At 50.8% G+C, this 71,360-nt stretch overlaps 1 protein-coding gene across 3 annotated transcripts; it reads right to left on the bottom strand.

Moving 5' to 3' along the window:
- Positions 1 to 52,624: 52,624 nt before the first annotated feature.
- Positions 52,625 to 56,002, bottom strand: LOC100275459 (uncharacterized). Of its 3 annotated transcripts, XM_008671298.3 has the most exons (5): positions 55,336 to 56,002; positions 55,138 to 55,235; positions 54,599 to 54,965; positions 54,361 to 54,515; positions 52,625 to 53,133 (listed from the first exon to the last, which is right to left on the bottom strand). In XM_008671298.3, exons 3-5 carry the CDS (start codon positions 54,933 to 54,935, stop codon positions 52,882 to 52,884), a joined length of 744 nt encoding a protein of 247 aa, XP_008669520.1. In that variant the 5' UTR covers positions 54,936 to 54,965; positions 55,138 to 55,235; positions 55,336 to 56,002; the 3' UTR covers positions 52,625 to 52,881. The 3 variants fall into 3 exon arrangements, with proteins under 3 accessions (XP_008669520.1, XP_020404437.1, NP_001142998.1); XM_020548848.2 differs by having other exon boundaries at positions 55,138 to 55,891; NM_001149526.1 differs by lacking the exon at positions 55,138 to 55,235 and having other exon boundaries at positions 52,799 to 53,133; positions 55,336 to 55,616.
- Positions 56,003 to 71,360: the final 15,358 nt, after the last annotated feature.

The following is a 71,360-nucleotide window of genomic DNA, read 5'->3' as shown; positions in this document are numbered from 1 at the left end:
CGCTAGATCGTTTTTCGTAACGAGCTTGATCCGTGAAGAAGTCTCTTAGGCTTCGGGAAGCCGAAGGTCCGAAAAACACCTTCCCTGAGCTCGTTGCCGGGAAACGATACAATTTCCGAGCGCGGAGCGGTCCCACCATGTAGGTTCACCTTCTCGGGTTTTGTGGCCCACCGTTCAGTGGGTGCGAGCGACTGTTTGTCCGGTGTAATAGACTTGACGATTCACCTTCTTACCTGCAGCACTATATAAACAGACGGGTAGGTGTGAAGTTACCACAACATTCATTGCTATTGCACTGTTTTGCTGCCAAAAATTTAACCATAGCCGAAGCTTGACTTTTGCATTCGAACGAAGCACCACTTTGGATTCTGCTTCGTCACAAGAAGAGCTTCGGAAAAAAGGTTATTAATTTCCAAAAAACTTCAAGAAATTCATAATCAATTGGCCAGAGTGCGCTCCACTGCCAGGGTTGATCGTGAAGGAGATGAGACTGAAGCCACTGAAACTGTTCCAATTTCCGAAGCAATGAGGCGATCTGGGCTAGCAACATCAGAGGATGCACCTGCCGCCGGAGCAGAACACGAAGATGATTACAGCTGCGAGATGCCAAGTAAACCTAGTCACCTGGACTTTGGAAAGTCCACCATCTCTGAAGCTAATCTTCCTAAAATGATGAAGCTGGGTTATTTTAGTGAAGCCAAGAAGGAATTAATTTGTTTTGGTGGAGAAGAAACTATCCCAAAGCCAGGAAAGAATGAGGTAGTAGTCTTCAAAAGTTTTCTTAAAGCTGGTTTAAGATTCCCCCTAAACAGGATGATTGTTGTTGTACTGAAGAAGTTTGGGATTTACCTTCATCAGCTGACCCCTAATGCTATCGTTAGGTTAAGTGTTTATATTTGGGCCCTTCGTAGCCAAGGAGTGGAACCGTTCGGTGAAGGTTTCTACCGAGTACATGAATTACACTACCAGACTAAAGCTAGAGGAGATGGTCTGCACGAGAATTTTGGCTGCTACAACTTTGCTTATCGCAAGACTACAAAGTTTCCAGTGATAAGCTACCGAAGCAAATGGCCAGCCGGATGGAAGTCTGAATGGTTTTATGTTAAAGTTGATGAAGATGAAGATAAGTTGGTCCAGAGTCCGTTAGAACTGAACTTCGGAGAGACGAGGCCCCGATGCAACATGATAATGGGGAGCCCGAGTCAGATTACTTTGGCTGAATTTCGAGTGATTTCAGATCATATTGGCACTAGAGACTTAGTGCAGGAATTTTTGGCTTTTAGAGTGTTCCCAACGCTGAGGGAGTGGGAGATGCCGAAGCTAGAGGGAGAAAAGAAGAAGGGAGAACTTGTTCGATTGCCTTATCACTACAAGTTTAAAAAACATTTTAAAGCACCCTGCCAAGAGTGGCTGGACACAATTGAGGTTATGTGCAACGAGATCCTCGGCAACTACTCTAAGAAAGAAGATCAGTTAATGACTGCGGCCTTAGGCACTCGTCCAAAACGAAGATTGAATCGGGTGTTGGATGCCTTGAATTTTGATTACCCTGACTATGAGCAATTGGGCGGAGATGCCGAAGGCCAGAAAAGAAAAAGGATTGCCAGCGTCCTTGACAAAGAAGGTACCAAATTGGCTAAAAAGGACAAAGAAATTTCTGAGAAAAGAAAACTGAGCCCTGAGCCGAAGATAGCTGCTCCAAAGAAAAGAAAAGCTGCATCCCCGAAACCAAAGACGTCGGGCCAAGAGGAAGAAGCTCCTGCAACACCTTCTGCTGCCGAAGTGGAAGAGATTCTAAAGGTAATGACTGAACCTTTGCCTATCAAGCTAAGTCCGCTGGCGCCAGAACTGACGAAGTTTTTTCAGAAGGAAAAAGAACCTTCGGCAACAGGAAGTCCCGCTAAGCTGAAAAAACGGAGAATTATCCAAGTGGCCGATGTCATTCATCAGACACCGCTGCCGACATCGGCGTCAAAAATACCATTTATTGAAAGCGCTGGCACTACCAAAACCGCAGCCACCGGAGCCAAAGCCACCGGAGCCGAAGATGCCGAAACCGAGACCGCCGAAGATCCTAATCTAGAAACCACACTTGGTGATATTGATAATATGCTTCTAAAAATGGCTGAGGAAGAAGCTGCTGCGGCCACAGTGGACACAACAATTGAGAAAGTAAAAGAGCAAATTGAAGATACTTTGGAAGAAGAAAACTTCAATTTTCAAGATATACTAGGGCAAGAGTTATCAGAAACTGAAAAAGAAGAGCTGAAGAAATATGTTGTATCCTGTGGGTACAAACCAGGGGCTCTGCTGTTTGGCGGAGTCAATGAAGGAAAACTGAGATGCCTTCGGAATCGAACCGAGGCCAAGGTCGTTAGGACTTTCTCGAAGAATGTTGGCTTGCCGAAGATTGAGGCGGACCTCTGCAGGTATCAGCGACAGCATATCGCCGGTAGCTTGTTCTACGCTAATTTTAAGGTAAAACTCTTAACTTTTTATTATTTTTTGAATTAAGATGTTTTTCTGACGAAAATTGTTTTGCTAGAGTATATTACTAAGTAAAGTGCTGAGGATGCAACAAGATCAAGACGAGAAAAACGAAGATACAATCAAAGATCTAGAAAATAAAGTCGAAAATTACGAAGCTGCTTTGAAGAAAAAGGACTTCGTCATTCACTCTATGGAGGGTTCGCTGGCTGAAGCTCAAGCCAAAATTGACAAATTGAACAGCGAATTACTCATAAAATCAGAAAAATCTGAGCAAGAAAAGAAGAATCTTGAAACAAGTCTCAAGACCGAAATTGAGAAGAATTCAAATTTGCAGAAATCATTGAAGGAGCTTCAGGAAAAATGTTTAGATTTCGGCAACCGATGTGTGCAGCGGCTGAAGGATGTGTTTTACTCAATTGGAGCCAGCTCTGATAAGTTTACACCTTCAGCTAAAAACCTGCCAAGCACCTTTGAATACATTGAGGGCGAAGTTGATGCACTTGACGAAGTTATCGCTGGGCATGCCGATTTCTGCGCCCTGTTAGCTTCTCGAGGCACAGCTACTTCTTTCCTGAAGGCTGGCTGCACGCACGGGAGAATTGTTAATAGGCCAAACTTCAGCTTGTCGCCAGTAGATTTGATTGACATCCCCAGCCTAGCTCGAAGCATAGGAAACAGGTTTATGACCCAGATTTGGATAAACGGCGGGCGAAAAATGGTTGGTGACAAAGCTCGGAGCCACCTTAAGCCAGTGAGAAACTTATACTTGTTATTTTTACCTTCTCCTTGAAGTCTGCGCTTTTCTCATTCCGTTTTAATATGTACAAGATGATGAAGCTAAAGAATGATGAGCTGAAGCCCTAACAGATGCTCTGAAAGGCTTTGCTGCAGAAGATTCTAGAGAAAATTTTGTAATATGATTGTAAAGAAATCTATGTAAATTTGTGCGTACCTCGTAATATATCTTTACCCCTTTGTCCGTGTATAATCTGCTTTGCTGTGGACGAAATTTTCTTTTTTGAGCCGAAGGCGAAAAACACCTTCCCTTCTTTTCGTACACAACGAAGCATGAAGATTTCTTCTTTCTGTTTTTCTCCAAAGCTTTATCCTTATAGCCGAGGCATCTGCCTTCTCTGTATGATATGATGATAATGATTCTATGTATGTCTAAATGAATGTTTATGAATGCAAATGTCATGATGTAATGTATCGTGCAAATGAATGTCCAAATACATATTCGAAGCCATAATCATAGCCTTCATTCCCTTAGGAATGACTCAAGTCTCTTTGCCGCTTATTTTTCGGCTTCACCGTTTATCTTTCGGTGTATCAGCGCTGACTTTTCGCTGCAAGCCTCCCTTAGGAGCTTCTTCGCCTTTTACTTCAGCGGAATCAGCGTTTATTTTTCGCTGTAAGCCTCCCTTAGGAGCTTCTTCGCCTTTTACTTCGGCGGAATCAGCGTTTATTTTACGCTGTAAGCTCTGCATTCCCTTAGGAACGACTTTGCTTCTCCCTGTTTTCTTTTCTTTTCCCTTTGCACTCGATGGTGCGTTCTCAACTTTTACATTTACATTTCTTAGGGGATACTGCTCTTAAAGTAAGAAAAAGAGAAATTACATGTTATGGCCCCATTAAAAACCTTTCTCCCCCTTTGGAAAGGAAAAGGGTGCCATAAAAAAGAATAGAAAAAATTACATCAAGCTAGACATAATATCGTCGAAGCTCATCCGCATTCCATGATCTAGGAATGTCGTTGCCGTCCATATCCTTCAATCTGTAGGAACCGGGTCTTGACGAAGATACTACAAGAAAAGGTCCTTCCCACTTCAGCTGTAGTTTGCCTACTGTCTCTGGGCTGGCCACTCTCCAAAGCACCAAATGTCCTAGCTCAATATTCTTTAGCCGAACCTTTCTATCACGCCATTTTATTGTTTCGGCTTGGTATTTATTGATGTTTTCCACAACTTGAAGCCTGATCCCTTATATAGCATCTTTTTCCACAGAGTAATCAGCTTCAGCTTCGTCTTCTGCCGAAGCTACTATTCTTATTGATCCTGCTTTTGCTTCTTCCGGAGTTATTGCTTCGTCACCAAATAATAACTTGAATGGTGTAAATCCTGTTGACCTTGATGCCGTTGTATTGTGGCTCCACACCACTTTAATTAACTCATCTGGCCATTTTCCTCTAGGTTGATTGAAGATTAATTTCATTATTCCCATCATTATGATACCATTAGCTCTTTCGACAAGTCCATTTGACTCTGGATGCCTAACCGATGCAAATGGATCTTCGTGCCAATTTGTCCATAGAATTCTTTAAAAGCTTCGGCATCAAATTGTGTTCCGTTATCCACAGTAATGGCCTTCGGCACTCCGAAACGACACACAATATTCTGCCAGAAAAACTTCTGAATGGTAACCGAAGTTATTGTGGCTAAAGGCTTCGCCTCAATCCACTTAGAAAAATATTCTACTGCTACCACAACATATTTTAAATTTCCTTGTGCTGGTGGTAGCGGGCCTAACAAATCAAGGCCCCACCTTTGCAATGGCCAAGTGGGTTGTATCAACTGGGTTAGGGAAGAAGGTTGTTTTTGATCTCTTGCGCATTTCTGACAGCCTTCGCACTTTTGAACTAATTCCGTTGCATCCGAAGCTGCCTTTGGCCAATAAAATCCTTGACGAAAAACTTTTCCCAGCAAAGGCCTAGATCCAATGTGAGATCCACACAGGTCTGCGTGTATTTCCTTCATCAATTCTATACCTTCGGCTCTGGATAAACATTTGAGTAGTGGAGAACAGACTCCACGCTTGTACAGGTCCCCTTCTATTATAACATATCGTCGGGCTCTTGCCTCTATTCTCTAGTTATAAGCTTCATCATCTGAAAGGAAATTACCCTGAAGGAAAGAAATGATCTCAGTTCTCCAATCTTCACTATGAATAGGAGATATATTGAGGACTGCTCTTTCAAGGAGTTCCACTGAAGGTGCTTTTATTGTTTCAAAAAATACTTCCGAAGGTAAGGGTAGCCCCTGTGCTGCTGACTTGGCTAGCAAATCAGCATGTTCATTTTCTCCTCGGGGAATGTTTTTGACAGAAAACCCTTCAAAGGAAGCTTCAATCCTTCGAACCATGTCTAAATATTTCTCAAGATTTGGGTCTCTTGCTTTACAACTCTTGTCAATATGACCAGAAATAACCTGGGAATCAGTTTTAAGAACCGCCCTTCTAATCCCCATTGCTTTTAACTTCCAAAGGCCCAAAAGCAAAGCTTCGTACTCAGCAATATTATTTGTGCAGCTAAAATCAAGTCTTGCTGTGTAGCAAGTTTTAACTTTGGAGGGTGCTACTAACACATCAGCTGCTCCTGCCCCGAAGGTTCCCCAAGAACCGTCACAAAATACCGTCCATACTTCGGTATCTTTAGTTGTTTCTTCTCCTTGAGCCCCTGGCGTCCAATCGGCAATAAAATCTGCTAACGCCTGGGATTGTATTGAGGATCTATGCACATAATCAATGCTGAACTCATTAAGCTCCGCAGCCCACTTCCCAATTCTTCCAGTAGCTTCTCTGTTCCTCATGACATCCTTCAAAGGTTGTGACGAAGGAACAATTATATGATATGCTTGAAAGTAATGTCGAAGCTTTCTGGATGCCATTAAGACGGCATATAAGACCTTCTCCAATTCTGTATAATTCTTCTTTGATAGACTAAGAACTTCGGAGACAAAGTATATTGGGGCTTTCTTTTTGGTTTGTCCCTCAAGTTTTTCTTGAACAAGTGTCTCACTCACTGTTGAATGCGAAGCTGCCACGTACAGCAACAGAGGAGCCCCTGGCGTTGGTGGAGTTAACGTCGTTAGGTCTATCAAATATTGCTTCAGCTCTTCGAAGGCTCTCTGCTGAACTGGTCCCCATTTAAAAACTTTGGCTGACTTCAGCACTTCGAAGAATGGTAAATTTCTCTCTGCTGATCTAGATATGAATCGGTTGAGAGATGCCAGTCTTCCTGTCAATTGTTGAGCCCCCTTCTTTGTGCTTGGGGGCTCCATCCGAAGAATAGCTTCGATCTTATTTGGATTTGCTTCGATTCCCTTTGTTGGGACCAGACAACCAAGGAATTTCCCCTTTTTACTCCGAAGACACACTTCTCTGGATTTAACTTCAGACCAGCCTGTCTGAAATTAGCGAATGTCTCCTGCAGATCAGCAATGTGATTTTCTTTCTTGGTGCTTTTTACTATAATATCATCAACATATGTTAACACATTTCTGCCTATCTGAGAATGGAGAACCTTCGATGTCATTCTGCTGAAGCTTCCTCCAGCGTTCTTGAGCCCCTCAGGCATCCGAAGATAACAATATGTTCCACTAGGGGTTATGAAGCTGGTTTTCGGCTCATCCTCTTTCTTCATCCAAATTTGATGGTAGCCTGAATAACAATCTAGCAGACTCATAATCTCTGACGAAGCTGTTGCGTCAACTAGGGAATCTATCCTTGGCAATGGAAACTCATCCTTCGGACAAGCCTTGTTGAGATCAGTAAAATCAATACACATCCTCCATTTGCCATTGGCCTTTTTTACCATAACAGTGTTAGCCAGCCATTCTGGATACTTCACTTCTCTGATGACTCCGGCGCTAAGGAGTCTTTTTACTTCATTTCGAGCACCTTCGGCCTTGTCATCAGACATCTTCTGAAGCCTCTGCTTTCTGGGTCTGAAGGATGGATCAACATTGAGCGAGTGTTCAATAACATCCCTGTTGACGCCACAGAGATCGTTAGCCGGCCATGCAAAGACATCTTTGTTGTTGAACAGAAACCTTATCATGGTTTTCTCTTGTTCCTCAGACAATTGAGATCCCAGCAGCACCTTTTGCTCTGCGATATCCTCGCATAAAAGCATGGGTTTCGGCTGATCGGCCGAAGCAGCCTTCTCCCTTCTATACTTGTACTGCTCACAAGCTTCGACTTCATCTATATTGTGGATTGCCTTTGAATCTGTCCAATTCCCCTCGGCCTTTCTGGCAGCTTCCTGACTCCCATGAATAGCAATAGGTCCATGATCCGAAGGTATTTTCATGCAAAGATATGCCGGATGAAGAATTGCTTCGAAAGCATTGAGTGTTCCACGACCAATGATTGCATTGTAAGGATACTCCATGTCGACAATGTCAAACACAAATTGCTCAGTCCTTGTATTGTTGACAAATCCGAAGGTCACTGGCATGGTAATATTACCAAGCGCTACAATTTGTCTTCCTCTGAAGCCGCAATTAGGGTGCGTAGCATCATGAATCTTGTCTTTTGGCTCTTGCATCTGTTTGAAGGCTTTAGCAAATATAATGTCGGCTGCACTGCCTGTGTCAACCAGAACATTGTGGACTAGAAATCCTTTGATGACACAAGATATGACCATAGCATCATTGTGAGGATAATCCTTGAGCTGAAGGTCCTCTTGGGAGAAGGTGACTGGGATATGAGACCATCTTGACTTGATGAAGGGTCCTTGCACCCCGACATGCTGTACCCTTCTCTGTGCCTCCTTCTTCTGCTTCTTGTTAGCCGGCTGTGAGCATGAACCGCCTATGATCGGAAGGATCAGCTTCGGAACTGAAGCAGCTCCAGCTTGGTTCTTGAACAAAGCCATCACCTCAAAAAGTGGAAGTGAGTTCACCGGAGGTGGCACCAATGTTGGGGACTTGTTCTCAAATGCTATGAATTAAGAACAAGGCAACATAGAATGTTAAATGTTAATATCCTTCGTCCGCTGAAGCATTATCTCCCCAAGGATTTAATGAGCTTCGGACGAAGGTCTTGGGTAATATATCACGAAGGTCACACCTTCGTGATCAGAGATAAAGCAATGCGAAATGAAATATAAAATATAAAATATTATAAAGTAACAAGAATAAATAACATTATTCACTTATTTTATAATATGAATTTAAATATTAAAACACAATATTCGGGTACATTTATACCTTCGCCTTGACAGAAAACAATAATTCCAGCGTAATGCGTTAACAGTTACAAGATTCCGTGAACAGTAAAGGAGTACTGTTCATCTATTTATAGGCACAGGACGCAGCCTGTAAGAAATTACAATCATGCCCCTTACAAAAGATTACAATTATGACTCAGACCCTTATGGACTAAAAAGTCATTCCATCTTTAAGTCGGTTCGATCCTTCGTCTTCGGATACGTTATAGTATCGAAGCTTCATGAGCGGTAGCTTTGGTACCACGTATAAACAGATTTGCCGAAAGTGTTTCTTCCTGCAGGACCTTCGGCGACGAAGCATGGTCCCAACATACACCTACCTCAAGCTCAAGATGTCGGGCCCCAACGGGGTCATCACCGTCGGCTCCACGTACCGACATGCGTACGAATGCGACGTGGAGTGCGTGGAGTACGCCGAGGCCCTCGCCGAATCCGAGGCCCTCATCGCCGACCTGGAGAGCCTCTCCAAGGAGGCGCTAGATGCGAAGCGACACGCCGGCAACTTCGAGCCAGCTGAGACGGTTAAGTCCGTCCCTCTCGACCCTAGCAACGACGCCTCCAAGCAGATCCGGATCGGCTCCAAGCTCGACCCCAAATAGGAAGCAGTGCTCGTCGACTTTCTCCGCGCGAACGCCGAAGTTTTTGTGTGGAGTCCCTCGTACATGCCTGGCATACCGAGGGATGTCACCGAGCACTCGCTGGATATCCGAGCTGGAGCCCGACCCATGAAGCAGCCTCTGCGCCGATTCGACGAAGAAAAGCACAGAGCCATAGGCGAGGAGATCCACAAGCTGATGGCTGCAGGGTTCATCAAAGAGGTATTCCATCCCGAATGGCTTGCCAACCCTGTGCTTGTGAGAAAGAAAGGAGGGAAATGGCGGATGTGTGTAGACTACACTGGTCTAAACAAAGCATGTCCGAAGGTTCCCTACCCTCTGCCTCGCATCGATCAAATCGTGGATTCCACTACTGGGTGCGAAACCCTGTCTTTCCTCGATGCCTACTCAGGGTATCACCAAATCAGGATGAAAGAGTCCGACTAGCTCGCGACTTCTTTCATCACACCCTTTGGCATGTACTGCTACATTACTATGCCATTCGGTTTGAGGAATGCGGGTGCGACATACCAAAGGTGCATGAACCACGTGTTCGGAGAACACATTGGTCGAACGGTCGAGGCTTACGTCGATGACATCGTAGTCAAGACGAGGAAAGCCTCCGACCTCCTCTCCGACCTTGAAGCGACATTCCGGTGTCTCAAGGCGAAAGGCGTAAAACTCAATCCCGAGAAGTGTGTCTTCGGAGTCCCCGAGGCATGCTCCTGGGGTTCATCGTCTCCGAGCGGGGCATCGAGGCCAACCCGGAGAAAATCGCGACCATCACCAACATGGGCCCGATCAAGGACTTAAAAGGAGTACGGAGGGTCATGGGATGCCTTGCGGCTCTGAGCTGTTTCATCTCACGCCTCGGCAAAAGAGGCCTACATCTGTACCGCCTCTTAAGGAAGACCGAGCGCTTCACTTGGACCCCCGAGGCCGAGGAAGCCCTCGGGAACCTAAAGGCGCTCCTCACAAGCGCGCCCATCTTGGTGCCCCCCGCTGCCGGAGAAGCCCTCTTGATCTACGTCGCCGCTACCACTCAGGTGGTCAGCACCGCGATCGTGGTCGAGAGACGAGAAGAGGGGCACGCATTGCCCGTCCAGAGGCCGGTCTACTTCATCAATGAACTACTGTCTGAGACCAAAATCCGCTACCCGCAAATTCAGAAGCTACTGTACGCAGTAATTCTGACACGGCGAAAGTTGCGACACTACTTCGAGTCTCATCCGGTGACTGTGGTGTCATCCTTCCCCCTGGGAGAGTTCATCCAGTGCCGAGAGGCCTCGGGTAGGATTGCAAAGTGGGCGGTGGAGATCATGGGCGAGACAATCTCGTTCGCCCCTCGGAAGGCCATCAAGTCCCAAGTCTTGGCGGACTTTGTGGCTGAATGGGTCAACACCCAGCTTCCAGCAGCTCTGATCCAATCGGAACTCTGGACCATGTTTTTCGACGGGTCGTTGATGAAAACAGGAGCGGGCGCGGGCCTGCTCTTCATCTCACCCCTCGGGAAGCACCTCTGCTACGTGTTGCGCCTCCATTTCCCGACATCCAACAACGTGGCCGAGTATGAGGCTCTGGTTAACGGGTTGCGCATCGCCATCGAGCTAGGGGTCCGACGCCTCGACGCTCGTGGCGACTCGCAGCTTGTCATCGACCAAGTCATGAAGAACTCCCACTGCCATGACCCAAAGATGGAAGCCTACTGCGATGAGGTTCAACGCCTGGAAGACAAGTTCTACGGGCTCGAGCAAAACCACATCGCCCGACGATACAACGAGACTGCTGACGAGCTGGCTAAGATAGCCTCGGGGCGGACAATGGTTCCCCCGGACGTCTTCACCCGAGACCTACATCAACCCTCAGTCAAGATCGACGACACGCCTGAGCCCGAGAAGGCCTCGGCCCTTCCCGAGGCGCCCTCGGCTCAGCCCGAGGTACCCTCGGCCCCCGAGGGTGAGGCACTGCGCGTCGAGGAAGAGCGGAATGGGGTCCCGCCTAATCGAAACTGTCAGACCCCGTACCTGCAATATCTCCACCGAGGAGAGCTACCCCTCGACAGAGCCGAAGCTCGGCGATTGGCGCGGCGCGCCAAGTCGTTCGTCTTGCTGGGTGATGGAAAGGAGCTCTATCACCGCAGCCCCTCAGGCATCCTCCAGCGATGCATATCCATTACCGAAGGCCAGGAGTTATTACAAGAAATACACTCGGGGGCTTGCGATCACCACGCAGCACCTCGGGCCCTCGTTGGAAACGCCTTCCGACAGGGTTTCTACTGGCCAACCGCGGTGGCCGATGCCACTAGGATTGTACGCACCTGCCAAGGGTGTCAATTCTACGCAAAGCAGACCCACCTGCCCGCTCAGGCTCTGCAAACGATACCCATCACCTGGTCGTTTGCTGTGTGGGGTCTGGATCTCGTTGGTCCCTTGCAGAAGGCACCCGGGGGCTACACGCACCTGCTGGTCGCTATCGACAAATTCTCCTAGTGGATCGAGGTCCGACCCCTAAACAACATCAGGTCCAAATAGGCGGTGGCGTTCTTCACCAACATCATCCATCGCTTCGGTGTCCCAAACTCCATCACCGACAACGGCACCCAATTCACCGGCAGAAAGTTCCTGGACTTCTGCGAGGATCACCACATCCGGGTGGACTGGGCCGCCGTAGCTCACCCCATGACGAATGGGCAAGTAGAGCGTGCCAACGGCATGATTCTGCCAGGACTCAAGTCACGGATCTACAACAACCTCAACAAGTTCGGCAGGCGATGGATGAAGGAACTCCCCTCGGTGGTCTAGAGTCTGAGGACAACGCCAAGCCAAGCCACGGGCTTCACGCTGTTCTTTCTAGTCTATGGGGTCGAGGCTATCCTGCCCACAGACTTAGAATACGATTCCCCGAGGACGAGGGCGTACGACGACCGAAGCAATCGAACCAACCGAGAAGACTCACTGGACCAGCTGGAAGAGGCTCGGGGCATGGCCTTACTACACTCGGCGCGGTATCAGCAGTCCCTACGACGCTACCACGCCCGAGGGGTTCGGTCCCGAGACCTCCAGGTGGGCGACTTGGTGCTTCAGCTATGACAAGACGCCCGAGGGCGTCACAAGCTCACGCCTCCCTGGGAAGGGCCATTCATCATCGCCAAGATTTTGAAGCCTGGAACATACAAGCTGGCCAACAGTCAAGGCGAGGTCTACAGCAATGCTTGGAACATCCGACAGCTACGTTGCTTCTACCCTTAAGATGTTTTCAAGTCATTCATACACCTCGTTTACATACGCTAGCAAAGTCTAACCATCAAGGAAGAGTCAGCCTTGCCTCGGCAAAGCCCGACCCTCCCTCGGGGGCAAGAAGGGGGGCACCCCCTCTGCGTCAAAATTTTCCTCAGAAAAAGTCTTTCTGCCAAAACATCTTTCGTGCTTTTCGACTACTTCGAAAGTGGGATCCTGAAAACGACGGAGTACACGTAAGCAGGCAAGGCCGACCGAGCCGAGGGACTCCTACGCCTCCGGGATACGGATATCTCACTCATCACTTTCTGCGATAAGTAACTCACGCTCGGATAAGCGATTCCATTGACCAAACAAGTCTTAATGCTCAAAAACTTTTCTGCCGAAACGATTTTTCGTGCCTTCTCGACTATATCGATAACAGAATCCTACGGACGAGTAAGAGTACACGTAAGCGGCAAGGCCGACCGAGCCGAGGGACTCCTACGCCTCCGGGATACGGATACCTCACTCATCACCTTCCGTGAAAAGTAACTCTCGCTCGGACAAACAATTCTGCTACCGACAAATAAGTCCTGATACTCGAAACAAGGGGAAAAGAAATGCAGCTCTACAACACGACGACGATATGTTTGGGCCTCGGCGGTCGCAAAAAACATACGCACACTACAAATAAACTGTTCCTGCAGGATCAGACATCAGTGGGGGAGCAGCAACACCCTCGGCGTTGACTCCACCTTCGGCGGAATCCGACCCGACCTCGGACGACGACACGGTCGGAGGATCTCCGCCTCGAAGGAACCTGTCGGCACCACGCCTGGGCCATCGCCGCTAGAGTCTCCTCCGGGAACCCGGTCCGAGCAGACGGCTCGACCGGCCGCTCCGTAGCCTCAGCCAGCTGTCCCCCGAGGACATCAGCCCGGCTCATAGCCTCGGCAACCCGACTCCGGCGCTGGTCCAGCCAGTGGATAGCCCGGCCAGGCTCCGGCCGACGAAGCCTCTTTTCGAGCCAACTCCGCCTCTGCCCATGCTGACACTGCTGCCTCCGGCTCTGGCTCATCGCAGAGCGGCCGAGGTTTTCTTTAACTAAGCAAGAGAAGCCTCGAACGGCAAGGCCGACCGATCCGAGGGACTCCTACGCCTCCGGTATACGGATACCTCACTCGTCACCTTCGCACGAGGCAACTCACACTTGGTTAAGCGGTTCAGCTAGCCGACAGGCGAGTCCTAGTGCTCGAAATGAGGAAAAACACGCTTTACGCCAAAATACATTGATGTTCAGGCCCCGACAGCCACAATGAACAAACACCGGCACTCAAGGTGCCATTACAAAATGGAACTCCGGTTCCACCCCCGCGGGTATGAACAACCTCCACATCGGAGAGCCTGCGGGACGACGAACTCTAGGCGACTCGCCAGCGACCTCTACAGCAGTAGCGATGGTCCCAGGACGGACACTACCGCCGGAAGGCTCTTGTTCGCGTCCCCTCGCGGGGGACGAGAACCAGATATTAAAGGCAAAGAGCCGGAGGCCGGTCCGTGAGTGGCGCTGACGGTCTTGCCGGCGGAGAAGCTTTCTCCAGCTGCCACCACCTCAGCACCGACGGTGGCGTCCACCTATCCACCAACACCGCACCAGCAAGCGTCGGCCGCCCAAAGCGCACCGGCAGGTCCTCACTCCCGTCCTCGCTATGAAAACGAGGACAGAGGACGGAATGTTGTACCCTGGCTGGGTAGCAACAGTTCGCCTTCCCTGGCATGGCTGGAGGGTGTCTCTTCCGCAGAGCTGGAGAATGGTTTCCACCCCTAGAAGCTGGAAGAAGAGGTGGCCCACCGACCCGTGCAGGAGGTAAAGCTCTGGCTCAGCCTGGCCTCCGCCCCAGCCAGGATGATGAACATCCTTGAAGCTGAGGGCGGGGCAGAGGTCGCAGCCCGGCTTGCTTCTCCCCACCATCAAACTGGTGGTCACCGTCTTGGGTGACCACCGGCGAGGGGATGCCGGGCTGCCTGATAAAAATCCTTGAAGCCGAGCGATGGCTAAAAGGTACCAACTTCCGCGAAGTTGTGTTGCTCCAACGACAGCAAGACGAAAGCGACGCAAGCGCTCCCCATCCGGGGGCTCAGAAGGTGGAAGGACGTGATGCATAAAGGGAGTGCGAAGACATGGTTGCCATCCAAGGGGGTCACCCTCCTTTTAAAGGCGACTCTCCCCACTTGCGTCCTCAGCCGTCGCGGGCTGAGTCTTCACCAACACGCTCCAAGGTCCTCCCCCTACGACACGGGGGCTAGGTCCCACGCGTCATGCAAGCTGGCCCAGGACAGAAGGGGCCAAACCGCCGCGCGTGGAGCGCACAACTGCCCAGCGGTTACAAGCACTCCTCCACTTTCGCCCAAACCAGCGGGTGAAATGGCGGACCGCCATGCAGGCGGCATGCAACCACACCATGGGGGCGCACCCTTTTGACTTCAACGCGTCCAGCATGGAGGCCCAGGCCCACACGTCATGTAACCGGCGCGCCGGTTACTACGTGCGAGAAACTACACCGCCACTTGCGCCAGTACCGCGCCTTCTCGACTGTGGAACCGGTGCCGCGACTCGAGGCAACCCTGCACATGGCCCAACAGTGCCAACCAAGCACATCGGTTACGGGTCAGTCAGCCGCGGGAAAAGGCGCAACGGTCGATACGGCCAGAAATGGGCCAGCAGTAATGGCGGCGGCAGGCGGGCGGAAGCAGCGGTCAAGTCGTCTGCAAGCTCACGTCCCCTCCTGGGACAGCGAGAGAACCCTCTCCCATGGCGTGAATACGACGCGACCGTGTTCCATTCCTCGAACGGCTCGCACACGCACAACGGCTGCCCCACGAACCACTCGTCCCATCGCATTAACTCTACGGCAGGACAGGCGACACCTTTGGCAGGCGAAGCGGGCGACGCTTCACCTTCGCCATAATGACCGCGTCAAAAAAGGTGCGCCACGTCGTTCGATTTTGTATCCTTTTCCTCTTCCTCTTTCTCTCTCTTGCTACAGGGACCGGGAAAGGGGATACTCCGAAAGGGATCCTTCTCCGCGAACGAAGCGGGCCCCGAGCCCTCCTACTGATCAGAGGTTCGAAGGCTGGCCCCTCGGAAGGGTTCGACAGCCGCCTCAGAGCACTCGGGCTCCGCGCCTACTACTGATCAGAGGTTCGAAGGCTGGCCCCTCGGAAGGGTTCGACAGCAGCCTCAGAGCACTCGGGCTCCGCGCCCACCACTGGTTAGAGGTTCGAAGGCTGGCCCCTCGGAGGGGTTCGACAGCCGCCTCAGACCACTCGGGCTCCGCGCCCACTACTGATCAGGGGTTCGTAGGCTGGCCCCCGAAGGGTTCGACAGCCGCCTCAGAGCATGCAGAGCAAGGGATGACTCTGGGTACGTCCGATACATGGCCGAGGCTCGGGCTACGCTCCCGAGGTACCCTAGGACATTTCCGAGACCAGCAGGAGCGATTCTGTAACGGTATCCCATCAGAGGGAGGCATCGAGCCCTCGGACCCTATCAAACGGGACCGGGTCCGGCAAATCACCTGCAGGTACTTTTGGAGCGCGCCTCTGGACCACTAGCCGACCCTTATCAAACGGGGCACGGGCATCCACTCGGATCACCCGTTAGCAACTCACTGGAGACACCATGTTCGGCGCCCTCCGAGGGCAACATGGCACTTCCCCCCCTCCTCCTTGCGGAAAGGCGACGAAGGGGCGTATGAAAAAAGTCGAGTCAGTCCTTGACCGTCCTCTCGCTCTGTGCGGAGGCTTGGGGGCTGCTCTCGCAAACTCGACTCTGGCCAAACCGTTGACAGCGTCAACATACCAGCCCGAGAACTTGGAACCTGACTATGCACCTGGGCTACGGCCAGTTCGCATGAGGGAACAACCAGACCGGCCGAAGCATCACGAAAGGCATTAAGACCTCGAAGGAGTCAAACACTCCTCTGAGGCCTCGGGGGCTGCACCCAGCGGGTGCGCTCGTGCGCACCCACCGGAACGAAATGCAACCGAGAAAAGTCGGTCCCCTTGCAAAAAAGTGCGACAAAAGCCTCCAAGCGAGTACTAACACTCCCTTCGAGGCTCGGGGGCTACTGTCGGGGACCATAATTAGGGGTACCCCCAAGACTCCTAAATCTCAACTGGTAACCCCCATCAGCACAAAGTTGCAAAGGCCTGATGGGCGCGATCCCGGTCAAAGCTCCATCCACTCAAGGGACACGAGATCGCCTCGCCTGAGCCCGGCCTCGGGCAAAGCCAGCCGACCCAGGAGAATTCACGTCTCGCCCAAGGGCCCCCTCAAGCAACGGACGCACCTTCGACTCGCCCGAGGCCCGGCTCGGGCAGGCTTCGCGGAGAAGCAACCTTGGCCGGATCGCCACGCCAACTGACCATATCGCAGGAGCATTTAATGCAAGGGTCGACTGACACCTTATCCTGACGCGCGCTCCCAGTCGATAGAGCCGAAGTGATCGCAGTCACTTCGCCGCTCCACTGACCGACCTGACAGGAAAACAGCGCTGCCTGCCCCGCTCCGACTGCTGTGCCACTCGACAGAGTGAGGCTGACAACAGCTAAGTCCAGCATCGGGTGCCATAGGAAGCTCCGCCTCGCCCGACCTCAGGGCTCGGGCTCAACCTCGACGCCGGACGACAGACTCCGCCTCGCCCGACCCTAGGGCTCGGACTCAGCCTCGACCTCGGAAGACGGACTCCGCCTCGCCCGACCCCAGGGCTCGGACTCAGCCTCGACCTCGGAAGACGGACTCCGCCTCGCCCAACCCCAGGGCTCGAACTCAGCCTCGACCTCGGACGACGGTCTCTGCCTCGCCCGACCCCCAGGCTCAGACTCAACCTGGACCTCAGAGGAGTCACCGCCTCGCCCGACCTCGGGCTCGGACCGACCACGTCACAGGGGAGCCATCATTACCCTACCCCTAGCTAGCTCAGGCTATGGGGAACAAGATCGGCGTCCCATCTGGCTCGCCTCGGTAAACAAGTAATGATGGCACCCCGCGTGCTCCATGACGATGGCGGCTCTCAGCCCCTTACGGAAGCAAGGAGACGTCAGCAAGGATCCGAAAGCCCCGACAGTTGTACTTCCACAGGGCTCAAGCGCTCCTCCGACGGCCACGACATCACATGAACAGGGCGCCAAAACCTCTCCGACAGCCACGACGGCATGACTTAGGGCTCTGGCTCCTCTCTGCTAGACACGTTAGCACACTGCTACACCCCCCATTGTACACCTGGGCCCTCTCCTTACACCTATAAAAGGAAGGTCTAGGGATCTCGTACGAGGGGGTTGGCCGCGTGGGAGAACGGGCTGGCGCACAAGGCTCTCTCTCTCCCACGCGAACGCTTGTAACCCCCTACTGCAAGCGCATCCGCCCTGGGCGCAGGACAACACGAAGGCCGCGGGTTCCCCTTTGCTGTCTTTCCCCCCTTGGTGTTCCGTCTCGCGCCGACCCATCTGGGCTCGGACACGCAGCGACAATTTACTCGTCAGTCCAGGGACCCCCGGGGTCGAAACGCCGACAGATATTCACCAAATTCAAGCGTTACTCTTTTTTCTCTTCCCGTTTCGCTCCTTCCTCCCTTTTTCAAAGCGATATAGAGACTGGTGTCCATATCGCGTGTAAACAAAACCTAAGTTGATATTGTTGTTGCATCATGCCGAAGCATATTTAATTTTGTCTAATGTTGTGCCTAATCGCGTGTTCGTCTAGTTTCGGTTTTTGATTCGCGAATTAATCTCGATTAGAAGCAGGCGAGAGCGAATAGTGGGTAGTTGGTCCAGCTCGGCCCGTGGCGCGCCCCACCCCTCCCCCTCATTCTTTCTTTCCCGCGCAGCAACCTCCCACTACCTCTCTTCCACCTCTCTCCACCTCTCCATGCCCTAGTTTGGATCCCGGTGAGTGGTTGCTGCCGTTCGTCGAGCCCCGAGGTGAGCTTTCTCTCTCCTCTCTTCTCTCCCTCTTCTCCCTCCCTCTCCCTGCGCGTGCGGCTCTCCCCGTGCAGCCCCACCCTGGTGCGCCCCCACCTGCCCGGTGGCCCTGCGCGGCGGCCCGGCACCGACGCGGGTGCTCGCGGCCCTGGCGTGGGCACGCGGCCTGCAGCCATGGCGTGGCCCAGTCATGGCTCGACGCGGCGCTGCCCCGGCGCAGCCCTAACCCCGTACGCGCAGCCCTAGCACGCGCAATAACGTTTAAATTCAGTTTTCAATTCAGTTTAATTTATGTGCTACGTCGCGGGATAATTCATTTTAAATCCAGTTTAATTAGTGCACTGCGTCGCGCTCTTCGTCGCGCGACGATTCATTTTAATTTTAGTTTCGGTAGTGTGTTGCGTCGCGCGTTTCATCGCGCGACATTTCGTTTCAAATTTAGTTTAATTAACATGTGTTGTCGCGCGCTTCGTCACGCGACGTTTCGTTTAAAATTCAGATTTAATTCGCGTGTAGCATCACACGCTTTGTCGCATGACGATTCGTTTTAATTCCAGTTTAATCCATGTGTGCTGTCGCGCACTTCGTCACGCGACAATGTATTTTAATTTCATTTTGGGTCGCGTTGCGTCGCGCGACGACTCGTTTTAATTCCGTTTGAATTATGCATTGTGTTGCGCACGACGATCTTTTAAATTTACCTAGAGTTGTTTATAGTAATTAAGTGTGTAGTGTAATTTTATTTTATGCATTGCGCGATTGTTAAATTAATATGATTATGTTTAGACAAACATTTTAATCCATAACTGCTTAACATAATTACCGTTCGACCGTAGCCTCGACCGTGTATTTTTCTTTCTCGTATAGTCGTAGATGTGAGCCATGCGCCATGCGTTTGTTTATTTGTTATATTTTATTGTGTGGTGTATTGTTTCTTTTTATGTTAAGATTGTGGAATGTATGTTTGAACTCGTATAGATAACGGTCCGTTGGCAGAGTCTGAAGGAGTTGCAGGCGAAGACCCTGAGCAACAGCTGGTTGGTGAAGGCAAGTGTCCTTTGACCTATATATGTCCCATACATTTTATAATTCACCTCTCTGCAATTACACAATTTGTACCTAATGGTTTACTAACTTTGTTTATCATGTCCTTGTTCACCTATTTGGGTTGGATAATTTTTGGTTTAGCTCTATGCTAGCGCTCTACTCTAATCAATGAACGTGATGAGATTATTTATGATACGATGATTACCTTTTGATTATGATGATGGTATTGTGATATTTATGGGGGTTCGAGCGGTTTCTCGAGTGCCTTTCCGTAAGGACTGGTTCGTTGGATGACCACCCGGGAAAACAGTACAACTATGAGGGTGGTATGGAACGCCCTTAGCGGTAGAGCCCAAAATTTGTATCAAAAATAAAAAAAAATAAAAAATGAATAGATAAATAAATAAGTGGGAGTTCTCCTTGAATTTTCTTTCTTTCTTTATGCATACTCAATCATGGAAATAAAAGTAGTCAAATAGCAAATAAATAAATATAGGAATATGCATCTCATGCTCAGGTTCTTGTAATTGTGCATTTGTGTTTAAATTCGCGAGGCAAGTCTAAGTTTGAAAATTAGAATTTGAAAATGAATGGAGGAAAGGAAAACAATATACATTAAGGATATATATACACACACATATATATATATATATGAATAAATATATATAATTTCAGGCTAATACTTTTATTTGAGAACTTGATCCCAAACTCACTAACAAATTCAAATTCAAATAGTAAATCTTTCAAACGATGAAAGAAATGCAAAATATAAAAGAAAAGAAAAAAATTAATAAGGAGAGAGACCCTCTCTCAGCCGCATGGGCCGAATTCCCCTCTTTCAGCCCAACTCACGCCTGGGTGACCCAAATCGCGTGCCCAGTATCTCCATCGCCTCCTGTCACTGTTTGATGGGCCCTGGTCACCAGGACTCCTCTCTCGCGCCGTGTTGTCACTGGCTGGGTGGACCCCAGTGGTCAGCCTCTTCCTCGCGCTTGGGTCCGCAGCCTATTCGCTCGTCCCTTTCATGCACGCTCACCTCATCATCCGCTCACTGTCGGGTGGGCCCATACTGTCGGGTAATCTTCTTCTACCTGGGGCGCTCCCTGTATCAAGCGTCGGGGATCCCGAAATCGCCTGCGTCGATCTCGCTCGCCCAACCGAACGCTTACCCACCACCGTGAACCGTGGACTCGGACCCGCACAATTCGTGGACCTGCACGCTATCGTGTGGGACCGCCCTGCTAGAGTCCTCGTTTTCGCTACGACCGAATCGACGCAACAAACCCAGCCGTAGTCACCGGAGCGCCCCCTTTCTTTCGGATCTAGACTCTCCTGCCCTCCTATAAAGCTTGGCGGTGCCACCCCTTTGCCGAACTACCATGGAGCCATAGCGCGCGGTTACCTCGAGGAGCAGAGAGCCTCGTCGCATGAGAGAGATAGAGAGAGAGGATCGGGTGCCGCTGCGTTTGGCTCAGTCGTGGGAGCTTCTACGTAGCTCCGATGACGAATTGTGTCCTTGCCTTGTGGGGCTGACAACCTGGTGATCTGGGGATCGATTGATGCGTCGGGCTGAGCTCACCAAATTTCTCTGCCACCGCCTTCGCCGGCCCACTGCTCTACCCGATCGCCGGTAACTATCCCTCAACAGCGTTTGTAGTGGTCGGCTCTTCGTGTATCACCAGTTAGTCTCGAGAATAGGGCATTTGTGCGCTGGATTCTGGAGCTCTCCGCCGTGCGTTGAAGACCGCAATGCTGCCGCGACACGTGGCCGGTCGTCCGCGTCGAATCGGTACGCCTCCATGATCTCCCTCGCCTCTACCCCTCTGACGTAGGAGCTGGCGCCATTCGATAACTAGGGGGAGGCTCGCGGTCAGGCACACCATTGGTTGTGCGCCTGGTGTCGCGTCAGGGAAGAAGACGGTGTCTCGCTCCCGTGACGTGTTGTAGGAAGAAGACGATCTTCAGGGCCATCAATCCGAGTTTGGACGGTAGGGATTAAATCAAACCCGTACATGTTCAATTGCTTTATCCGGGCCGTCTAATTTGTTTGGGACGGTTGGGATCGAAGCTCAGTTATTTTAAATCGTGACCGTAGAGGCTACATCGGATGGTCCGCATCGGATACCTGTTCGCAACCTTTAGAATCTAATCATGGCCCTTGATTCTGATCGGGTGGCTCAGATCGTCCAATACCCCTTCGGCTGGCAGTCTTTTAAAAGAGCCCCTCAAGTTTACTTCAATAAACCCGCAGTCCTCTCTGGTAGGACTCTGTGTCTTGGATTGTTTTGTGCAGAGCCCCCCGGGTTTCTGTTTATTTCGTGCGTAGTACATACATTTAATAAAACCAAGAAATTCATTTAGAAAAAGGATTTTCAGTATAAGATTAATTGCAGAAAGTTGTTTAATCCCTAGAAAATTCATACTAAGTCCAAATTGACCCATTTCAGTTCCTATAATTTTGTAAGATTATTGTTTATCAATTAATGTCTCTGTTTTGACATGAAAACAATAATAAAATTGATCTCCCAAATAATTTCATATCAAACACATAAAACCTTCGGAAATTCATAACTTACAATCCGTAACTCCGATCTTAGTAGTTCTCAATCCCGCGATCTTGTAGCTTCGCGTAGATTGTTATTATTCAATTTGTACCTATGTTTGGTGTGATGTTAATTTTGTCTATACCATGTTTGTTTGTATTTTTGCGACTAGCAGTGCAGCTACGAATCACCTGAAGTTCATCCTGTCACCTGGATTCTCAAGTGCCAGGCAAGTTGTGCCCTTGATCCACTTTTGTTACACAATAATGTTCTTTATAATCATTTACCATGCATAGGTTTAATTTTGATGGGACCCGATAGGTCACCCTAGATTGTTTATCTCATTTACCTTGTTTACCCCTGAATCACTTGGGTAGTTTGCTATTGCTTTATATGGTTTTCGGATAATCATTTATTATATCCATGTTCCAGTTATTATGTTATTTATTTATGTTCATGACAAGATCATTATATTATTGTTAATTGGAATATAGAGCTTAACTTGAGAAACACGTGCCACCACAAGGGAGGAATGGGACCCCTTGGCTAACTAATTAGGAAAGCTAGTGGAAGACTACCTTACCCGAAAGGGGCAAGGGCAGTAGGGGAGTTGCATGCAAGGAGGTTTTCGGGTTGATTTTGCTGCGATGGCAGTCAGACGAGGGATTCTTGCAAGTGCTCTTCCCATAAAATGTATCGGGTTTTCGGAAGCTAGTGGAACTTTGTAAAGGCCTCGTAGTGGATCTCTAGCCATTCACCTTGGTAGTGTTTATGGGCCTAGCTAACCCTGGCGACATGGGAAACACGACCTGTGGGTAAAGGGTACAACCTCTGCAGAGTGTAAAACTGGTATACTAGCCGAGCTCACGGTCATGAGCAGCTCAGGACTCCCTGATGATTAATCTATGGAACTTAAATTCAATTTGTCATATGCATTGCATGGGATCATTTGTTAATTTTGTTCTATTATTATTTATTATGGTTTGGTATTTACTTACACTTAGTAATTGCTAATAAAATTTTGACCAACTTATAAAAGCAATGCTCAGCTTTAACCTCTATTGTTGATCAGCCTTACACACCACATGAACTCCCACCTTTGGTGAGTTCATGTCACATTATTCCCCACAACTTATTGAGCGATGAACATGTGTGAGCTCTAGGCCTGGGCAAAAAGAACCGGAACCGAGGAACCGAACCGAAATAACCGAGAACCGGAACCGAACTAACCGAACCGAAGGAACCGTTATGAATTTCGGTTCTGGTTTTTTGAGAACCGAAATAAATGAGATATTTTCGGTTCTGCACTCCAAAGAACCGAAAGAACCGAAAAACCCAAAAGTATTAGATTCAATTTGTTACATGTGTTTGTAACTTCGGATGTTGTGTTATCGACTTATGTTGAACATCTAATCATCCATGTATTATCTATGAAATTATAGTCATTGTGCACTTGTCGTTGTTTGTGGGGAGATGTTGATGAAATTTCTCACAAAAGTTGTCGTTATTCATAATTTTAGAGTGGCTGTTACAGTTCGGTTAGAACCGAGGAACCGAACCGAAGAACCGAGAACCGAACTAGTCGGTTCTGATTTCTTTATCTTGCTATTTCGGTTCTAGTTTTTGAAGAACCGAATTTCTACAAAAACCGAGGAACCGAACCGAACCGAACCGAAGAACCGAATGCCCAGGCCTAGTGAGCTCACCCTTGCTGTCTCACACCCCCCCACAGGTCAAGAACAGGTACCACTGGATGAGGCGCATGGTGGATGTTGCACTGTATTCGAGAGAGGTCTAGATCGTCGTCTCCCAGTTGACTTTCTAGCGCCAAGGATGGATTTTAGATCCTGTTCTATTTATCTTTTATTTTGTAAGACTTCCGCTATGTAATAAGTACTCTAAGGATATTATGACATTTATCTCTATACACTCTGTTATTATATATGTTGTCTTCTTTGGCGCATGTATGAGATGCACCCGGCTTTGTCCCTTAAAACCGGGTGTGACATTAGCTGAATAATTAGAGGAACTAATGTGTAGTTTGCTTCGCCATCGTGTCGTCAATGGGGCTCGGTGTATGCGGCTCGCTCTGCCGAGGGTGGTTTGCCCTTTGGGAGGAGTGCGGTACATTTAGGAAACCTAATGGACGGCTACAGCCTCAAGGAATCTTTGTAAAGGCTAAATAGTGAAACCTTGTCTATTCACCTTGGCAGTGTTTAAGGATTTTATCGGCCCGAGGCAAAAAGGAATCACGACTTGTGGGTAAGGTGTGCAGCCTCTCCAGAGTGTTATGAAACTGATATATCAGTCATGCTCACGGATATGAGCAGCCTTGGGAGCTCCATTGATTAGAGGCACACCTATTAGAGATACTATGATTACATACGATGATGAGGATAATTATGATTTTGATGATTATGATTATGATTATGGTTTGTGGTATTTTTTCCGTTTGGAAGGAGTACTCTTTGGCTAATAACTTGGGTTTAATGCTAAAACCTGGCTCTGTACTAGTAATAATTAACTGACCAACTAAAAGCAACTGCTTGATCTTAACCCCACATAAAGCTAGTCTACTACAGCTAAACTGGACAATTGCTAAGTATGTTGATGTATACTCACCCTTGCTTTACGCATCAAACCCCCTAGGTTGTCCACATTGCAACCACTACTCAGGAGAAGATGAAGTCATGGTGGAGGATTCAAGGAGTTCCAAGAGTATGATGAGTTCTAGGTGTGGGTTAGCGGTGATGAGGACATCCTCCACTATTACCCATTGGCAAAGACGCAATTGGCCCAGTTGGCCCAATTGTAGTCGGACGGTGACCGTGTGAGCCTTAGAATTATCCCACCTCACTTAACTTGGGAGGAGGAAGCCACTTTAAAAGGGAGAGCCACCCTTCCCCCATTGGGCTGGTCTTTTGGAGCGATTGGGCCTTTCCCTGAGTTGGGTGTGCTTAATGAACTGTTGGGCTCCGGGCAACCCTAATTTGTTGGGCCTCGGCCAACCCCACCTGGGCTAGGTGTATCAAGCGGCAAACCCCCAGTCGATTGCATGTGAAGGTCGTATTTAACTACATTTCATTTTTGCACTTTGATATATGTTAATGACTATGTGGATGTCTTGGGCATCATGATGTAATCACACTATTACCTCTTTTATGTTATTATTTGAGCACTGTGTGATGATGCCCGGTTATGTAACTGTTGTGTACGTGAATTGCTGATCCTGGCACGTACATGGTTCGCATTCGGTTTGCCTTCTAAAACCGGGTCTGACAGCTTCCTGTCCTGATGGGTTTGAATGATTTCTCACGGTCCATAGATAATGGCCCACTAGTAGGTGATAAGCGAGGAAGTGGAACAATATGACACACATGTTCAAACTAGAGTTAGATTAGAAAGAATTATAAAGACCTTTTTAAAGGGACAATGGTGGGAATCAGAAAAAAAAACTAGTACTCTATCTATTCCAAAATATAGTTCTTTCTGGCACCACTTTTTTCGTCCATATTCATTCAAATCATAAATGAATATAGACATATATGAAAACTACATTCATATGTTAGTTAATAAATATGTAATTAGTCTAAAACAAATTATATTTTGTGACGGAGGACGTACTTTATAGGAGTAGAGACAATCATAAATATCTACTAGTCGGTTGCCTGTGCGTTGCGCCGGCTTACAATAATACCCACGTAAACTATCCATCAAAAAAATTTCAAGATTTTTTATTGATTGTCTCCACTCTCTGTATAATTTTTTTTGATTTGGCTAACTGATGTTATTGTTTACTCCATGCAATATGTCTTGGTACAACACGGCGAATGAAGTGAGCAATGAGAAGAGAGTTCACAACGACTGACTGAACGAACAGAGATTATAAAATGACATAATTCCACCATACAGAGACCAAATAAGAGAAAGTTTGTGAGCTCAAGTTTCTAAAATAAGTCACATGAAGTCAAACTTATAAAAAAGATAGATCAAAATATGGAGTGATTGCTAAAGTCAGGCATCAATAAAAACTGGATGCGCTCCATACAAATTATGCTACTTCGTAGCAATTACTAACGTTTAAAATCAACAAATAACATTTCATTTTACTGTTAATGTGACAAATCATTGTTGCTCCATCCAATTCAGCAACCTCAAACACCATGTAGTCCATTACGGCAATATGGTCTCAGAAATGACCTAATGCTTGCAAGAGCCAAGAACGTCGTACCGTGCTTGGGCTGTAGCCTCGGCCCATAGTGCTGGCCCAGCCCGACACAATTATATATATTTTTTATTTTACAAAAAACGTATATACATATATACAATTTATATGCAATATTAAAAACATTTGAGTATGACACTTTACTGGTTAGACAGCTTCACCCAGTGTCTCTAGCCCTTCTTCCATCAGGGCATGGGTTCGAACTCCACCTCCTGCACCATTTTTAACATTTTATGCTGATTTAATCAAATGGGCCAACCGGCTACCATTTTTAACATTTTACGTTGATTTAATCAAATGGGCCAACCGGCTAACGGGCTGGCTCGACACAGTCAGCAGGCCGGCATGACGTGTCTGAGCCATAGTTGTGGCCCGTGCCCGTTTGGCCATCTATAGGCGTGCAACAGATTGATTTGAAATAGCTGTTGAAACTAGTGCTTTAAGTATAGTATAGATAATAACTCAATTTGTTGAGATATAATGGCATGTACAACCTAGATACTACGTTGTGATTCTCTAAGCACTAGATACACCTAAAAGGTTCTCTAAGCACTAGATACACCTAAAAAATTCTTTCGTATAACCTAATGTATCTAAATCTTGTATCTTATTCACTAGAACCTCTCAAAATACAACTCATTTATGTGGGTTGTATCTTTAGAACTATATCTATACTTAGGAAACCTTGGTAGAGACGTTTCTTCGTCAAAATACCGTCTCTTGTGCCTTTTTACACTTACCCTCTTGATACCTCTTAAGATACGAGATATTTATGTGAGTTGTATATGTCCTAAGACGGAGACAATGCTCTATCCTTAAATACCAGTTTCATATTCGGGACGGACGGACGGTTACCAATAATGCTGCCTTTCCTTCCATTTATTAGAAGGCTCGTTGGTAATTTATGTTTCTGTTTGGACTATGGAGTATAAAGCAGTAGCAGCATCCTAGCTAGCTGCTCTGTTCCGAGAGAGCGAGAGCGAGAGATTGTGTATACAGAATTTTAATTATATATAAGTACTCTCTCTATCTGAAATTATAGTAAGTTTTAATTTTACTTTTTACGATACTAATACAGTGTCTGTGCGTTATGACGTATAAAATATATTCGATTGTATTGATTGGGTTTGACCAACCAGAGTGGTGAACCTCTAATAAAAAACTTATAAAAATAATAAATACATATGGTTCACATATCCGATATTAAACCGATAAAAACAATTATTACACTTTACTTTTAGACAAAAGACCAAAAAAGATATATGTTGAAAATAAGTCTGATCCTTTTTTATAGTTCGTTTATTCGTTCGTCTTTCTTCAGCTAACAAAATGGTACTCGTTGCATACGGTTCCATGTTATGTTAAGGTTATTTAGTTTGTCATAGTCTATTTATGGGTAATGGCTTATTGCTAGGTGAAAACATAATAGAGAAATAGATCTCCGCGTTTGAGGATTAGATACCAAATTAGGGTTCGTACCATAGATGGTACGCATAACATTCTTGATCGCGACAAATATTCCAACTTTTGGACACATCAACCTTCGACGTTTTATTAGACTGTCTCCAACAGGTCATATAAACCGTCCTCTACGGTAAAATTTAGCGCACATGAGCCTCCTCCACGCGACCACGCCTCCAGCAACGCCTGCCAAAGCAGCCAGTAAAATACCGGACGCTGCCTGCGCATGCTACATTTAGCGTTTCACAGTGTGTCTACTACGTAGTCGGTCAGCAGGGGCATAGTGCTGATACGACGAGGATGGCCCACATGCAGCTCGTGGGACCAGGAGCTCACAGGAGGAGGCAACGACATTGGAGCATGGGTCGGGCCCACAGTTGTTGGAAAAATATAGAATATGGGATATACAGGATGAAATTTAGGGAACGTTGTTGGAGATGGTAGAGATATAGAGGATGAAATCTTTTAGAGTGTACTGTTGAAAGTCGCCTAGAGGGGGGTGAATAGGCGAAACCTGAAAATTATAACTCTAAACAAAAAACTAGATCCCTTGATTAGTGGTTAGAACAATATACACAATTATCAGAGTATAAAAACTAAGTCCTTTGCTTGTAAAGAGTATTGCTTTCAAATAATGCGGAATTGATAAATCAATACAACTAATAAGTCTATGAGTGTCGGTGTTTCGAGACCGGGGGCTCCCTGGGCCGACGAGTGAAATGTCACCGCGGCCCCAGCCCAGATGGGTCGGCGCGAGGCCGAGCGCGAAGGGGGGAGAAAGGTGGCCGGAGACAGGCGTGAGAGAGGTGGAAATCCCGCGGCCTTCGTGTTCGTCCCGCGCCCAGGTCGGGTGCGCTTGAAGTAGGGGGTTACAAGCGTCCACGCGGGAGAGGGAGCGAGCGGCCTCACGCGAGCGCCTGTCTCGTCCTCGTCCCCGCGCGGCCAACCCTCTGTAAGAGGGCCCTAGTCCTTCCTTTTATAGGCGTAAGGAGAGGATCCAGGTGTACAATGGGGGGTGTAGCAGAGTTCTACGTGTCTAGCGAAGGAGAGCTAGCGCCCTAAGTACACGCCGTCGTGGCAGCCGGAGAGGTTTTGGCACCCGGTTCGTGTGATGTCGTGGCCGTCGGAGGAGTGCTGGAGCCTAGCGGAAGGACAACTGTCGGGGCTGTCGAGTCCTTGCTGACGTCCTCTTGCTTCCGTAAGGGGGCGGAGAGCTGCCGTCGTCAGGGAGCGTGCGGGGCGCCATCATTGCCTATCTGGCGGAGCGAGCCAGATGAGACGCCGGTCTTGTTCCCCGTAGCCCGAGTCAGCATGGGGTAGGGTAATGATGGCGCTTCCTGTCGACGTGGTCGGTCCTCGCCCTAGGTTGGGCGATGTGGAGGCTCCTCCGAGGTCGAGGTCGAGTCTGTCTTCCGTGGCCGTGGTCGAGTCCGAGCCCCTGGGTCGGGTGAGGCGGAGACCGTCGGCTGAGGCCAGGGCTGAGTCCGAGCCCTGGGGTCGGGCGAAGCGGAGTTTGTCGTCTCCTGGGGCTGAGCCCAAGTCCGAGCCCTGGGTCGGGCGGAGCGGAGTTCGCCGTCTTCCGGGGCTTAGCCCAAGTCCGAGCCCTGGGTCGGGCGGAGCGGAGTTCGCCGTCTTCCGGGGCTTAGTCCAAGTCCGAGCCCTGGGTCGGGCGGAGCGGAGTTCGCCGTCTTCTGGGGCTTAGCCCAAGTCTGAGCCCTGGGTCGGGCGGAGCGGAGTTCGCCGTCTTCCGGGGTTTAGCCCAAGTCCGAGCTCTAGGTCGGGCGGAGCGGAGTTCGCCGTCTTCAGGGGCTTAGCCCGAGTCTGAGCCCTGGGTTGGGTGGTGCGGAGCTTCCTATGGTGCCTGAGGTCGGGCCTGACTGCCTGTCAGCCTCACTCTGTCAAGTGGCACTGCAGTCGGTGCGACGCAGGCGGCGCTGTCCTTCTATCAGGTCGGTCAGTGGAGCGGCGAAGTGACTGCGGTCACTTCAGCTTTGTCGACTGAAGGGCGCGCGTCAGGATAAAGGTGTCAGGCCACCTTTGTATTAAATGCTCCTGCGATTTGGTCGGTCGACGCGGCGATTTGGTCAGGGTTGCTTCTTGGCGAAGACAGGGCCTCGGGCAAGCCGGAAGTATGTTCATCGCTGGAGGGGGGCCTCGGGCGAGGCAGAGATTCTCAGTGGTCGGCTGCCCTTGCCTGAGGCTAGGCTCGGGCGAGGCGTGATCGAGTCCCTCGAATGGACCGATCCCTGACTTAATCGCACCCATCAGGCCTTTGCAGCTTTGTGCTGATGGGGGTTACCAGCTGAGAATTAAGAGCCTTGAGGGTACCCCTAATTATGGCCCCCGACAGTAGCCCCCGAGCCTCGAAGGGAGTGTTAACACTCGCTTGGAGGCTTTTGTCGCACTTTTTTGCAACGGGACCAGCCTTTCTCGGTTGCATTTTGTTCCGGTGGGTGCGCGCGAGCGCACCCGCCGGGTGTAGCCCCCGAGGCCTCGGAGGAGTGGTTTGACTCCTCCGAGGTCTTAATGCCTCGTGTAATGCTTCGGCTGGTCTGGTCGTTCCCTCATGCGAGCTGGCCGTAGCCCGGGTGCACGGTCGGGTTCCAAGTTCTCGGGCTGGTATGTTGACGCTGTCAACGGTTTGGCCGGGGCCGGGTTTGCGAGAGCAGCCCCCGAGCCTCTGCACAGGGCGAGAGGACGATCAGGGACAGACTCGACTTTTTTACATACGCCCCTGCGTCGCCTTTCCGCAAGGAGGGGGGAAAGCGCCATGTTGCCCTCGGTGGGCGCCGAACATGGTGTCTCCGGTGAGCTGCTGGCGGGTAATCCGAGCGGACGTCCGTGCCCCATTTGCTAGGGGTCGGCTAGAGGCCCAGAGGCGTGCCCAAAAGTACCTGCGGGTGATCTGCCGGACCCGATCCCCTGTCGACGGGGTCCGAGGGCTCGATGCCTCCCTCTGATGGGATTCCGTTACAAGATCGTTCCCGCTGGTCTCGGAAATGTCCTAGGGTACCTCGGGAGCGCAGCCCGAGCCTTGGTTATGTATCGAACGTACCCATGGTCATCCCTCGCTCTGTGTCTGAGGCGGTTGTGAACCCTTCGAGGGCCAGCCTTCGAACCCCTGATCAGTAGTGGGCGCGGAGCCCGAGTAGCCTGAGGCGGTCGTTGAACCCTTCCGAGGGGCCGGCCTTTGAACCTCTGACCAGTAGTGGGTGTGGAGCCCACGCGCTCTGAGGCGGCTGTTGAACCCTTCCGAGGGGCCAGCCTTCGAACCTCTGATCAGTAGGGAGGCTCGGAGCCTGGTTCCTTCACGGAGAAGGATCCTTTTCGGGGTGTCCCCCTTTCCCGGTCCCTGTTGTAAGAGAGAGAAAGAGGAAAAAAGGAAAAGGATTCGAAATCGAATGACGTGGCGTACCTTTTTTGACGCGGTCATTATGGCGAAGGCGAAGCGCCGCTCGCTTCCCTTGCCAGAGGCGCCGCCTTTCCCGCCACGGAGTCAATGCGACGGGGCGTGCGGTTCGCGGGGCGGCCGTTGCGCGTGCGCGAACCGTTCGAGGAACGGCCGTTTCGCTTTGGGTTTGTTGAATCCCGCGGCGGGTCCGGACGAAACGTTGAACGGGTCTCGTCTTGGCCTTTATATACTCGGAGGAGGGTCTGGCGACGATTCTTTGCTCCGTTTCCCCCTTAGGTTTTCGCAACCCGAGAGGTTTAGCCAGAGAAAAGGGAACCGCTTACCCAGTCCTTTCCGCCGCCACCCCTTTTGCTCGGTGATGGCCGACCGGGTGACCATCATCTCGTCGCGCGATCCATGGCCTTTCTCCACGGTCACGGCGGGTGACCTGGAGGATCTTGTTGCTGAGGGTTTACTTCGCCCTCTCTTGGATGAGAAGCGGCCAGAGTGGATTCCCCCTGCGAGCGGAGCTGCTTTGTCCCCACCGCCGGGGTACGTCGTGAGCTTTGTCTCCTTTCATGAGCGGGGATTCGGTGTGCCGGCGAGCCGCTTTATGCGGGCGATCCTGCACAACTGTGGGGTGGAGTTGCACAACCTCAGCCCCAACTCCATCTCGCAAGCCGCCATCTTCGTAGCGGTGTGCAAAGGGTATTTGGGGATCGCCCCCCACTGGGACTTGTGGACTCATCTCTTTTCCGTGGAGCTTTTTGCTTCGCCGACGGGGGAGAGAAGGGTCCGCGCGGCAGTGCGGGCCGGCGGCTGCATCCTCCAGCTGAGGCAGTCGCGAGCGTTGCTGTACATTCCCGCCATCCTTGCGTCCTCGAATAAAGGGTGGCAGCGCAGGTGGTTCTACCTCCGGAACGACGGCGAGATGCTCCCGCCGTTTTCCCAGCGAGTGGTTACTGTCGCCGCCGATGCTTGGCGCCACGGGACCCCGCACGACAGACAGAAGAACCTCAAGCCCCTTCTCCAGGCCCTGGAGGCGCTGCGGGAAGGGGGACTCACCGTCGCGGGAGTGATTGCCGCCATCCACCGCCGGAGGGTGCTTCCCTTAGCGGAGCGGCGGTTGCCGCTTTGGGAGATGACGCCGGAGGCTGACTTGGAGGGCTCGCGGATGTCCTCGGATCCTCTTCCCGTCGACGTTCTCCACGGGCGGGTGGCCGTCGCGTTGGGGAAACCGGACGCTAGCGCCCTTTCCCAGCCCTTGATGCGCCCTGACCAAGGGTGCGTGACTCTAGTGAGTGTCCGCTCCTTCCTTCTTCTTGTGTCAGGTTGCCCCTGGTTCTTACGGTCGGGATTTCCATCCGCCTCCAGGAGGTAGGGTGGCACAAGCCTTCCCTGCCACGGGTCCCAGAGGATGCGGTGGACCGAGCAGCGCGGCGGGTTGCCGCGGAGGAGAAGAAGAAAAAGAAGGACACGGAGAAGGCCCGGGCCCGCGAGCGAATGCGGGCTCGAGACGCCTTGGAAAAGCTCCGTCGTCGGCAGGAGAGGGAGGGGCTCCCGAGGGAGCCATCGCCGGAAACGCCTGATGACGACGACGATGATGAAGATGATGACGAGGAAGACGACATGGCTGCCCGCCTCGGCTTCAGCCCTGGCTTGAGGTTAGGCCAGGAGCCGTCAAGCCAGCCCCTGAGTGGGCTGGTGCCGTCAGTCCCCGGAGTCGGGACGCCGAGGTCCCGGCCCGAAGAGCGGGGGCAGACCGAGAGGGTACTTGACCCCTCGGCCGGGGGAGTTGAGGTGACCCCGGGGAGCCAGGCCAAGGCGTCTGTTCCCCGAGAGCCGTCGCCCATGCCAGCAGCGCAGGAGAGCGACCCTCAGGTCGCCGTGGCAGTGCCTGGGCAGTCCGTCTCCCGAGCGTCCAAGGCGCCCAAAGCAAGGGTGGTGCCGAAGCTGCCGGCGAGGCGGACCTCGGCGGTGCCTTCGGGGTCGAGATCCGAGAGACCTCCCCTCAGCCACGGTTGATCATGGCCCGGAGCGGGTAAGTATCTTGGAACGTCTTCGTCCTGGCTTTTCATTCGTATGTCCCGACCGCGATTTTTCTTTCCTCCTCAGCAAGCGAAGCCATGGCCTGACCGATCTGGCTCCCCGAAAGGCCCTCAAGACGGCGTCGGCTTCCGCAGCCGGCACCGCTCCGGGCCTTGCCGTTCAGCTGACCTTCTCGCAAGGCGCTCCACAGCAGGGGGCTCAGGCGGCACCAGTCGCCGTGGAGCGAGTTCCCGAGGCTGGCTCTTCTACTGAGGCGGCCATCGTGCTAGAGGAGGCGGTTGACGCGGACGTGGCCCTGGGCCCACCGGACGTGCCGGCGGTGCTGGCACATGTTGCTACTGAAGCCGCTGCCGTCCCAGCCGGGGAGCGACCTGTCGCTGCCGACGCTGAGATGGCCGAGGCGTCGGCGCTCGGTGCCTCGGAGGAGGGGGGCGTGGAGACGCGATCCGTCCCACCGAGCGGTAGCCTTGTCACTGTGCGGCGGAGCTCCGAGGGTCGGCGCCAGTTGCTCCGGTTCCGGACCCGTGAGGCCTCGGATCCCTTCTTCGTTCTTGACGATGAACGGGAGGAGCAGTCTTGGGACGAGCTCCGCGAGTGTGCCGAAGCAACGGTGGGGTCACTCCGGTCGTCGCTGGAGGTTTTCTGCAGGGACGTCCCCAAAATCCTCCAGGTAACGGTTTCAGGCATACCTTTTTTTTGTGACCAAGGCGTCTTTTGTGACGCCCCGCTTCCTTCCCTCAGGATCTGACGGATCTGAGCGCTGCCAAGTCGTCGTTCATCCTCCACGAGGTCGACGTCTGGGGCTCGCTGCGATCCCTGAGGACCTCGCTCGCCGGGGCTACTGCGCGCCTCTCTCAGCAGGGCGCCGAGGTGGCGGACCTTCGGTTGCTCTGCACCGATCTGAGAGCCGAGGCGGCAGCGGCACGCGCAGAGGCGGCAGCGGCACGCGCAGAAGTGCGACGACAGCAGCCGGAGTTCGACCAGGTCGTCAATGAGCGGGACCAATCTCGGGGCCGGGCTGCCGAGGCCGAAAAGCCGGGCTGGAGCCCTTGCAGCCGACCTAGCCGTAGCCTAGGTCGCAGCCTCGGAGCAGCGTGCCCGAGCCGGAGGTACGCCCTGGCCATTTTCGGTTTTCGTTTCAGCTTGTTTCCTCCGCTTGCGTTTGAGATCTTTCGTTCTGGCTGTTCGCAGAGCTCGAGTCCGCCCTTGATGAGTCCGCCAAGGCGCTTGCCGGGGCGGCCGAGCAGAGGGAGGCCGACCACGCGGCCATGTCTGAGGCCGTCTCGGACTTCTGCTGGGTCCTTGGCTTCGGCGACGTCCCCTCAGGAAGCTCCCCTCAAAGTCGCCTGCAGGCCTTGGGCGATCATGTGCGCGGCAGACTCCGCGAGGCGCTACACCACGGCGTCAGGCGGGCCTTTGCCGTGCTCGCTTCCCACTACGTCATGGACCTGGAGCGGGTCAGCGAGGGGTATTGCCTTCCTGACGAAAATGAAGCCGCCCTGGCAGAAGTCCAGAGGCTCGACGCGGCCGCCGTGGGTCCGAGCGCAGTGCTGGCGACCACCTTCGAGGCAGAGATCCTCCCACCTGCACCGTCGTCCGAAGCCGGGATGGACTTTGCCGAGGGCGGGGACGAAGCCGAAGGCGCGGCTCCTTCCCTGGGCGACGCCTAACTCTGTCGGAGCAGTTTCTGTTGGATGCACGTGTGTCTTTCTGCGGCTGCTGAGGCTTGAACACTTTATTACTGTTGCATAAAGTCATGCTCCTTTTCCTTTCATTTTGCGTGTCCGGCCCCGCCCGTCAGTAGCAGGGTGGCTTCCCCAAGTAGGAGTCACTTTTCGTGGTGGGTGACGAGTGAGGTGTCCGTAACCCAGAGGCGTAGGAGTCCCTCGGCTCAGTCAGCCCTGCCACTTACATGCACCCGCGTTCGCTCCTTGGGGTCTTGCTTCCGACATAGCCGGGGGAACGCAAAAGCCTTTTCGATTGAAAATCCGACATAGCCGGGGGAACGCAAAAGCCTTTTCGATTGAAAATTTTGACGCAGAGGGGCTCCCCCCTTTTTAGCCCCCGAGGGAGGGTCGGGCTCTGCCGAGGCAAGGCTGACCCTTCCTTGATGACTAAAACTTGCGTGGGGGCGAGGTATGCGAACAACTTGAAAGCATCTTAAGGGTAGAGGCGACGTAGCTGTTAGACGTTCCAAGTGTCGGTGCAGACCTCGCCTTGACTGTCGGCCAGTTTGCTTGTTTCGGGCTTCAGAACTTTGTTGATGACGAGCGGCCCTTCACAGGGGTGCGTGTAGCCCCCGGATGTCTCCAACAAGGGCTCGGGGTGCTGCGCGATGGTCGCAAGCCCCCGAGTGTACCTCTTGTAGGGGCTCCTGGCCTTTGGCGATGGAAATGCATCACTGGAGGAAGCCTGAGGGGCTGCGGTGGTGGAGCTCCTCCCCATCTCCCAGCAAGACGAACGACTTGGCGCGCCGCGCCAACCGCCGAGCTTTGGCTCGGTCGAGGGGTAGCTCTCCTCGGTGGAGATATTGCAGGTACGGGGTCTGCCAGTTTCGATTAGGCGTGACCCCGCTTCGCTCCTCCTCGACGCGCAGTGCCTCACCCTCGGGGGCCGAGGGTACCTCGGGCCGAACCGTGGGTACCTCGGACCGAGCCAAGGGTACCTCGGGCTGGGCCGAGGGAGCCTCGGGCTCGGGCGTGTCGTTGATCTTGACGGAGGGTTGATGCAGGTCTCGGGAGAAGGCTTCCGGGGGAACGTTATCCGCCCCGAGGCGGTACAGAGGCAGGCCTCTTCCGCCGAGGTGCGAGATGAAACGGCTCAGGGCCGCAAGACATCCCATGACTCTCTGTACGCCTTTCAAGTCCTTGATGGGCCCCATGCGGGTGATGGCTGTGATCTTCTCCGGGTTGGCTTCGATACCCCGCTCGGAGACGATGAACCCCAAGAGCATGCCTCGGGGTACCCCGAAGACACACTTTTCGGGATTAAGCTTCATGCCTTTCGCCTTGAGGCATCGGAATGTCACTTCAAGGTCGGAAAGGAGGTCGGAGGCCTTCCTCGTCTTGACTACGATGTCATCGATGTAGACCTCGACCGCCCGGCCAATGTGTTCGCCGAACACATGGTTCATGCACCGCTGGTACGTCGCGCCCGCATTCCTCAAGCCGAACGGCATGGTGACATAGCAGTACATGCCGAAGGGTGTGATGAAAGAAGTCGCGAGCTGGTCGGACTCTTTCATCTTGATTTGGTGATACCCTGAGTAGGCATCGAGGAAAGACAGGGTTTCGCACCCAGCAGTGGAATCCACGGTTTGATCGATGCGAGGCAGAGGGTAGGGAACCTTCGGACATGCTTTGTTTAGACCAGTGTAGTCTACACACATCCGCCATTTCCCTCCTTTCTTTCTCACAAGCACAGGGTTGGCAAGCCACTCGGGATGGAATACCTCTTTGATGAACCCTGCCGCCATTAGCTTGTGGATCTCCTCGCCTATGGCCCTGCGCTTTTCTTCGTCGAATCGGCGCAGAGGCTGCTTGACGGGTTGGGCTCCGGCTCGGATGTCCAGCGAGTGCTCGGCGACATCCCTCGGTATGCCGGGCATGTCCGAGGGACTCCACGCGAAGACGTCGGCGTTCGCACGGAGAAAGTCGACGAGCACTGCTTCCTATTTGGGATCGAGCTTGGAGCCGATCCAGACTTGCTTGGAGGCGTCGCTGCTGGGGTCGAGGGGGACGGACTTAACCGTCTCCGCTGGCTCGAAGTTGTCGGCATGACGCTTCACGTCTGGCACCTCCTTAGAGAGGCTCTCCAGGTCGACGATGAGGGCCTCGGACTCGGCGAGGGCCTCGGCGTACTCCACGCACTCCACGTCGCATTCAAACGCGTGTTTGTATGTGGGGCCGACGGTGATGACCCCGTCGGGGCCCGGCATCTTGAGCTTGAGGTAGGTGTAGTTGGGGACGGTCATGAACTTCGCGTAGCATGGCCTTCCCAGTACCGCGTGGTAGGTTCCTCGGAACCCAACCACCTCGAACGTCAGGGTCTCCCTTCGGAAGTTGGAGGGCGTTCCGAAGCAGACGGGAAGGTCGGTTGTCCGAGGGGCTGGACGCGCTTCCTGGGGATGATCCCATGGAAAGGCGCAGCGCCTGCCCGGACCGAGGACAGATCGACACGCAGGAGCCCGAGGGTCTCGGCGTAGATGATGTTGAGGCTGCTGCCTCCTTCCATGAGGACCTTGGTGAGCCTGACATCGCCGACGACGAGGCCGACAACGAGCAGGTATTTTCCCGGGCTCGCCACGTGGTCGGGGTGGTCGGCTTGGTCAAAGGTGATGGGCTTGTTGGACCAGTCTAGGTAGACTGGCGCCGCCACCTTCACCGAACAGACCTCCCGACGCTCTTGCTTGCGGTGCCGAGCCGAGGCGTTCGCCGCTTGCCCACCGTAGATCATGAAGCAGTCGCGGACCTCTGGGAACTCTCCTGCCTGGTGATCTTCCTTCTTGTCGTCGTCGTCGCGAGCCCTGCCACCCTCCGCGGGTGGCCCGGCCCTGTGGAAGTGACGCCGAAGCATGGCGCACTCCTCAAGGGTGTGCTTGACGGGCCCCTGGTGATAGGGGCACAGCTTCTTGAGCATCTTATCGAAGAGGTTGGCACCTCCGGGGGGTTTCCGAGGGTTCTTGTACTCGGCGGCGGCGACAAGGTCCGCGTCGGCGGCGTCGCGTTTCGCTTGCGACTTCTTCTTGCCCTTCTTCTTGGCGCCACGTTGAGTTGACGCCTCGGGGGCATCTTCCGGTGGGCGGCCCTGGGGCCGCTTGTCCTTCCGGAAGATAGCCTCGACCGCCTCTTGGCCAGAGGCGAACTTGGTGGCGATGTCCATCAGTTCGCTCGCCCTGGTGGGGGTCTTGCGACCCAGCTTGCTCACCAGGTCGCGGCAGGTGGTGCCGGCGAGGAACGCGCCGATGACATCTAAGTCGGTGATGTTGGGCATCTCGGTGCGCTGCTTCGAGAATCGCCGGATGTAGTCCCGGAGAGACTCTCTCGGCTGCTGTCGGCAGCTTCGGAGGTCCCAGGAATTCCCTGGGCGCACGTACGTGCCCTGGAAATTGCCGGCGAAGGCTTGGACCAGGTCGTCCCAGTTGGAGATCTGCCCCGGAGGCAGGTGCTCCAACCAGGCGCGAGCGGTGTCGGAGAGGAACAGGGGGAGGTTGCGGATGATGAGGTTGTCATCGTCCGTTCCACCCAGTTGACAGGCCAGCCGGTAGTCCGCGAGCCACAGCTCCGGTCTCGTCTCCCCCGAGTACTTTGTGATAGTAGTCGGGGGTCGGAACCGGGTCGGGAACGGCGCCCGTCGTATGGCCCGGCTGAAGGCCTGCGGACCGGGTGGTTCGGGCGAGGGACTCCGATCCTCCCCGCTGTCGTAGCATCCCCCACGCCTGGGGTGGTAGCCTCGGCGCACCCTCTCGTCGAGGTGGGCCCGACGGTCGCGGTGATGGTGCTTGTTGCCGAGGCGACCCGGGGCCGCAGGCGATGTGTTGCGCGTGCGCCCGGTATGGACCGAGGCTTCCCGCATGAATCGGGAAGTCGCGGCGCGATGTTCCGAGGGGTACCCCTGCCTTCGGGAGGCGGAGCTCTCGGCCCGTCGGACCGCGGCGCCTTCCAGGAGATTCTTGAGCTCTCCCTGGATTCGCCGCCCCTCGGTGGTTGATGGCTCTGGCATCGCACGGAGAAGCATCGCTGCTGCAGCCAGGTTCTGGCCGACCCCACTAGAAGCGGGTGGCGGCCTCATTCTGATATCGTCAGCGATGCGGTGCTGGAAGCCCTGGGGTAGATGACGCATTTCTCCAGCCGGAGGCTGGCCCGCCCATTCCTACCCGACGTCCCGGCGGACCGGCTCAAGCGCTCCTGCTCCCTCATCGAGCCTGGCCTGCACCCCGCGGATTTGCTCGAGCTGTGGGTCATGGCCCCCCGCCTGAACGGGGACCACAGCTAGCTCCCGTAGGATGTCAACGCGAGGCACCGGCCTAGGGAGATCACCGTCCTCCGGCATACTGAGATGGTTGCCTTCAGAGGGACCCCCTAGATCGACGTGGAAACATTCGCGGCTTGGGCCGCAGTCCTCGTCGCCGAGGCTGCGGCTACCGTCGGAACAGTCGAAAAGGCAGTAGTCGCATGCGGTCATGAAGTCCCGCATGGCACTGGGGTTGCCAAGTCCAGAGAAATCCCAACAGAAATCGGGCTCGTCATCTTCCTCGGACCCCGAGGGCCCGTAGGTCGAGACGTCCGTCAGCCGGTCCCAGGGTAACCGCGTACGATACCCTAGAGGGTTTGGACTCGCCTCTACGAGAGCGTCCGCCGAAGCGAAGCCGCTTGGCGGGTCGAGGCTGAATCCAAGGGGCATGAGATGGGAATCGGTCGGTACCTCTTGGTCGACGGGCGGTGATGAAGTCGCGTCGGGGGCTGACTGCACCGTCGTCTCAGGTACGAGGGTGACATCCAGCAAGCCTTTCGCGAGCGTGCTGGCGTCGTCCGTTTGCTCGGAATCGGCGTGTTGCAGGGAGACGGCGCTCGTCTTCGTCTCAAACGCGAGGTCGATGCCCGACGCGCCCCCCGTTGGGGCGCTGGCGCCGTCGACTCGCTCGACAGCCGACGAGGTGCTGCCTCCTGCTTGGCCTTGGTTGCCATGCCTCCTCCTCCGTCGGCGGGGGAGAGGACAGGGTGAGCTCGAATGTTGTTCTTCCACCACGCGGGGAAGACGTCGTCGATTCCGCCGCCGGCGGGCGGGCTGCCGGCCGCCATTGTCGCTGTCGCACGGCGGGGGAAGGAGTATCATGTCGTAGCTGCCGTCGAGGGACATGAACTCAAGACTCCCGAAACGGAGCACCGTCCCGGGCCGGAGAGGTTGCTGGAGACTGCCCATCTGGAGCTTGACGGGAAGCTGTTCGTCAACACGCAGCAGGCCCCTACCTGGCGCGCCAACTGTCGGCGTTTCGAGACCGGGGGGTCCCTGGGCCGATGAGTGAAATGTCGTCGCGTGCCCCAGCCCAGATGGGTCGGCGCGAGGCCGAGCGCGAAGGGGGGAGAAAGGTGGCCGGAGACAGGCGTGAGAGAGGTGGAAATCCCGCGGCCTTCGTGTTCGTCCCGCGCCCAGGTCGGGTGCGCTTGCAGTAGGGGGTTACAAGCGTCCACGCGGGAGAGGGAACGAGCGGCCTCACGCGAGCGCCTGTCTCGTCCTCGTCCCTGCGTGGCCAACCCTCTGTAAGAGGGCCCTGGTCCTTCCTTTTATAGGCGTAAGGATAGGATCCAGGTGTACAATGGGGGGTGTAGCAGAGTGCTACGTGTCTAGCGGAGGAGTGGTAGCGCCCTAAGTACACGCCGTCGTGGCAGCCGGAGAGGTTTTGGCACCCGGTTCATGTGATGTCGTGGCCGTCGGAGGAGCATTGGAGCCTGGCGGAAGGACAGCTGTCGGGGCTGTCGAGTCCTTGCTGACGTCCTCTTGCTTCCGTAAGGGGGCGGAGAGCTGCCGTCGTCAGGGAGCGTGCGGGGCGCCATCATTGCCTATCTGGCGGAGCGAGCCAGATGGGACGCCGGTCTTGTTCCCCGTAGCCTTGAGTCAGCTTGGGGTAGGGTAATGATGGCGCTTCCTGTCGACGTGGTCGGTCCGCGCCCTAGGTTGGGCGATGTGGAGGCTCCTCCGAGGTCGAGGTCGAGTCTGTCTTCCGTGGCCGTGGTCGAGTCCGAGCCCCTGGGTCGGGCGAGGTGGAGACCGTCGGCTGAGGCTAGGGCTGAGTCCGAGCCCTGGGGTCGGGCGAAGCGGAGTTCGTCGTCTTCTGGGGCTGAGCCCAAGTCCGAGCCCTGGGTCGGGCGGAGCGGAGTTCGCCGTCTTCCGGGGCTTAGCCCAAGTCCGAGCCCTGGGTCGGGCGGAGCGGAGTTCGCCGTCTTCCGGGGCTTAGCCCAAGTCCGAGCCCTGGGTCGGGCGGAGTGGAGTTCGCCGTCTTCTGGGTCTTAGCCCAAGTCCGAGCCCTGGGTCGGGCGGAGCGGAGTTCGCCGTCTTCAGGGGCTTAGCCCGAGTCCAAGCCCTGGGTCGGGCGGTGCGGAGCTTCCTATGGTGCCTGAGGTTGGGCCTGACTGCCTATCAGCCTCACTCTGTCAAGTGGCACTGCAGTCGGTGCGGCGCAGGCGGCGCTGTCCTTCTGTCAGGTCGGTCAGTGGAGCGTCGAAGTGACTGCGGTCACTTCGGCTTTGTCGACTGAAGGGCGCGCGTCAGGATAAAGGTGTCAGACCACCTTTGTATTAAGTGCTCCTGCGATTTGGTCGGTCGGCGCGGCGATTTGGTTAGGTTTGCTTCTTGGCGAAGACAGGGCCTCGGGCAAGCCGGAAGTATGTTCGTCGCTGGAGGGGGGCCTCGGGCGAGGCGGAGATTCTCCGGGGTCGGCTGCCCTTGCCCGAGGCTAGGCTCGGGCGAGGCGTGATCGAGTCCCTCGAATGGATCGATCCCTGACTTAATCGCACCCATCAGTCCTTTGCAGCTTTGTGCTGATGGGGGTTACCAGCTGAGAATTAGGAGCCTTGAGGGTACCCCTAATTATGGCCCCCGACAATGAGAATAAAGCAAGAAGGCTTAGATAAGAAGAGCAAAAACACAAGTTCTTTCTTGCAAGGTGTTGCTTCACTAAATGAGAATTTAATTTGAAGCAACACCAAATAATGTTAGCAAAGAGTAGTGCAAGAAAACTTAGTATGAGGGAAAGCAAACAAATCACAATAAATGAACACAAGAGACACGGGTGATTTGTTTTACCGAGGTTCGGCCCTCGAAGGCCTAGTCCCCATTGAGGAGTCCACTAAGGACGGGTCTCTTCAACCTTTTCCCTCTCTCCACCGATCGCACAAGACCGACGAGCTCTTCTTCTTCTCAAGGATCACTTAAGACCCCGCAAGGATCACCCCACTCTTTGGTGTCTCTTGCTAGCTTTACAAGCCTCCAAAACTTTGGAGGAAGTTCAATGGGAGTCAAAACTCCACGCGCAAATGAACACAAAGATGTAGTGCACACTATCTCTCAATGAATCTCACAAGGCACTAGTGCTAAACTCAAATGAGTAGCTCTCTCTTGCTTGCTCTCTCTTTTGTGGCACTTGTATTGGTTGTAGTGGTCTAAATCTTGTGTATAGGATGGATCAATGAATAGAGGTGGTTGGGAGGGCTTGAGTATGTCAACTAGATGACTTGGAATGTTGCTTGGGCTCCCACACTTCGAAATGGCCGGTTGGGGTGGTATTTATAGCCACCATCCAAATTGTAGCCGTTGGAGAAGTCTGCTGGCGATGGGCGCACCGGACAGTCCGATGTGCCGCCACGTCATCCTCCCGTTAGGGCTTGGAGCTGGTCAACCGTTGGAGGCTTTGTCCTCATGCGGCACGGACAGTCCGATACGACACCGGACAATCTGGTGCTCCTCTGATCAACTGCTCTGACTTCTGCCGCGTGTATTATTCTGCACTGTTCACTGTCAGAGTCGACCGTTGCGCGCAGATGACCGTTGCTCCGCTGGCTCCCCGGACAGTCCAGTAACCCACCGGACAGTCCGGTAAATTATAGCGGAGCTGCGCCTGGGAAACTCGAAGGTGAAGAGTTTGAAGTCGATCTTCCCTGGTGCACCGGACACTGTCCGGTGGTGCACCGGACAGTCCGGTGCGCCAGACCAGGGAGCACTTCGGTTTCCTTTGCTCCTTTCTTTTTGAACCCTTTTTGATCTTTGTATTGGTTTTGAGTTGAACCTTTGGCACCTGTAGAACATATACTCTAGAGCAAACTAGTTAGTCCAATTATTTGTGTTGGGCAATTCAACCACCAAAATCAATTAGGAAAAGGTTAGACCCTATTTCCCTTTCAATCTCCCCCTTTTTGGTGATTGATGCCAACACAAACCAAAGCAAATATAAAAGTGCTAAATTGAACTAGTTTGCATAAGGTAAGTGCATAGGTTGCTTGGAATGAAACCAATTTTATTATTTCTATAGATATGCATGGATTGTTTTCTTCTTATTTGAAATTTTGGACCACGCTTGCACCACGAGTTTTGTTTTTGCAAATTCTTTGTAAAATTCTTTTCAAAAACTTTTTGCAAATGATCAAAGGTACATGAATAAGATTGAAAGAAGCATTTTCAAGAGTTTGATATTTTCTCCCCCTGTTTCAAATGCTTTTCCTTTGACTTAAACAAAACTCCCTCTCAATAAAATTTTCCTCTTAGTGTTCAAGAGGGTTTTATAAATTTTTGAAGATACCCCCCTTTTTTGAACATAATAAGATATCAATTTGAAAACTTCATTTTAAAATTCGGTGATGGTGCGTGCGGTCCTTTGCTTTGGGCTAATACTTTCTCCCCCTTTGGCATGAATCGCCAAAAACGGATACTTGTGAGTGAAATATAAGCCCTTTATTCTTTCTCCCCAATGGCAAATAAAAATGAGTGAAGATTATACCAAAGTGAATAATTATGCGGAATACCGACAAAGAGTGGATAATACCGAAGGAGTTGAGTGGAAGCGTCGTCTTTGCTGAATACTCCATTTCCCTTTCAATTCTATGACTAAGTATGAGAATACACTTGAAAATACATTAGTCATAGACATAAAAGAGATATGATCAAAGGATATAGCATGATCATAGTTCTATATAACATAGATTGCTCCCCCTAAATGTGTGCATGGAGAGGAATACATATTTTGGCCTTAAATGCCAATTGCACATAATTAGGTTAATGAGAACATAGCTATATCATACAGAATGTGAAGTGCATTGTGTCATAGAATAAGTGTGATGCTCATGACAGTTTATGCACTTATGAAAGCATGTTATAAACAACTTAAGCATTTACCCTTAAGGATTTCAAAGAGGCTTAAGGACCATCCACCTTTGGAACAAAGGCAGCTTATCCTCGTTACAAGGTTAAGCTTTAAGCTCTTTGACAATTAAATCACTTCATCTAGTTTAAACAAAGATGCATTAATGCAGGAGCGAGATTTTGAGAAGTTAAACTAGGTATGAAGCAGGGTTAATGCATGGACATGCTTTCTCTTCCTTTTATACAAGATATGCAAAGAAAGTATAGAAAAGGAAGATTTAGATACAAGTTTAAATGAAAGGAAGTAGTTTTACCTTTTTATACCTTCACATAGAGACGCTCTCTTCATTGTGCTTTGTCCTCAGTCTTAGCTGCTTAAGACCTATACTCAAGACAATATATGGAAATATTTTGCACAAGGGAGAGTTCTACAACTAGTGATCCTTCTCTAAGTCATTGTTAGCATATATCAAATGGATCACAAATTGCATAAATGTATCATGAATTCTCCTTTTAACTTAGTGCATATCAAGAGAGATATCGATTGATAGTGAATGCGGCACTAAGAAACATAATTGCTTATTCCATGATCAAACAAATAACGGATGTGATCAAAAGAACAACATATGCATTAGATAATCAATTAAGCTTAGAGTAGGAAAATCCAGCAAATATGCTACTTTAGTAGTGAAAGATACAATCCATGATTATTCTAACAAGATGGATTGATATGAAGTAGCATACATCATGAGAAACTTATTCTCATGCATGAGACTATATGAGATTACTAGGATAAAGCGATAGTCTCAACGTAATCAAGATATAGAAATAGACTCCCCCTAGAGATATGCATCAAGAATTTGAATGAGATGAATAGATGCATTCATTTTAGAGACGTGTAGGGAGAAGCATTATACATCTTCATCAAGGCTTATAAGATTTGCAATAAACGCCTTATGCCTGATATTCTCTCAAGAAAAGGATTTAGAATACTCACAACCACACCATTGATTGTTTTGTAGAAGTAGGTGGTGTTGTTCTTGATGTCCTCCTCCTTCATTTGAGAGTCCTCCCTTTGCAGTGGCTCCTTTTCCAAACTTATTGAAAATACTCAAGAAAGATGTTAATAGCACAAGGGAGTATATAATGAAGGATGATTTCTTTAGATAGGAAATAAACATAATACATCATCCATAATTTACATATACATGAAGTAAATTTCTTAAAGTTAGTGCACATCATTAGGAAAGTGGAATATGCACCCTTTAAACATTTTGATCAATCATAGGAAATTTACTTCTTCATATTGAATTTATTAATCATTACTTAGAAGTAAATCAATATGAGAATATGTATATAGCAAAGGCATGAATTGGATCCTAATGGACAAGTGCATTTATGATATTGAATGCACACCTAGTTAATTTAAGTCCACTAAAGAATCTATTCTTTACATGGATAGAATATCCAAATTTAGAGTAAATAACCAATGATGGAAAAAAGAGTTCCCATACCTTTGCTTTTACCTTTCTTCCTTTGGGTGAAGAGCAACCCTTGAGGCTTGTGAACTTTCTCTTTTGTAGATATTCATAAGTAAGCTCAAGAGATACGTTGTTAGTAACACAAGCACTAATTTCCATTTTTGTAACCATTTTGATAAGGAATGAAAAACTAGATTACTAAAACATGGAAACTTCATAGCATGAACTAGATTATCCTATAGATGATGTTATGCTCAATTTTAACTCATAAAACAAGCATAAATAATTTCTTTAGATTATGGAATAACTCTAGTTCATAACATGGAGAGCTATAAATGTAGAAGAATCATATCCAACTTAAGCAAGTAGAAATACATCATAAATCATTGGATTGATTTTTCTTTTTATGTTAGATTACGCATTTCCAAAGAGAAACTTATTCTCTACAAGTGAGACTACTTGGGATACTTAGATAAAAGCATTAGTCTCACTATTCTAGTTATAGAGAGAGTTTTTATAAGTGTCCTAAGGATTTGAATTCCTTACATGACACCTTATTCTTTTAAGAACATGAAATATCTCTCTATATCTAGAAGCATGGCAATAATAGAATGACTAGTGAAAAACATGTCATGAGGTACTTACAATAACTAAAAGCATGTACATTGCCAAAGTACAGAAATGATGAATATGCAATCTACCATATGAGAGGAATTTCTTCAAAGAATGGTGACATAATTTAAAGATATTTGATGTGCTTCATTTTTCTATGTGACTACACAAGACACATGAGAAATAGTAATTTAAGATACTTGCACTTAAAAACATAGATGTTACCATCCTTTGGCTTTCCTCCACGTTGTAGGCCTTGTTGTTTCCGCACAGGATAAGTCTTTAATTCCTACAACATCAATACTTTTCCCCGAGATGATATGAGTTTAAGACATAGTAATTTGAAAAATAACTTTGGGGTAATCATGGATATAGATCATTGAAGATTGATAGCTTGAGTTAACAAGAATTGAATTGACTCTCTCAAGCACTCCCAAATCTTCATATCATCTCCTTCTCCTGCAAAGCTTGTCAAGCATATTTTAGTACCCATCGCTTGATGGGTCCATCATGGTTAGTCAACAAAGATCTAGGAACCCAAAAGTCCTTTGTGTTAGCACTAGATAAACTCATTAACTTTCTAGCACAAGTTGCAATTGTGGGTTGCCTAGTTACAAGAGAATTAATTGACAAGATAGGAGTGGAAGTGTTACCAATGGGACAATCTTTGCATTGATGTCCCTTCTTTCGGCATATGTAGCATAAGCGATCTTCAAGCCTTGAAGATTTCTTCCTTCCTTGTTTCTTACTTGCTACATAGTTAGTGAATATTTTCTTTTCTAACATAATACCTTTTGTTTTAAATAGGGACAAGACCTAATTAAGTGTCCCTTCTTTGAGCATTTAAAACAAAGTTTATCATCCTTGTTAATAATCAAGTCATTTTTAATATAGGGACATGACCTAATTGAGTGCCCCTTTTCAAAGCATTCACTACACTTCTTGTTTCTCTTAGTGTGAAGTGTGGCTTGATTATTACCTTGGATGTTACCTTTTATGGAGGCGTGGTTGAGGCTTTTGGAGGAGGCATTGATTTTCATCTTTTGTTCCTTCCTCTTGGCAATCCTCAAGTTCTTGACATTTTTCTTCAAGGGATTTAGTGCATGCCACGGTTGTTCCCGTCTCAAGCTTCTTCACCATGTGATCACGGTTATCTTGAGAAGGTTGAGCAATGCACTTCCCTTTTAGTTGTGTCAAGCTCATTTTTAGCCTCTCATTTTCTTCTTTGAGCTCTTGATATGTATCATCTTTCGTTCCTGCAAATTCTAGCTCAAAGGAATATTTGCTTGTCGACGGACAACAAGCATTAGCACATGGTAATGTAGTTTCAATTTGAACACATGTGCATGAGTGAGGTTGTTGGGATTTTAAGTTTTCTATCACAACCTCATGAGCGATATTTAATATGATATGATTATCCATAAGATTTTCATGAGAACAAAGGATCATATCATATTTTTCTTGAAAAGCTAGATTTTCAAAGTTTAGCTTTTCTACTTGGTCCTTAAATAAGGCATTCCTATTTACTAATTGAGCGATACAATGTAAGGAGTTATCTTGCTCAATTGAAATAGTTTCATACCTTTGGACCAAATCAACATGAGAGCACTTTAGCTCCTCATGTTCTTTAGTCAACTCGTCAAAGCTTAGCATTTTTATGGAGAGAATATCTTCTAGCCTTTGACGAGCTTCGCTTTGCTCTCTTGCTCCTTTTAGAAGTTTGAGCATGACCACCTTATCTTCTTGGCTTAGGCGAGCGTAGAGTTGCAAGAAGCTTCTTTCTTCCTCCTCATCCTCATTTGTGCTTCCGCTATCATTTTCATTAGCCACACAACATATGTGGGAATCGAAATGGGAAGACAAACCTTTTGGAGAGATGGATTCATCATTTGGTCTCCACCGTTCATTTTCTTCTTCTTCCTTCAAAGGGTTAGTTTCACAAATACCAAAGGAAGTAGAGGCACAAAATGAACTATCATGTTTGGACTCATCAAATTTGCTTTTAATTCTAGTCCAAATATCATGCACATCACAAATAGGTTCATCATATTTTATTATGAAGGCATGATAATCTTCTTTGCTAAGGGATTTACTTAAGATGTCATAAGCTAGATAGTTTAAGCGTATACATCTAAGATCTTCTTTGGAGGCATTTTCCCTAGCATAGTTAGAAGGAATGATACTCTTGTCTAAAATTTGTTCTAATTGAGGATCTATGGCCCTACAAGCATTTATCACCCTAGTAGACCATGAATCATAATTAGAACAATCGGGAAGTAATATCTCAAGAGTTACCTCCTTGTTCTCCTTGGTCTTCTTGTTCTTTTGGGATCTTCTTCGAGCCATCACTTCGAGTTGTTAGACTCAATATGAAGTGCTTAGCTCCGATATCAATTGAAAGTCGCCTAGAGGGGGGGGTGAATAGGCAAAACCTGAAAATTATAACTCTAAACAATAAACTAGATCCCTTGATTAGTGGTTAGAACAAGATACACAATTATCGGAGTATAAAAACTAAGTCCTTTGCTTGTAAAGAGTATTGCTTTCAAATAATGCGAAATTGATAAATCAATACAACTAATAAGTCTATGAGAATAAAGCAAGAGGGCTTAGATAAGAAGAGCAAAAACACAAGTTCTTTCTTGCAAGGTGTTGCTTCACTAAATGAGAATTTAATTTTAAGCAACACCAAATAATGTTAGCAAAGAGTAGTGAAAGAAAATTTAGTATGAGGGAAAGCAAACAAATCACAACAAATGAATACAAGAGACACGGGTGATTTGTTTTACCGAGGTTCGGCCCTCGAAGGCCTAGTCCCCGTTGAGGAGTCCACTAAGGACGGGTCTCTTTCAACCCTTTCCCTCTCTCCACCGATCACACAAGACCGGCGAGCTCTTCTTCTTCTCAAGGATCACTTAAGACCCCGCAAGGATCACCACACTCTTTGGTGTCTCTTGCTAGCTTTATAAGCCTCCAAAACTTTGGAGGAAGTTCAATGGGAGTCAAAACTCCACGCGCAAATGAACACAAAGATATAGCGCACACTATCTCTCAATGAATCTCACAAGGCACTAGTGCTAAACTCAAATGAGTAGCTCTCTCTTGCTTGCTCTCTCTTTTGTGGCACTTGTGTTGGTTGTAGTGGTCTAAATCTTGTGTATAGGATGGATCAATGAATAGAGGTGGTTGGGAGGGCTTGAGTATGTCAACTAGATGACTTGGAATGTTGCTTGGGCTCCCACACTTTGAAGTGGACGGTTGGGGTGGTATTTATAGCCACCATCCAAATTGTAGCCGTTGGAGAAGTCTACTGGCGATGGGCGCACCAGACAGTCCGGTGCGCCACCGGACAGTGTCCGGTGTGCCGCCACGTCATCCTCCCGTTAGGGCTTGGAGCTGGTCGACCGTTGGAGGCTTTGTCCTCATGCGGCACCGGACAGTCCGGTGCTCCTCTGACCAACTGCTCTGACTTCTGTCGCATGTACTGTTCTACACTGTTCACTGTCAGAGTCGACCGTTGCGCGCAGATGACCGTTGCTCCGCTGGCTCACCGAGCAGTCCAGTGACCCACCGGACAGTCTGGTGAATTATAGCGGAGCTACGCCTGGGAAACCCGAAGGTGAAGAGTTTGAAGTCGATCTTCCCTGGTGCACCGGACACTGTCCGGTGGTACACCGGACAGTCCGGTGCGCCAGACCAGGGAGCACTTCGGTTTCCTTTGCTCCTTTCTTTTTGAACCCTTTTTGATCTTTGTATTGGTTTTGAGTTGAACCTTTGGCACCTGTAGAACATATACTCTAGAGCAAACTAGTTAGTCCAATTATTTGTGTTGAACAATTCAACCACTAAAATTAATTAGGAAAGGGTTAGACCATATTTCCCTTTCAACTGTAAAGGACGAAGAATATTCCTTTAAAGGATGAAATTTAGAGGACGTTACTGGAGATAGCCTTATGCACCTATATGGAATTTGTGTGCCACTCATTCGAAGGATGGACTATGACATATAAATACGTTGGTCGTGCTGCAAATAAAAAGAAAAGGAAATCTGGAGCCGGTTTAGCCACAAGTAGGGCTGATAAAATATCTGACTGGTCGGTTCGTTTGGTTCTTGATTAACTTGATTCGTTTGATTTTTTTCTTGAGCTAAGCTAATATCCGAGCTTGTTTTGTTAATGAGTTAACTCGCGAGCTCAACAAGTTATCACATTTCAGCAAAACAAAACTATATGTATTATCATTTACGCTTGAATTAATGAATACGTTTGTCGGGTGTGGAAACTAGGGATACCCAGATTACACCCCTAAAACACGTTTAAACCCTAAGGACACCATCAAAGTACGTTCACCGAGGTCAAAGGATCAAGAGCCACGCCTCACCCGAGGTCCCCCTCAGGGGTCTTCCCAAACTCTGTCTCGCCCGAGCCCGATCTCGAACGGGGCGTGTGCTCGGGAGAATCTCCGTCCCAATTGAGGTCCCCTCATCCTAGGACAGCGATGTCCACCTCACCTGAGCCTGCCTCGAGCAAGGACAAGCACAGGACAAGACACATCCGAAGTCCTTCGGGGGATAGCCGCATTCAATGCGCATACTTACCCCGCTCAGGCTTGCGGGTATACAGGGACAACAAGACCGCAGTCTTGTCAAAGATTCACCAACTGAGATTACACATGCGACCACTGTACACGCACGTCGTGTGCCAACTCCTGATGGGATGCGTAATATGACAGGGGCGTAGACCAGCCCTCGGGCGCAAACTCCGTCTTGCCCAAAGCAGAACTTGCCCTCGGGACAAAACTCTGTCTCGCCCGAACCCGGCCTCGGCTACCTGCTCCCCGTGAATCCCGCAGGAGGCCACTCCTTCAACTCTAAGACTAGTCTTCAAATCTTGGGACGAGTTCGGTCGCGACCTCGGGCAGAGTTCCGTCTCGCCCAAGCCCAGTTCTGAACTCAATATCCGTGACAGAGGACGCCCCCCGCGTCATCAGATACATTGGAGCTGACGCACCCCTTAAGAAGCTTTTTCCATGCTTAGCACCATGTCAACCACTACGTCATGGGCAACCCCTTGCCAGGGGCTCAGGTACATGACCGAGCCCTCGCCTCGGCCTCGGCTCTCAGCGGGAACCAAGCAAGCACAAGTCAACAACAAAGTACAAGACCATCCCTTAGGCCATACCATCTAAAGGATACGAAGACATCTCACAGTGCACGGCCAACTCCCATCCTCTAGGCAGCCCCCCTGGGCCTATAAATAGGGTAGCCTACGACTTTTGGAAGGCAGGCGAACACTTCACAAGTCTTCTCCTCCACTCAGTATTGGTACTTGCCTCAATCATCCACTGGGACTTGGGGTCCTTCCCTCTCCCGCTCTGCATGTAAACCCTATTGCAAGCACTTTGGTACGAGTAATATAAGTCTCATCCTCCCTGCTGGAAGTAGGGAGTCTTCTAGCCCGAACCAGAATAAAAGACTTGTGTCAACTTGCATCACTATCTGGGTCTGGACACGCGACATTATTTCACTAGTTGGTTAGATCTACGGATACAAACACCGACAATGTTATATGTATGTGTGGTGTCTATGACCTATAAAGTAAACTAATGATTGATGAAATGTGTATGTGTTAAATTAGTCTGTGCAACTATGACTGTTGGTTAAACTGGTGAACATATGTGTGAATTATGAATTGATGATGAAATAATGAGTAATGAGTTGTGTTAATTTGGTATTGCATTACTGTGATCTATGAAACTATGAGTATAATTACTATTGTCTATTATTAAATTAGTTTAAAATTAACTAAAAATTAATTATTATATTTTTTATTGTGGCGATCTAAACGAATCAGCTCGAGCTAAAAAAACAAACCAAGTCAAGCTAACTATTTGGCTCATTAGCTTAAGAGCCGGCCAAGACAGCTTGTTAGCTTGACTAACGAGGTTGAACTTGTACCAGCCAGCGATATCCAGCCCTAGCCACACGAGACACGAACACTGATTGGATTGCAGCCATTGTGAGGGACGTCTCGATCAGCCTCGTGGGAAGCGACGACGACAGTTTCATAAATACATACATAACCCTGACGTGCAGATTAGCTTGGTCGTCAAGACTCAGAGATCATCCGGACAGCAAGTACAAAGACCATCTAGTTTAATACACCAAGTTAATGTCTTTAAATCTGTAATAACATTATTAAAAAGAACAGAAAATTCTAATATCAAATAAATACCATCAAATTTGTCATTAGGTATGTTTTCATAGCATATTTACTTTCGGCGTCATAAACATCAGTGCCTTTTAAATCTATATATCTGATCAAACTTTTACACGTTTCAATTAAGAGTGCATCTAAAATTGTATTCTTTTTAGTAGTATTTGTTATTTCTGTCAGGCATCAACCAGGACATCAGGTGCTCTGCAGTAATGTTTGTCAGCATCCGACAGACTGGTTAGGTTTCGATTTCTTTCCAGCCAGCGGATCAAGTCTGTGAATACAGAAGACAAGGTCACCTGACAGACGTAATAGCTTGCACTTGATGCCTCATCTACTAGGCTTATTTATTTATTTTATTAAAAAAGTAAGAAGAAAACTTGCCTTCTTCCAAGATGATGGTGGCATTCAGCTTCTGGCTCTGACTGCCTCATGACTCATGAGCACAAACCGAACTTGAAGTAGATGATTTTTCTTTTGGGACTCCTTTTTCCATCACAAAGAGGAACACCCTTATCTGGTTCTGGTCTGTATGTGATTCGAAGTTGGCAACTCCGTTCAATGGAACTTGCAAAGACTCCACTAAAGCTAGCAAAATTAATGGCAACTGGGTTGTCATTTGCAAGGATGTGTGGATGCATGAAGAGAATTCTCCTGTCTCGCACTTCAGTATTTATGTAAACAAAAAAAAGGTCTGATAGGACCCTAAGACGTCAAAAAATGAGAGAAGCCAAGACAATGGACATGGAGCAAACAAGAGCTGAAAGAAACGTGATGCTAGATACAAATCCTATGTGGGCCTCGTCTCCACAGGGTATGCGCCATGCAGCTTTCTCCAGGGGTGCAGCTTTGAGATTATTGATCACCCAAAGACAGGAACCAGAATGGATGTCCTTTTTTCTGTAGCGGAGGAATAGATCTGCGCTACCAAACTCCACTGTGGCATAGCCACTGGCATCAAGAGGCTGCAAACAAGCATCGCAGTCAGTAGTCAACAAAGTTTACTCAGAAATGTTCTGACAAATGGTTATTACTTACTAAATATGCCTATGAGGATTTGGCCAAGATAAACAATGAAACATGGATTTATTTCAAAACACCATGCATTTCAGGCATATTTATAGCATTGCAGAACATGGAAATGGCAAGGTGGGCAATATGACTATCACTAAAAAAATATTGTTTCCTACTTTCTTTCCCATTTTCACATCACTTGGAGTTGGAGCATCAACAATTCTCTCCTAAACATTGAGCATCAACATCACATATATAAGTATTCAACCACCCATGATTCCCTAGCAAGAGGAAATCATATGCAATAATATGACTTTCTCTTCACAGCCTTGAGTTGCCTAATCACATAACCCAGTTGTATGTTCTCTGTATCCCAACTTCAACACTTCCCAAGATACAAATTAAGATATATACACACAGTAGAGCAAAATATAAGGATATACGATGCAGCAAACGTTTTAAGCTCAAACCTAATTTAGAATTTTAGATAAGTAGGAGTGTAGGACCTACAAAGAACAACTTATACAATAATAGTCATTTTCAGTTTGTTACTCATAAAATCATAAACTCTCATTTCCCTGTCTCCCAGTTGATTCTGCAACTGAAGTATTTTTACAGTAATCCATAAGTATTCTAAAACAATGCCAGGATTTTTTTTCCTTCTAAATTTCTTGGAAACTTTTAAAGACACGCACCATGCACAGGGGGTGGCCCATCACAGTCGCATAAATCCACAGAAACCGGAAAGATAGTATTATGCATTAAAAGCAAAATCAAACAAAAATCACTGAAGTCGTTGGATAGCTTATCTATATATTAGGCCCATGTTCGGTACAAAACATGCCAAAGGGAGAGGCAAACATATATCTATTATTATTATGCATAGCCTGGCCCAATATAAGAGGTACTATGTTCCGGCATGCATTGTTTGATGTCCATCCTGGAAATGATGTACCACTAATCACCACCAAGTTGTTGAACATTTTAAAGATTCATGCAAATCAATTTGTAGGGAAATCTGAATGTTCTATTTGCAGACTGAATTTCAGTATAGAAGTGTATCCTAAGCTAGTAGGCTACAAGGCAAAAACAAGTAATGTTCAAGTTCAATTGTAGATAGCAGGAACTAAACAATTCAATGAACCTTTTTTTTGCACAGGTATTCTACAGAAACTTACCGGGTATCTAGCATGGAGAGGCATCTCTATTACAAGGTTACAGTTGATTGAAATGATTCGCCTGAGATCAAAATGGATCTCAACAGATGACCCATTGGATAGAGCTGTGGGCAGTTCAAGGTTGGCGTCTCCAAAAACAGCAACATCAACGAAAACTGCAAGATTTTTTCAACCAAAAAGATTAGCATAATACAGATAACAATGCAGTTCTACAGTCTATCTCAGATTCAGATTTCACCTTTGCGCTCAACAAAATGCTGTAGCTCAAATGGGTCGGCAAACACTCCATCAGGAAGTTTTTCAAATATCACCAGATGGGCATCGTAGTGATCAAGGAAATTAACCATAGCACCTTCATGGGCACCAAAATCCACAGAATAGACTAAACGGCGGTGAGAACCTTTACCAACCAGTTGCCGGCGTAGTTTTGAAAGCATAGGAACTTCGACATCATCAGCAAGTCCTTTGCACAATTCACCAGAATCAGACATTTCCACTATGTCACGACGCTGAGCAAGCTGGCCCGTCAAGGTGTCCAGATGTGCACCACCAATGTACGTTCTAGAGCAGGGCATGCATTTGACGGGTGTGCGGCTTCCGCCTTCCTGCGCAATGCCATAATTAAAACTTACCCGCATAAACATCAACCATATCTGAACGGAAATATTATCAGAAGCAGGGTGCCTCCCAAAACGAGATACAGCTAATTACCCTGGCCACCCAACTCAAACAATTACACATACATTTAAGTCGAACTTGGGATAGATCGACACTTACAGCTTACAGGTACGGTAAAATTCAGCATGAGCTAAAAACGAACGCTTTCCGTAGCCCTTTCCAGACACTATACATGAACGCGCATCACGGCCCCGGCTCTAGCAAATCCGAATCAACGAAAGATCATAATTTCCGCACAAAAACTGCGCACGAGTAAAATTGGCGTGAACCAGGAGCGCCCATCCACCCCTTACGTACCTGCTCACCCGACGATGAGGCGGCGACCACCGCGCCGGAGATCCAAGCGGCGGCGAGCGCCAAGGCGAGCAAGCACCGCCCGCCCCCCGCAGCCATCTGTCACAGTGGCGGAGCCAACAAGAAAACGAAGCCTGGGATAGCGGGCGGCTGCCGGCTCGCTGGGTGGCGGCGGGCGCGTCTGGCGGCGAGGAGGTGAAGGCGAGCCGTCGCGTCGCGTGGAGGTGGAAGCGGGCGACGGGACGTGCGGAGCTGGAGGCGAGGGCGAGGTGCCAAGGTGTGTGGAGGCGGAGCTCAGGATGCGGACCCGTCGGGTTATTTGGGCTGGGCCGCCGAAGCCCGGCCAGGCCGGGCCTCAGCTCTGCCTCTGCTCTGTCAGGAGGGGGAGGCGGCGGAAGGATCTTGTGGTAGATAGAAGAGAGAAGTAGGTTGTCAGGTTGTGTGCAGCAGGGACGCCGGACGCACCTCGCCGGCGTCCGGGAGGCGGAGGCGTGGAGCGTCCACGCTCGGGGACGCGGATCTCGTCATGGCAGACGGCGGAGGGCCAGCCTAGTCGACGGCGATGCCGGGGCCTAACCTGAGCCGAGCTTATCCGTCTTCATCAATTGGGCCTTCCGGCTGAGCCAACTTTACCACGCTTGGGCCTTCCGGCGTTGCACGTGATTTGATTGATATAAGGCTGATTCCAACACCACTACGGCCACATAACCGATCTCAGTCCTTAACTATCACAACACTCCATAATATAGTCTTTATTACCAATCTATTATCACCTCAAATCATTACATTACTTATAGACTTTTAGTTAATATGAAACACAAATACATCTGATTAAATAATTAAATGAGTAATTTTATTCGTTTAATTATGTAATCAGATGTATTTGTATTTTAATAAAATTACATAATTGCTAACAATAATTAAAAATTGCATAACTCAAATATAATAATAAAACATACTTTTAAATAAAATTGCATAGCTTAAATATAAAAAATTAAAATAGTTTATAAATAAAACCTAATATATATATATATATATTATTTTAGGATTTTTAAAAAAATAGACTTGAATAGTTAAAAAACAACTAGCTGATATGGCACACGCGTGACCAATCAACACACTACGTCACTAAAATCAGTCATTATCGGACTGGCTGGTCAGTAGAGCCACTGACAGGTGTTGGAACCAACGTGGTCAATACCAACCAAAGATCAACAATCGATATCGTCTCACATTGTATCCAGTCTAAAGCTACACGCACTCCCTACTCTAAATGATTTCCTCATCAATACCTCATTTCTCTCAAAACCGTTCTCTATATCTCAGCATTTATACGTCAAAGTCTATATTATGATATTCTCTCTCTCTCTCTATATATATATATATATAGTCCGTGCTAATGCTACGATCCCACGTAGGGGAAGAGAGGTGGACGGCGGAGGCGCGAGTGAGGGGGAAAGGACGTCGGTGACACGGGGGAGGGGTGGCGGGGTCGTAGGAGAGGGAGAGTGAAAGGGAATTAGGCTTTCACCTAGTCCCTAATTAGTTTTGGTGGTTGAATTGCCCAACACAAATAATTGGACTAACTAGTTTGCTCTAGTGTACAAGTTATACAGGTGCTAAAGGTTCACACTTAGCCAATAAAAAAACAAAATATTGGGTTCAACCAAAGAGCAAAGGGACAACCGAAGGCACCTCTGGTCTGGCGCACCGGACTGTCCGGTGTGCCACCGGACATGTCCGGTGCACCAGAGGACTCCGACTTCAAACTCGTCACCTTCGGGAAATTCCAGAGGCGACTCCGCTATAATTCACCGGACTGTCCGGTGTACACCGGACATGTCCGGTGCTCCAAGGAAGAGCGGCCTCCGGAACTCGCCTGCCTCGGAATTTCACTTCGCTGCTCCGCTATAATTCACCGGACTGTTCGGTGTAACAGCGGGGCAACGGCTATTTCGGCGCCAACGGCTACCTGCGGCGCATTAAATGCGCGCGCTGCGCGCGCAGAGGTCAGGCACGCCCATGCTGGCGCACCGGACAATCTACAGTGCATGTCCGGTGCGCCACCGGACATCCAGGCGGGCCCAGAAGACAGAACTCCAACGGTCGAACCCAACGGCTTTTGGTGACGTGGCTGTCGCACCGGACATGTCCGGTGTGCACCGGACTGTCCGGTGCGCCATCGAACAGACAGCTTCACCAAACGGCTAGTTTGGTGGTTGGGGCTATAAATACCCCCAACCACCCACCATTCATTGCATCCAAGTTTTCCACTTCTCAACTACTTACAAGAGCTCTAGCATTCAATTCTAGACACACCAAAGAGATCAAATCCTCTCCAAATTCCACACAACGCCCTAGTGATTAGAGAGAGAGATTTGCTTGTGTTCTTTCGAGCTCTTGCACTTGGATTGCTTTCTTCTTTCTTGATTTCTTTCTTGCGATCAAAACTCACTTGTAATTGAGGCAAGAGACACCAAACTTGTGGTGGTCCTTGTGGGAACTTTGTGTTCCAAGTGATTGAGAAGAGAAAGCTCACTCGGTCCGAGGGACCGTTTGAGAGAGGGTAAGGGTTGAAAGAGACCCGGCCTTTGTGGCCTCCTCAACGGGGAGTAGGTTTGAGAGAACCGAACCTCGGTAAAACAAATCCGCGTGTCTCACTCGATTATTCGCTTGCAATTTGTTTTGCACCCTCTCTCGCGGACTCTATTATATTTCTAACGCTAACCCGGCTTGTAATTGTGATTATTTTTAAGAATTTCAGTTTCGCCCTATTCACCCCCCCTCTAGGCGACTTTCAATTGGTATCAGAGCCCGGTGCTTCATTAGAGCCTAACCGCTCGAAGTGATGTCGGGAGATCACACCAAGAGGGAGATGGAGACCGGCGACAAGCCCACTGCGAGCCAAGGGAGCACTTTATCCTAAGAGTCCCGCACCAAGAGGAAGGAGAAGAAGAAGGACTCCTCCAAACGGAAGGAGAAAAGATCTTCTTCCTCTCACCACAAAGAGAAGAAGGAAAAATCTTCTTCCCACAAGCCGCATCGGAGTGGGGACAAGAAAAAGAGGATGAGGAAGGTGGTCTACTACGAGACCGATACTTCATCAACATCGACCTCCGACTCCGACGCGCCATCCGTAACTTCTAAGCGCCAAGAGCGCAAGAAGTTTAGTAAGATCCCCTTACACTATCCTCGTACATCTAGACCTACTCCATTACTTTCCGTTCCATTAGGCAAACCGCCAACCTTTGATGGTGAAGATTATGCTAGGTGGAGTGATTTAATGAAATTTCATCTAACCTCACTTTGGAGCACAGGTACCATCCGTAGGGGATGAAGACTATGATACGGACGAAGTGGCCCAAATCGAGCACTTCAACTCTCAAGCTACAACCATACTCCTAGCCTCTCTAAGCAAGGAGGAATACAACAAGGTGCAAGGGTTGAAGAATGCAAAAGAGATTTGGGATCTACTAAAGACCGCGCACGAGGGTGATGAACTCACCAAGATCACCAAGCGGGAAACGATCGAGGGGGAGCTCGGTCGCTTCCGTCTTCGCCAAGGGGAGGAGCCACAAGATATGTACAACCGGCTCAAAACCTTGGTGAACCAAGTGCGCAACCTTGGGAGCAAGAAATGGGATGACCACGAGGTGGTTAAGGTTATTTTGAGATCACTTATTTTCCTTAACCCTACTCAAGTTCAATTAATTCGTGGTAATCCTAGATACACACTAATGACTCCCGAGGAAGTAATCGGGAATTTTGTGAGCTTTGAATGTATGATTAAAGGCTTAAAGAAGATCAACGAGCTTGACGAACCCTCCACGTCCGAAGCGCAACCGGTAGCTTTTAAGGCAACGGAGGAGAAGAAGGAGGAGTCTACACCAAGTAGACAACCAATTGACGCCTCCAAGCTCGACAATGAGGAGATGGCTTTAATCATCAAAAGCTTTCGCCAAATCCTCAAGCAACGGAAGGGGAAGGATTACAAATCCCGTTCCAAGAAAGTTTGCTACAAGTGTGGTAAGCCCGGTCATTTCATTGCAAAATGTCCTATATCTAGTGACAGTGACAGGGGCGACGACAAGAAGGGAAAGAGGAGAGAAAAGAAGAGGTACTACAAGAAGAAGGGCGGCGATGCCCATGTTTGCCGGGAGTGGGACTCGGACGAGAGCTCCACCGACTCCTCCTCCGACGAGGACGCCGCCAACATCGCCGTCACCAAGGGACTCCTCTTCCCCAACGTCGGCCACAAGTGCCTCATGGCAAAGGACGGCAAAAGGAAGAAGGTTAAATCTAAATCCTCCACTAGATATGAGTTCTCTAGTGATTATAATGCTAGTGATGAGGAAAATAATTTGCGTACCCTTTTTGCCGACCTAAACATGCAACAAAAGGAAAAACTAAATGAATTAATTAGTGTCATCCATGAGAAGGATGATCTCTTGGACTCCCAAGAGGACTTCCTAATCAAGGAAAATAAAAAGCATGTTAAGGTTAAAAATGTTTATGCTCTACAAGTTGAAAAATATGAAAAATTGTCTAGTGAGCTAAGCACTTGCCATGAGACCATTGACAACCTTAGAAATGAAAATGCCAAATTAATTGCTAAGGTTGATTCCCATGTTTGTATTGATTTAATTTCCAATCCTAGAGATGATAATGTTGATTTGCTTGCTAGGATTGATTAATTGAATATTTCTCTTGCTAGCCTTAGAGTTGAAAATGAAAATTTGATTACTAAGGCTAAAGATTTTGATGTTTGCAAGACTACTATTTCCGACCTTAGAACTAAAAATGATATGTTGCATGCTAAGGTTGTAGAATTAAAATCTTGCAAACCCTCTACATCTACCGTTGAGCACACTTCTATTTGTACTAGATGTAGAGATGTTGATATCAATGCTATTCATGATCACATGGCTTTAATTAAACAACAAAATGATCATATAGCAATATTAGATGCTAAAATTGCCGAGCATAACTTAGAAAATGAAAAATTTAAATTTGCTAGAAGTATGCTCTATAATGGGAGACGCCCTGGCATCAAGGATGGCATTGGCTTCCAAAGGGGAGACAATGTCAAACTTAATGCCCCTCCTAAGAACTTGTCTAACTTTGTTAAGGGCAAGGCTCCCATGCCTCAGGATAACGAGGGTTACATTTTGTACCCTGCCGGTTATCCCGAGAGCAAAATTAGGAGAACTCATTCTAGGAAGTCTCACTCTGGCTCTAATTATGCTTTTATGTATAAGGGTGAGACATCTAGCTCTAGGCAACCAACCCATGCTAAGTTGCCTAGAAAGAAAACTCCTAGTGCATCAAATGAACATAGCATTTCATTTAAGACTTTTGATGCATCTTATGTGCTTACTAACAAATCCGGCAAGGTAGTTGCCAAGTTTGTTGGGGGCAAACACAAGGGTTCCAAGACTTGTGTTTGGGTACCCAAAGTTCTTGTTTCTAATGCCAAAGGACCCAAAACTGTTTGGGTACCTAAAGTCAAGAACTAAAACTGTTTTGTAGGTTTATGCATCCGGGGGCTCAAGTTGGATACTCGACAGCGGGTGCACAAACCACATGACAGGGGAGAAGAAGATGTTCTCCTCATATGAGAAAAACCAAGATCCCCAACGAGCTATCACATTCGGGGATGGAAATCAAGGTTTGGTCAAAGGATTGGGTAAAATTGCTATATCACCTGACCATACTATTTCCAATGTTTTTCTTGTAGACTCTTTAGATTACAATTTGCTTTCTATATCTCAATTATGTCAAATGGGCTACAATTGTCTCTTTACTGATGTAGGTGTCACTGTCTTTAGAAGAAGTGATGATTCAATAGCATTTAAGGGTGTGTTAGAGGGTTAGCTATACTTGGTAGATTTTGATAGAGCTGAACTCGACACATGCTTAATTGCTAAGACTAACTTGGGCTGGTGTTGGAACTTGCTCTCAGTCGCAAGGAGGTCAACAAGGGTGAACAGTGATGACAGCAAAGTTACGTGCTAGAAGGCAATAGCTCTGTTAATCTGCTCTCTCACGGGCACTGTGCGGGGGTATTTATAGGTACCTGAGTGCCCAGCGCCTTGTGTTAAGGACGCATGTGCCCTCAGCTACCTAGGTTATCCCCAGAATATTCCCATAAAGCAGGGTTACAGACTGTAATTACAGGAATGCCTTTACAAATGAGGCCCGTAACGCACAACAGCCACGCAGGGCCTGTTACAATGGGCCGGATCGCACGTGGGCCTCCGAACTAGACGAGGCCGCACGGTGGGGAGACCTCGTCGCAGGCCTTCGTCTGATGTCGTACCGAGCGAAGGGTGTCCCTGCCCGTTTTGTCTCCGTCGGACAGGCGACTGCGGCGAAGGCCTCGAGCGAAGGGTGGCGGCTTTGCCTTCGCCCCAACATTTGCCCTCCGAGGGACTAGTTCGACAAAGTCACCTGGTGCCGAAGACGTCGCTAGATGGCGGAGACGCTGCCCTCGCTCGAAGTGGTTCCGCGGGGGTTTTTGACGTGACCGTTGATTGACGGCGTACTGTTGGATTGAGGGTTTCCCGAAGCATCGCGCCCTGTTGGAGTGCGGGTTTCCCGAAGAGCTGCGCCCTGTCTATAAAAGGGGGCGGGGGTTGGTGCTTTTTGAACTTCACTTTCCACGCTCCGTGAAAATCCTAGCCGCCCTTTTCGTCGTCTTGCTGCTCGTCTGCCCGCTGTGCTCTTGTTCGTCGGAGATCTGGCTCGAGTGAAGCAGACCGCCCGCCGTCGCTGACGGTACGTAGCGATGCCGTCCTCGTCTTCTTCCACTGCCGCTACGCCGCAGGCCGATCCCTCGCCGTCGGCCGCCGCCTCGTCTGAGGAGACGCTGAGTAGTTCGATGGCGGAGGAGTTGCGCGCCGGCGATTCTATTGATTTTGGCGAGTCGCGGATGTCGTCGGTCCGCGTGCAAGATATGCAGCGGTTGGGTTACTTCGGCGGCGGAGTTGCTCGTGTCCCGGGGACGGAGGAAGTCCCCGAGCCAGAGGGCGAGTTGGTTGTTTTTGAGGCGTTCTTCGCCGCCGGACTCCGCTTGCCTGCGCACCGATTTGTTGGCGAAGTCCTGCGCAGGTTCAACGTTCAAATACATCAGCTGACACCGAATGCCATGGTGGCTCTGTCGAAGTATGTCTGGGCGATGACTTCGTACGGCGGACAGCCATCGGTCGAAGTTTTTGCGAAGTACTATTGTCTGCACTGGCAGAAGAGGATGATTGGAGACGAAGTCGCTCAGTTTGGGTCCTGCACATTTACGCCGAAGACCGGCAAGACCACGATGCAGGTGGTCGAGTTGGTTCCTTGCGCCCGCAACAAGTGGGGCAACTGGAATGAATTTTGGTTTTACGTTGCTGAGGGTACCATCGAAGGCCATGAGGGACTCCCCGTGTCCGAGATGTGCTCTCATTTTTACTCGGCGTACCCGCCCTTTGAAGTGGCGGAGGGGGATGTAGACGAAGGGGCCCTTCGGTGCGCCGCCGGCCTGAGCAGTGGGCGCGACTTGGTTGAAGAATTTGTGGCGTACGGGGTATGGCCCTTGGCGCATGGCTGGGCGTTGGGCGAAGTGTGCCCTCGCCAGATGCCTTCCCATGGTGGGAAGATGGTGCGAAGTCCTGCCTTCGTACTGAATCTGCAAAACCGCGACCCGGCCGCCTTTGTGCGTGAGGCGGAGGATGGGGCGGTGCGGCTCGTTGGACGTTACGTGCCGAGGACAGAGGGCCAGCGCAGCTGGGATATCCGCGGGTCGAATGACCGTTTGAACAGGGTTTTCGAATTAAATCAATTGCCATACGACGACTACCCTAGTCAAGACGATGTGGACCGCCGTGGGAAGAAACCGGCGGTGGAGACTGGAGACGACCCTGCGCCGGCGGCCGCCCCATCCTCTAAAAAGAGAAAATTAGGTACTGTTATGGGAGGTCTTGGGGTTTCTGATGGTTTTGCTAGAGAGCTGATGAGGACGTGCGCGGCCCCCGGGGGAAGGATGTCTTCGCCCGAGCTCCGGGAGTCTTCGGCTCGGATGCTGAGGGTTACCGGGGGTTGTTGGCCTAGAAATGTTCCTATCCCCTGCGCGGCCGGCGAAGACTCTTTTACATCTCGCATGGTTCTTAAATGGAGAGTTTTTCCTTACGGGCGGAATATTGCTGTTGTTGTGTCGGCAGTGATGGACAAGGATCGCCAGGGAGCTGCACAAAAGCGGCAGGCGGCCGTCAGGCTCGTTGAAGCCAGGCCGAAGAGGCAGCGGGGGGCTGCGAAGGCTGCGGCCCCCGGCGGAGGCAAGCCGCCGCTGGCGGCGAAGTCGGGCGCCCCTGCATCTAGCAAGGCGCCGGAGGCAACGGCAGGCACCGGAGGCTCCAAATCGACAAAGGTGGTGCCGCCTGCCGGCGGAGTGGCGGAGGTCACGAAGGCGGCCCGAGCGTTGCCGTTGTCAGGCAAACGCGTCGCCGACTTCGCCACCAATATTAGTGTGGACGACTATCTTGGTGGTAAGTGGTTGGCTTCGTTTTTTTATATATATATAATTTATTCGTCGGTACGTCGCAGGGTCGGACGAAGGCCAACTTGCTATAGTTGCGCCTGCTGCGGGGACCACGACGGCTGCCGTGGTGCCGAAGGCGAAGGGCGGGGCTCTTAGCGCCGGAGGCGAGGTGTCGGCCCTCGCGGCTGTCAGGGATGGGGCGGGCGCTGCGTCCCGCCGGCTGGAGGAGGTGACGGAGGCGCTGAGTCAAGCGTCCCGCCGGCTGAAGGAGGTGTCTTTTTTTGAGGCCGCGGCCTTACGTGTGTTCTGCAGGTGGCCGACTTCGCCAACCGTACAGCGTCGGGGGCCCTCACAGCGGCTGTGTCTGCCGAGGTCGAGAGACTTCGGACACAACATGCTGACGCCGTCCGTGAGAAACCGCCTGCCGACAGCAAGTGCCGTAAGCTGACGGACAGGGTGGCCGTACTGGAGAGGGAGAAGGCTGACCTCCGGCGCCAACTGGCGGGGGAGAAGAGGGAGACCAACGAGGCCCTCGCCAAGGAGCGGGCCACGCAGGCGGAGGCCAAGTTGGTGCGGGCGGAGGGCAATATTGCCAGGGAGCGCGCCGAGCAGCTGCAGGAGCGGCTCACCGCCCTGGAGAGTCGCGTGGAGACGGCCGAGGCCGTGTCGCGCGCGGAGGCAGAGCAGACGCGCAAACAGCTCATGGATACATACCGTGAGCTGGGCGCGGGGACCGGTGAATTCAAAGTGCCGGACCGAGAGGTCGGACTTCGCTGCCTGGAGTGGGTGCAGGATGAATTGCAAGCACTCCCCACTGTCGTGGAGGGGTTTATGTCGTATGCCTCCCTGGTCACCTGCGAGGGGGCGATGAATGCGCTCTCCCGCGAAGGGTGCCGGCACTTCGAGGTCTTCGACCAAGCCGATGAAGATTTCGAGCGAGATATCTTTAAGGTTGAGGACCCCGTAGTGAAGGAATCCGCCGGAGCCATCTACGACCGGATGTGGGGTCCACACGGTCGCGAGGTGGTCAGGGAGCGGGCCGAGACGGCGAGGGCTCAGGTAACGTTTTCGTTTGTTTGGTGTTTGTTGGATGTGGGCTGTGTGTGTGTTTGCTGAATTTTGTGTGTTTTGTCTTAGGCGGCGCGTGGCGAGAGGGTGGACGACTTCGGGGCGCTGAACAGCGCGCTGCCTAACCCGGAGCCGACCCCGGCGGAGGCCGTGTCTGGGGTCGCCCTGGAGCCGACCCCGGAGACCGCGGAAGGCGCACCGGACGCCCCCGCATCCGCTGCGGCCGGCGAAGACCTGCCCCCAGAGGTTGCCGAAGGCGCGCCTGATGCCCCCGCGGCTGCTGCGCCGAGTGCTGAAGATCCCGCAGCGGTGGCGGCGGAAACAACAGCGGAGGCAATGGCGGAGGCTCCCGCAACGTCAGGGCCTTCGCAGGTGGCGTAGTGGGTGAAGAGGGTCAGGGAAATTTGTATATGTTGCTGAATTTTGGTTGCTGCGCAGGTTCAAGATTTTGGGCCTGCGCACGCAACCGCTACTACTGAATTTTTGGCGGCTTCGACCGCGGAAGGTGGTAATGAATGTGGTGGATCTTCATCTGAGTTTTCTGATTTTGCTGACTCTGGGAGCTCGGTTGAGTGGACTGAGGAGTCGTCGGAGGAGGATTTGGACTACTTTGCGGCCTTGGATGTGGCTGCGGCGGAGGCTTCGCCGCACGCCGCGGACGCAGGAGATGTGCCGGGTCCTAGCATCGGGCGACGACGACGAAGGGCGGTTGCGAAGCGTAGAGTTAGTGGGGCGGAGGGGGCTCGGCTTCGTGTGAGTAGGGCTGGCCGGCGGGGACTGCTGTCTTTGCCGGCCGCCGAGAGTACAGGTGAAAGGGAACTGCGAAGTCTTTTTGCGGGTGAAGAGCTTAGGATAATGTTATTTAATTATAGGGAGATGAGAATTATTCCTAAGGTTGAGCCGATGTAGAGTGTGGTGCCCTCGCTTGTATATGTGTAAAGGCTTGTATGATGTAGTTGTGTGCCCTCGCTTGTCTATGCCTGCGAAGGCGTTGTATACTTTGTCTGGTGTGTTTTGTTATGCTGTGCTGGTGTGATTGTAGTCGGTCTTGGCGCGGACGGTTTGATGTTGTCGTTTTTGTATTTGTTGTGCTAATCCGGCTGCACCCTTAGGCGACTTCTGCACGGACGGTCTTCGCGGTAGACTTTGGTTTTTTCGCACTTGTTGTGCTAGTCCGGCTGCACCCTTAGGCGACTTCTGCACGGACAGTCTTCGCGGTAGACTTCGATTTTTTCGCACTTGTTGTGCTAGTCCGGCTGCACCCTTAGGCGACTTCTGCGCGGACAGTCTTCGCGGTAGACTTCGATTTTTTCGCACTTGTTGTGCTAGTCCGGCTGCACCCTTAGGCGACTTCTGCGCGGACAGTCTACGCGGTAGACTTCGATTTTTTCGCACTTGTTGTGCTAGTCCGGCTGCACCCTTAGGCGACTTCTGCACGGACAGTCTTCGCGGTAGACTTCGATTTTTTCACACTTGTTGTGCTAGTCCGGCTGCACCCTTAGGCGACTTCTGCGCGGACAGTCTTCGCGGTAGACTTCGATTTTTTCGCACTTGTTGTGCTAGTCCGGCTGCACCCTTAGGCGGCTTCTGCGCGGATTTGTCGCACGCGAGGGTGGCTAGCGCTTAGCCTCGCGGTGACCTCGTATTGGTCGAATGTCGAAGACCGTCGTCGCGGTCTTTTTTCGACGCATGTTTTTGCGGGGGTTTTTCACACATATATTACATGGCTCCGCCTCGTTAAAAACCTCACCCCCCGGGAGGAAAAGAGTGCGGGCCGGTACAAGATTGTTTTTGCGGATTACAAGGGCAAAATCGGCCCTGAGGAATCAAACAAAAAATTTGCGGAGGTTGTCGATGTTCCAGGAGTGCTCCAGGTCCTCGCCGTTTGGCGTTATGAGCCTGTAAGCGCTGGGGGAAGCTTTTGTCTTGACTATGAAGGGGCCCTCCCACTTGGGCTCCAGCTTGCCCTTGGACTCCGTCCGAGCTGTCCGGACGAGTACGAGGTCCCCTTCGCTGAACTCCCTCGAGATGACTGTGTGGTCGCGCCATGCTTTGGTCTGGGCTTGATATTTGTTTAGGGCCTGTAGGGCGAAGACTCGGTCTCCGTCAATGAGATCCTTTGAAGTTGGCTCGTCCACGTCGGGGACGGCTGACGGGACTGTTCGCGGGGACCCATGCTTTATTTCTTGCGGGGTCATGGCCTCCGATCCGTATAGAAGGCGGAAGGGAGTGAACCCAGTCGCCCTGCACTCAGCCGTGTTTAGTGCCCAGACTGCCTCAGGTAACAAATCGGTCCATCTGCCCTTTTTCTCATCAATGAGCATCTTCTTGACAGCTGTGAAGATTTTCCCATTGGCGCGTTCCACGACCCCGTTGGACTACGGATGATAGACTGAGGCGAAGGCAAGCTTGGTGCCGATGGAGAAACAAAAATCCTTGAAGTCTTGGCTGTCAAACTGCTTGCCGTTGTCAACTGTTAGTTCGGACGGTACTCCGAAGCGGCAAACAATGTTTTGCCAGAAGAATTTTTGGGCAGTCTTCGATGTTATTGTAGAAACAGCCCTTGCCTCGATCCATTTGGTGAAGTACTCGACAGCGACGAAGGCGAACTTAAGGTTTCCCTGAGCGGTGGGCAGGGGCCCGACAATGTCCAGGCCCCAGCGCTGGAGAGGCCATGTATGGGCGATCAGCTTTGTATACTGCGAGGGGCTGCCTGACCGAGGAGAAAACTTCTGGCAGGCTTCGCAGGACCTTGCGACCCGATTCACGGCGCAGATCATTGCGGGCCAGTAAAAGCCCTGGCGGATCACCTTAGCAGCTAGGGCCCTTGGCCCTGCGTGTGAGCCGCACGTGCCACTGTGGACTTCACGTAGGATTTGCATGCCTTCGGTTTCGGTGACGCACTTAAGCATTGGCTGACTGACCCCTTTCTTGTAGAGTTGGCCTTCAATCATTGCGAAGTCCCGGCTTCGATGTCTGAGGCGCTTGGCCTCGCTGACGTCGGTTGGATGATAGTACCCCTGTAGGAACAGGGTTATTGGTGCCCGCCAGTCTTCGGTCATGATAAGGTTGACTATGCGGTGGCCCTCGCTGTCATTGGTTATTTGGAGCCCTTCGGGGCTCCGGACGGCTGGCGTGCCGATGACATGAAAGAACACGTCGGAGGGCAGAGATTCGCCCCTGGCGGCAGCCTTGGCCAATGCGTCGGCCTCTTCATTCTTGGCTCGATCCACATGCTGCAAGGTGAACCCCTTGAATTGCTTCTCGAGACTTCGGATGGCCGCGAGGTACTGCATGAGCGCGGGGTCCTTTGCTGCATAGTCTTTTTCGACTTGGCCGGCAACTACCTTGGAGTCTGTTTTGATGATGCAGGTGGTGACTCCGAGGGCCCTTAGCTTGCGGAGGCCGAGGATGACTGCTTCGTATTCTGCTATATTATTTGTGCATCTGTCGGATTCCAGATTGAAGTTGAGGCGTGCTGCATATTTGTGCTTGACCCCGACTGGTGAGGTGATGACTGCAGCGACGCCTGCCCCCGCATGGCACCATGCGCCGTCGCAATGGATCGTCCAAATCTTCTCTGCGAGCGGGTCTGGCTGTGTTGTTGGCCCAGTCCAGTCGACGACGAAGTCTGCCAGGACTTGAGACTTGATTGTTGTCCTGGGCTCGAAGCAGATGTGGTAGCCGGAGAGTTCGGCCGCCCACTTGGCAATCCTCACCGATGCCTCCGGGTTTCTGAATAATTTGCTGAGTCCCCTGTTTGAGGTGACTCGGACCTTGAATGCTTCGAAGTAATGGCGTAGTTTGCGTGAAGACATGACGACTGCGTAGGCAATCTTCTCCAGCTCTGTCATGTTGCACTTGGACGGTGACAGCACTTCGGAGACATAGTACACGGGGCACTGCCGAACCGCGCCCTCGACAGTCTGCTCCTGCACTAGTGTCGCGCTGACCGCATGTGGCGAAGCCGCGACATAGAGCAGCAAGGGGAGCGAGGGGTCGGGGCTGGTAAGGACAGCCAACTCTGTCAGGTACTGTTTTAATGAGGCGAAGGCCGCCGCCTGCTCTGGTCCCCAGGCAAAGTCCTTTGCACCACGGAGTGTCTTGAGGAAGGGGAGAGGAAAAGGTGGACCCAACGTTCTTGAGTCCCTCCGGCATTCTGATGAAGCAATATGTGCCGAAGGGTGTTATAAAGCTGGTGCTAGCCTTGTCTTCTTCCTTCATGTATATCTGGTGGTAACCGGAGAAGCAGTCGAGGAGGGACATGACTTCGCATCCGGCCGCGCTATCGACTATTTTGTCGATCCGCGGCAACGAGAAATTGTCCTTCGGGCAGGCTTTATTGAGACTGGTGAAGTCGATGCACATTCGCCACTTCCCGCTTTTTTTCTGCACCATCACGACATTGGAGAGCCATGTGGGGTAAGCCACCGGCTCGATGAATTTGGCTTCCAGGAGGCGGTGCACTTCTGCCTTAGCGGCCTCCGTTTTCTCGTCGGACATCTTGCGAAGCCGCTGTTTTTTCGGCCTTACCGAAGGGTCGATTCCCAGACTGTGCTCAATTACTGAACGGCTAACCCCGACCAGATCGAGGGCCGACCAGGCGAAGACATCTTTGTTCTTGGATAGGCAGCAGAGGAGCTTCTCTTCTTCATGCGAAGTAAGGTCTTCGCTTATGAGGACTGTCTGCCTGGGCGTGGCCTGGTCGAGGGGGACAGTCTTGGTCCCGTCGTTGCTCTGCAGCTGTGCTTTGTCGTGCTGCTTGTTAGTTGGGCTGGCGGGCGTGGGGACCTCGCGCTGGGCCGTGAGGCAGTGCACGTTTCGTTGACCGGGCACGAAGTCCCGCTCTATGTTGCACGCAGTCTGTTGATTGCCGAAGACTGTGATGACGCCTAACAGACCTGGTATCTTCATACATAGGTACAGTCCGTGAATGGCTGCTTCGAACTTATTGATGGAGCCTCGGCCCATGATGGCATTGTAAGGATATACCATGTCCACGATATCAAAGGTTATTTGCTCACTTCGGGCATTGGGTGCTACACCGAAGGAGAGAGGCAGCTCTATTTTGCCGACGGGGAAGGTGCCCTTGCCGCCGAAGCCATACAACGGGTTGTCCGAAGGCTTAAGCAGGCTGTGGCTTATGCCCATGCGATCGAAGGCGTGAAGGAAGATGATGTCCGCCTGACTGCCGTTGTCAACTAGGACTTTGTGCAGGTCCCAGCCTGCCACGCTGCAATTGATAACCATGGCATCGCAGTGGGGGGCGCTGCGCAGGTCGACGTCTCGTGCGTTGAAGGTTAGCGGTATGTGGGACCACTTTGTCTGCACGACTGGGCCAGCGACGGCGACATGATTGATGCTACGGTAGTGGTCCCGCTTCGGCCGCTTGGTGTCGAAGTCTGTGCTGGACCCCCCCAGTTATCATGTGGATGACTCCGCGATATGGTTGGTCGGCGAAGTCTTCCTGCTTTGGAGCATGGGGGATGTTTTGGTGTTGCTGGTGTGGTGGTGGGGGTGGAGGAGGTACGATTTGTACTTCCTGATGGTGTTGGTAAGTGTGGTGTGGTGGATGCGGGGCGGGAGCATGGATATATGGTGGAGGGGGTTGCTGGTAGTTGTGCGCGACAATTCTGGGGTTGTCGGCTGGCTGCGCCCGTGCCATTCTGTCTCTGGTAGCCTTCGTTTCGGGGCAGTCTTTGGTTTGGTGGGCGCAATCTTCGCCATGGAAGAGGCAGTAGAATCGACGCGGCGGTTGCGCCCGCCCTCGGCCCCTACCGCGAGTTCCATTTCCGCGGCCCTGGGGGGGGATATTCCTGGCGACGAGGGGGGTCAACAGCGGGATGCTGGTTGGCGATGTTGTGCACTTGCTGCTGACTGCGGCCGTCTCGACCGGAGTCTGGCTGCGGAGTTCTCGTCCACGTGCGGCTGGACTGTGGGGCATCTTTGGGTTTCCGCTGTGACTCAACCTTGCGCTGGTGGAGCTCTTCGGATTTGGCATATTTTTCAAAGAGCTGATATAGCTCCTGGAGGTTTTTGGGCGGGTCTCTGATACAGTGGCTGTAGAGGACGCCGGCACGAAGGCCACTGATGGCGTAGTGGATGGCTATCTGATCATCAACGGAAGGCAGTTGTGACTTGAGTGTTAAAAATTTGCGGTAATACTCCCGCAGAGTCTCCTTTTCCAGCTGCTTGCAAAGCGAGAGCTCGGCCAAGGCGTCGGTGTCTGGGCGGTACCCTTGGAAGTTGAGCAGGAACTTGTCCCTGAGACTTCTCCAGGAATCAATGGACAACGGGGGCAATCTGGTGAACCAGGTGAGAGCTGGGCCCTCTAGGGCGATGATGAAAGACTTCGCCATTGTGGCGTCGTCCCCTCCGGCGGATGCGACGGCGACCTGATAACTCATTATGTATTGCGCCGGGTCGGTGCTGCCGTTGTACTTGG

Source organism: Zea mays, chromosome 1 (genome assembly GCF_902167145.1).
Source record: "Zea mays cultivar B73 chromosome 1, Zm-B73-REFERENCE-NAM-5.0, whole genome shotgun sequence".
NCBI lineage: Eukaryota > Viridiplantae > Streptophyta > Magnoliopsida > Poales > Poaceae > Zea > Zea mays.
This window is presented reverse-complemented; position numbering and strand designations above follow the sequence as displayed.

Excerpts from the sequence above, each read along its gene's own strand:
- LOC100275459 (NM_001149526.1), bottom strand. The coding sequence starts at position 55,431 with ATGGCTGCGGGGGGCGGGCGGTGCTTGCTCGCCTTGGCGCTCGCCGCC. Across the intron at positions 54,516-54,598 it reads GCATTTTGTTGAGCGCAAAG|TTTTCGTTGATGTTGCTGTT; the intron begins GTGAAATCTGAA and ends AAAATCTTGCAG. Across the intron at positions 53,134-54,360 it reads CTCTCCATGCTAGATACCCG|CCTCTTGATGCCAGTGGCTA; the intron begins GTAAGTTTCTGT and ends GCTTGTTTGCAG.